This window comes from Triturus cristatus, chromosome 2_2, assembly GCF_964204655.1.
Source record: "Triturus cristatus chromosome 2_2, aTriCri1.1, whole genome shotgun sequence".
Lineage (NCBI taxonomy): Eukaryota > Metazoa > Chordata > Amphibia > Caudata > Salamandridae > Triturus > Triturus cristatus.
The window spans coordinates 1,264,091,915-1,264,164,003 of record NC_140582.1 but is presented as its reverse complement, the minus strand read 5'-3'; positions in this window follow the sequence as shown (position 1 = coordinate 1,264,164,003).

Genomic DNA, 72,089 nt, shown 5'->3' with positions numbered 1-72,089 from the left:
AATCATCCTGTCCGTGGAAGCCTAGGGAGATTGAGATTCCCGATCTGCATCAGTTTTTCTTGGTAGCAGTATGATGGATTTATTGTTTGGTTTAATGATTTTTGCCTGTATATATAGCTTATTGATTATTGATTGGTATTGATATGTGTACTAACCCTATATGTTGAAGTCTATGTAGTCTGTGCGGCTTCTGGGATGTAGGAAGTCGGTAAACAGTTCCGTAGTAGGGCAGAGGTAAGCGCTGCTCTCGGAAAGGCGGAATTGTTGTTGCCCTGTAGGTCCACAGGGAAAAACGTGTAACAATTGAAGTTGCGCGTCACATTGTTTGGGTTCGATGCGGTGACATGGTCGTGTGTTGCCATTAGAGACATTTTCTGTGTGAGAGGAGTGTGTATGATAGCGAAGGTTACCTGTCAAGTTCTGGTCTTAGGTACCAGGGATCCAACTGGCATTCCGATAACGCTTATCACTGGAAAGGTAATAGGTACTCTCTGAGCTTGTTAGAAGGACAGGGCAGAGGTAAGCGCTGCTTTGTTAACGTATGTCATAATTCTGTAGTAGGACAGACTGTTCGCTGTTCTCGGGAAAGACAGGATTCTGTGTGAATGTACTACATTTTCTTGTGTGAAAGTGCCTGAATGAAAAAGGCATTCCGGTTAATTGCGAAACTCTGGTTTTATTTCTCAGGAGCATTGCGTTTTCAACCATGTGTCTTAAATCTGGAGAAACAGTTAATTGATGCTTGATAGAAGGGTGAAGTAGAGGGATGTGCTACTTTATCAACGGAAGTAACGATTCTGTAGTAGGGCAGAAGTGAGCGCTGCTCTCGGGAAAGGCAGAATTCTCGTGGGAAAGGTCTATTACTATTCTTTGGTTAGCGAAGCGGACAATGGAGATGTTTATATGTTGTAACTAACAGGATTGTGGAAATTGAAACAAAGTCTACTGAGTAGTTTTGTAAAGGAGGGGTAGACGGGAGACAGAAGTCAGGAGCAGGAGCTGCTGCAGCGACTGCTGACGTCAGAAAGACTGCGCTGGGATTGGACAGTGGGTTAGAACAGCAGAAACGCCTTGATTGGTGCGTTAGCGTGTGCCGCGCACGGATTGGAAGAAGTACAGGGTGACGTAGACGCTCCAGGATTGGTGCGTTAGTGTGAGTCGCGCTGGGATTGAAGATTGTTATAGTGACGTAGACGCTCCAGGATTGGTGCGTTAGTGTGAGTCGTGCTGCTATTGGTCTAAAAGACTGTACAGTTGAAAAGGGAGACTAGAGACTTACGGAGAATAGAAAATGTATTATTCCGGCAAAAAGAAGAAAAGATCCTTATTCAGTAGGATCAAGGGGTGGTTTGTGAAAGACAAAGAGATTGTGACAAGGGAAGGACAGTTACTTCCTCCGGCGAAATCACCTGCATCCTTCATGGTTGCGAAATATGGATATCATACTTGTATCTGGTTAGACAACTGGGTAAAATATACAAAGGAAGACGGAGTTTTAGCTTTCCCAGAACATGGCTCATTTAATCTGGCCATATTGAGAAATTTGTTGTGCCTAGAGCCGCGTCCGAGACCTACACAGTTTGAGGCGTTGACTGAGTGGGAAGATGAGATGCATGAGCGAGAAAAACAGAGAAGTGGTAACAGGTACCGATATACATTTGGGCAACAGTATGATCGTGAAACTCATAGTGACCGAATGAGGAAATGGCGAGACGCGAGTATGACTCAAGGACTGTTTCCCGTAAGAGCTATAGGGGAGACGGAAGGGAGAAAATGCGAAGAGAAGAAAAACCATATAGAACCTAGGAGATATGGAGCAAATTAAGTTGAGGATGATGTCCTAGATGACATGTTTTACAAAAATCCGCCGCCATACAGACAGGAACCAGATTCATCTACCCAAAGTACACCCATGAGAGATACTATGCGAATCATTAAAACAGTGATCCCGACCCCAGAAGTGAAAAGAAGTATTTCCATTAGGGAGAGGGAAAAAGAAATGGAAGATAAAGCCGATAGTGAAAAATCAATGGAATTAGCAAAAACCACACTGGAATTAACTGAGAAAGTCAGGGAATTGACTAAAAACCTAGAAGCAGTTACAGTCCCTGTAACAATAGGTCCCGTAATGCCCATTTTTGAGAAGCAGAAAGAGAGCGAACATGGTTTAACAGTTCCGTATGTGAACAATAGACAGATGGTTCAGCCAGAACAAACCCCAATGAGAGCAAGAGAAAACCCGTGGAGACATACAATGTGTGAAGGTGAATTGAATGTGACAAATAATCAATTTTTAAATCTTGAATCCATAGAAAGGAGCAGAATGACAGGAGAGACAATGTTAGAACCGCAAAGAGTAACAGAACATGGAAATGTAGAAAAATCCACAGTAATCACTGTAGATGAATTAAGTGAATGGTTGAAGGGCTTACAGGGAAAAGAAAAAGAATCACAGACGATTGATGTGGCTAAATTACGCATGGTACTAGAAGTGTTAATAGTAGGAACGATCCCCATAGAGAAGCTGATAAATTACCAGGACGAGGAGTTGCTATTTTTGTACAAGAGTGTCACTTGGAGAGCAAAGAACCTACGTGATAGGTTAGAAGAAATAGCGAGTGAGATGGGAATTGACATGGACTGGGTAAAAGCTTTACAAAAGCCTTACCGAGTGGATTTCACGGATAAGGATATTGAAAACATGAATACTACCGGACGGATAGGACAGATCAGAGACATAATCACGTTGCTGAGAAAATGGGGAGATGTAGATAAATGGAAAAGTAGGTGGTACAGGAAACGGGATGATACCTCAGACAGAACTTTTCCAGCATTTCCTGTGAGAGAAAAAGAGAAGGTAGTGGCAGAATTCCCCATGAGAGAGATACCAGGAGGAGGATATGTGCATGTCCCATGGACGAGACAGGACATTTTGTCATTTACCAATGATTTCTCTCGTTTTTGAGAGAAACCGGTTGAGTGGTACAGACAAGTAGACAGATTTGTGAAATTGTCAAAGGTACTGTGGATTGATCTGAATAGCCTATTTGATATAATAGTGCCAGCAGATTTATGGGCAGAATGTAAAATTGTCATAGATTGGCCTACTAAAGAATACCCGAGAGATCCCAAAACGGGAGCACCAGACCCCGAGGTAATGAAGAAATATGAACAAGTTATGGTATTTTTGAAAAATAAAGTACCTCCCAAAGATACAGACTGGGTAAAGATAGACCGAACACACCAGGAAGCAAACAAATCAGTCCATGCTTATTATGAAAGGCTAATACTAGCTTTCAAGCAGTTTAGTGGAGATGAGAATCTTGGTGAGAAGGACCTGAGTCATTTTGTGCATAGATTTGTTTATGGTTTACGTCCTGAAATCAGTGAGATGATAAAGCAGCACACTGTAGACTGGCAGAGTAAAAAGATCGATGAGATTCTGAGACATGCTAAGTACTTTAGTGATGAGATTGAAGCAAAGCAATGGAAGTTGAAGGAAAAGGCAATGTGGGCACAGGTGAAAGTTGCAGAAAGACAAGAAGCTCAGTTAGTCGAACAAACAAATAAACCAGGAAACAAGCAGAGATTTGGCCCAGGAAAGGGGAAAGGTAATATAGAAGAAGCTAAAAAGAAATTTCCCTGCCACAATTGCGGTAGGTTAGGGCATTGGAAATCCAAGTGTAAGGACCCTCCAAGTACTGACAATGAAAATCCCTCATTGAATCCACAGGTGCAGTGTGAGGGAAGTGCCAACAGCAGCGACAGCAGAAGGCTGTTAAACCACAGAATCAGGTGCCAAAACCTCCTTTACAGCAAAGCAGAAGTAAGCAGAGGTATAGTGCGGAGACAGGATGCTACGATGAAGAGCAGGTAAACAAACCACATTGCGCAAGCGCTTTTTCACAATATTGGTTGCGAAATGACGAGAGTGATTCAGAGGAGAATTTCTGATGGTGCCGAAGGGAGGAAGAAGAGTGCGTGCTTGGCGCATCTCTAGAAATAGACCAGACAGGACCATTTGTGGATGGAAAGAATAATGATGAGAACATTACTTTTCTAGTCGCCACTGGGGCTACACGATCAACTGTCAGGTCAGCTGATTTAAAGAATCTTCCTCTCTCGGATGAAACAATCCAAGTAGTTGGTGTGTCAAATACACAGATTAGAACATACCTCACAGAACCAGTAAATGTTAAAATAGGGAAATTTTCAGAGATGCACCGCTTTGTGGTGTGTGATACCAGTCCCGTGAATTTGTTAGGAAGGGACCTGTTGTGCAAGATGAATTGCACGATATTCTGTACTCCAGATGGAATAGCTTTTGAGACACCGGATGAGGACATCCTGTATAAAATGACTATAGCTAACAGCGAGAATGATGTTTCTGAAACAAATGCTATATTCAATCCAGATGAATTACCCCCAGAATTAAAACAGACAGTGAAGGCAGGAGTTTGGGATTTTACTGGAGATGATGTAGGACTTATGAGAAATGTGGATCCAGTAAAGATTACTGTAAAAGAAGGAATAGTTTATCAAACATTCCCCAGTACAGATTGACACCTGATTCCTTGCTGAATCACAAATGATTCAGCAAGGAGTTCTAAGGGAAATCATGAGTAGTCCATGTAATTCACCTATAATGGGACTGAAGAAGCCTAATGGGAAGTTCAGAATAGTACAAGATTTGAGAAAAGTTAACAAAATTGTTGTGTCATGTTGTCCCATTGTACCAAATCCATCAGTGATTTTGTATCAGATACCCCGTGATGCAGAATGGTATACTGTGATTGATTTGTGTCATGCTTTCTTTTCAATCCCGTTACATCATGACAGCCAGCCAATTTTTGCATTTCGGTTCGGAAACCGTATTTTGGCATGGTGCAGAATCCCACAGGGGTACACAGAGAGCCCCTCAATATTTAACCAATTGTTGAAGAAATCTCTGGAAAGTTTAACAATGCCTGAAAATTCAGTCTTGGTTCAGTACAGTACATCGATGACCTACTTGTGGCATCGAAAACTCACGAGGCTTGCGAAGCAGACACGATAGCTTTACTGAATCATTTGGCAGATGGAGGACTGAAAGTGTCCCCAGCAAAATTGCAATTCTGCAAGAAGGAAGTACAATACCTAGGACACAATATTGAGAAAGGGCAGAGGAAAATAACCATAGACAGAATCAGAATAATTAAAGAAATGAGAGCTCCTATGACACAAAGAGAGGTGAGAATGTTCCAAGGAATGGTTGGTTATTGTCGTCAGTGGATAAGTAATTTCTCCCTGATTGCCAAACCATTGGTAAAATTGACAAAGAGTGAGGTGAAAGACCCTCTTGAATTAAACAAGGAAGAATTGGCTGCATTTAAACAATTGAAAGACAGTCTTTGTGAAGGACCTGCACTGGGTATGCCAGACTATGAGAAGGAGTTTGAGTTATACTGTAGTGAGAGGAACGGATGTGCACTCTCAGTGTTAATACAGAAACATGGAAGACTTCGGAAACCCGTTGCCTATTTTTCATCCATGCTGGATCCAGTGGCTGTAGGGTTGCCAGGATGTCTGAAAGCAGTAGCTGCTACATGTCGCAGTCTAGAGCAAAGTGAAGGAATTGTGATGGGATACCCTGTGAAAGTGTTTGTACCTCATGATGTGGCGATCCTTTTAACAAGGAGCCGAACACAGTTCATGTCACATAGTCGGCTGACTAAGTATGAAAAGTCATACTGGGTGCAACAAATGTGAGTCTTGAGAGATGTGTGAATGTGAATCCAGCCACACTATTGCCAGATGCTGAAAGAGTGGAGGTAAGAGATGATGTTGATCACCTTAGATGTCTCTCCCCTGAGGCGGAAGCCGGGGGTTTTGTTCTGCTGTATTTTAATCTGTGTTTTTTAGATACATTGTATTTACATCCTGGGCACTCTTGGTAGAAGGGAAACCTACCTGCACGCCTCTTCGCTCCCAAGCCCGATTCCCAGTGCGCGCTCACAGTTCCTGGCGCTTGGGGAGAAGGGGTTCGGCCATCTTGGGTCAGGGAGGGGTAGCGCTGCAGAGGCTGGCCGCCTCCCGCCCTTCCAGAGTACTTAAACATCTGCAAAACGCTTCGCGCTGACCTCCTTAGATGTCTCTCCCCTGAGGCGGAAGCCGGGGGTTTTGTTCTGCTGTATTTTAATCTGTGTTTTTTAGATACAATGTATTTACATCCTGGGCACTGTTGGTAGAAGGGAAACCTACCTGCACGCCCCTTCGCTCCCGAGCCCGATTCCCAGTGCGCGCTCACAGTTCCTGGCGCTTGGGGAGAAGGGGTTCGGCCATCTTGGGTGAGGGAGGGGTAGCGCTGCAGATGCTGGCCGCCTCCCGCCCTCCCAGAGTACTTAAACATCTGCAAAACGCTTCGCGCTGACCTCCTTAGATGTCTCTCCCCTGAGGCGGAAGCCGGGGGTTTTGTTCTGCTGTATTTTAATCTGTGTTTTTTAGATACATTGTATTTACATCCTGGGCACTGTTGGTAGAAGGGAAACCTACCTGCACGCCTCTTCGCTCCCGAGCCCGATTCCCAGTGCGCGCTCACAGTTCCTGGCGCTTGGGGAGAAGGGGTTCGGTCATCTTGGGTGAGGGAGGGGTAGCGCTGCAGATGCTGGCCGCCTCCCGCCCTCCCAGAGTACCTAAACACCTGCAAAACGCTTCGCGCTGACCTCCTTAGATGTCTCTCCCCTGAGGCGGAAGCTGGGGGTTTTGTTCTGCTGTATTTTAATCTGTGTTTTTTAGATACATTGTATTTACATCCTGGGCACTGTTGGTAGAAGGGAAACCTACCTGCACGCCTCTTCGCTCCCGAGCCCGATTCCCAGTGCGCGCTCACAGTTCCTGGCGCTTGGGGAGAAGGGGTTCGGCCATCTTGGGTGAGGGAGGGGTAGCGCTGCAGAGGCTGGCCGCCTCCCGCCCTCCCAGAGTACTTAAACACCTGCAAAACGCTTCGCGCTGACCTCCTTAGATTTCTCTCCCCTGAGGCGGAAGCCGGGGGTTTTGTTCTGCTGTATTTTAATCTGTGTTTTTTAGATACATTGTATTTACATCCTGGGCACTGTTGGTAGAAGGGAAACCTACCTGCACGCCTCTTCGCTCCTGAGCCCGATTCCCAGTGCGCGCTTACAGTTCCTGGCGCTTGGGGAGAAGGGGTTCGGCCATCTTGGGTGAGGGAGGGGTAGCGCTGCAGATGCTGGCCGCCTCCCACCCTCCTCACACCGGATATAAGGACATGAACATCCGTCCGCGCAGCGGGCGGGCGCAGCGGGCGCGCCGATGGTGCGCCGAAGGCGCGCCAAAGGCAAGCCCGTCTGCGCCCGTCCGCGCCTGGCCCGTGCCCAGGGCCAAGAACCCTGCTTCAGCCCCCTCATACTCTAAGCTAGTCTACACTCCCATGGCTTTGATGAAGCTCCAACCTACCTCCTCATCTCGATGCACTAAACATGACTTATCACAAACACCTATGGTCACCAAACTTAGCTGCTCCCATTGTAACAGCGTGATTGTCATTGACAATATGAACTTCAAGGCCAAAAGCCAAATTGATGCCACGGAGGTGGTTATTGTTATGGCCCTTATTAACGCTCGATCGCTGGGTAGACACAGACAAGAAATAGCGGACCTTATCATTGACAACAACCTAGACACTCTCTACATCACCAAAACGTGGACTGATGATGCTTCAGCCCCTGATCTAGTGGTAGCATTGCCTCCTGGCTATAAAGCCTATCGACAGGATAGGGTCGGTAAAAAGGGAGGAGGTCTAGCAATTATAACTAGAGACCAGTTCGAAGTCCGAACATCCCCTATTCCCGGTGCTTCATGTGAAGCTATGTACTTTGACATCAAGTTCTCAGCTCTTTTTACTTTTAAGGGAGTTCTCCTTTACCGCCCTCCTGGGTCGACAGCAGCCTTCCTGACTAACTTACACGTAATAACTGAATTGATAGCCACGGAAGACTCCACAACTATAATGGGCGACATGAATTTCCATTTGGATCTAGAAAATGATAAAGATACTGCCGCCCTTACATCTGACCTAGAAACCATGGGCCTCAGACAACTGGTCACCTCCCCTACCCATCAGGCAGGACATACATTGGACGGTATATTTTCCAACGTAGAGGACCTACCTATAATTAACATTCTTCCTATGTCATGGACTGATCATTTCGCTATTTTTAGCAGCCTGACTATAAAGGAACAATGGAGGAAGAAGCCCACAGCTATAGTGCGAGGCCCCTTTAAAGTATGGAAGAGTCTTAACCATACTGAATTAAAATCATTACTGGACAATACATGCCCAGAGATATCCGATGATCCCAATACCGCCACCTGTCAATTTCATGAATGGATAGGTGCCGCTACTAATCAGTTAGTACCCACTAAATTCCATTCTAGAAACAGAAGCTCACCAACCGCACCGTGGTACACAAAGGAACTGCGTACTCAAAAACAACTGTGTCGGAACAGGGAAAGGCACTGGCGCAGAAACTACAACAACGAAAGCAAGATTAAATATAAACAATCGTTATCTATTTACAAACTCATGATCACTGCAGCCAAAAAGACCTTCTTTTCAGAACAAATTGAAGAAGCCAAAAACTCGAGTAGACAACTCTATGATATCACCAAAACCCTGTCAGGCAACGTACCTGATTTACATCCGTCCCCGTCTCAATCACTCTGCGACGCATTGTCTGAATTCTTTTATTCTAAAGTTAACAACATTTATCAAGCGTTCATTTCAACCACCATCACCTCCAGAGCCCCTACCTTTCATACCACCTCAGGAAACATCCTGTCCAGTTTTCAGCCTCTTACCACTGAACAAACAAAAACCATTATCAGATCTATCAAAACCGGATCGGCCTTAGACCCCTGCCCTTCTTCAGTGCTCTCCAATGTGATAGATGTAACCGCTCCTGTTCTTACCCATGTTTGTAATATTATCCTTAGTTCCGGGATTTATCCAGACTCCTTAAAAAACACTCTGATTAAGCCCTTGCTTAAGAAATCCAACTTAAATAAGGAGGAACTAAAGAATTACAGACCAATAGCAAGCCTCCCTTTCTTAGCTAAGGTGACGGAGAAAGCCATGAACCAGCAGCTTTCAGAATACGTAGAGAAACATCAGCTGCTGGATGACACACAGTCTGGCTTTCGAAAGTATCACGGTACTGAAACCGCCCTTCTCAAGGCAGCGGACGACATTAGAATTGTCCGTGACCAGGGAGGGACAGCATTACTTGTATTGCTAGACCTCTCGGCAGCCTTCGACACGGTCGACCATAAGATCTTAGTGGACCGTGTCGGACGGATGGGAATTCTTCACACTGCGAGAGATCTGCTTTCCTCCTTCCTGGCCGACAGAACACAAGTGGTCACACTGGGGCCATATCAATCGGCCAAGCGTTCACTTCCTTGTGGGGTTCCTCAAGGCTCCTCCCTTAGTCCGACACTTTTCAACATCTATGTGTCGGACCTTGCGGGTGTGATCAAAGCATTCGGGATGAGCCTAACCTCATATGCTGATGATACGCAACTAGTGCTGGCATTAAAGGTGACGGGCAGGAGGTGGCAGAACGCTTTAAAAATGGTATGGTAGCAATCGGAGAGTGGATGACAGACAACTGTCTGAAACTTAACTCCGATAAAACGGAGGTGCTCATTTTTGGCTCTCTCGCCCCGAGCTGGCCTACATCCTGGTGGCCACCAGCCTTTGGTACTCCCCCCAGTCCGACCCTCAAGGTCAGGAATCTGGGAGTAATTTTTGACAACCATCTTAATTTCATGGCACATGCAAACAAGGTAGCGGCCACTGCCCATCATAAACTCCGAATGATAAGGAAAATCATTCCTTTTCTGCCAGACACTGCTGCTAAAACATTGGTCAGTTCTCTAGTACTTTCATCACTAGACTACTGTAACTCACTTTTTCTTAATGCCCAAGCTAGGGTAACAAAAAAATTGCAGACAATACAAAATGCATCAGCACGTCTCCTGTCCAGAACACCCAAGTTTGCACCTATCACTGACACCATAAGAACTTTCCACTGGTTAACCATCCAAAACAGGATTAAGTTCAAATCACTCTGTATAATCTACAAGGCGCTTCACGATCAGGGACCTCGCCTTCTTAAGGACAAGCTTATACCTTATAGACCATCCAGACAGCTTCGTTCTACTACCCTGAACCAACTAGTGGTTCCGCGCTCCAAAACAGTGTCATGGGGTGACCGTCGGTTTCTAGTCGCAGCCCCAAAGATATGGAACACTCTGCCTCAACATGTTAGAACCTGCCCCTCACTTTTGCAGTTTCGGAAGAAGCTGAAAACTTGGCTGTTTAATCAGCGATAGTATTCCTATCTCCCGATGATTCCCATACTTCGGTTAGAGACAGCTGCTAAGGTCTAGCGCCGAGACGCCTACGGGTATTCGGTCGCGCTTAACAAATGTCAAAAAATAAATAAATAAATAAAATAAATAAATAAATCACGATTGTTTGGATGTGCTTGATTTCTGTACAAAACCCAGACCTGACATAAAAGATTTGCCATTATCAGAAAGTGATCAAGTGTTGTTTGTGGATGGATCATGTCTAAGAACAGATGAAGGATTGCTGAGTGCAGCATATGCAATTTGTACAGTTTCGGAAGTTTTGGAAGCATCACACTTGAAAGGAGTTAAATCCGCTCAAGTAGCAGAATTAATGGCATTGACAAAGGCATGCAAAATTGGGAAGAATGTGAGAGTGACTGTGGTAACTGATAGCCAATATGGCTTCGGAGTTGTCCACGACTTTGGCCAACTTTGGCTGCGAAGAGGTTTCCTGACCTCTAGTGGAACTCCAATAAAGAATGCAGAAGTGGTTGGAAAATTGATTGAAGCCATACAGTTGCCAAAAGAACTAGCAGTTGTAAAATGCGCTGCTCATGGTCAAGGTAGTGATTATATCACTACAGGGAACCGACACGCCAATGACATGGCTCAGTATTGTGCACGCAACAGATATTCAACTAATCGGGGAAAGGAAAAAGAGGTGGTTTCTTGCTCCTTAATGTTTACTAACGTTGTAGGAACATGGGAAGAAGTGAGGCAGTTGCAGGACGAAGCAGGAGATGAAGAAATTAAACAGTGGGTAAAAGCAGGTTGTGCCCCAAGAGAGAAAGACCATGTATGGGTCTACAGGGATGGAAGACCAGTAATGCCAGATAGCATGATGTCAACAATGGCAAGGATGTATCCTGGCCAGGGACACCTGGGAAGGGATGCTATGATAAGAGCCTTTAAGCAGACCTGGTACAATGCAAAATTCAGGTTGATAGCAGAAAGTCTCTGTCAAAGATGCCTGATATGTCAGCAATACAATCCTGGAAGGAAAACAGTGGTGAGCCTAGGCACAATAGACCGAGAGGGAGGACCCTTCACCAGAATGCAGATTGATTTAATTGAAATGCCTCTCTGTAATAGATTGAGGTATGTCTTGGTGGTAGTATGTCTGTTCTCCAGATGGGTGGAAGCATTTCCAACAAGGAGAAATGATGGATTAACAGTGGCCAAGCTATTGTTAAGAGAATTCATCCCAAGGTTCGGGTTCCCAGTGACCATTGAATCAGACAGAGGAAAACATTTCCATAATGAACTAATGGGATTGATCTGTGAAGCATTGAGTGTACAGCAAAAACTACATTGTGCCTACCGACTAGAGGCTTCTGGTGTGGTTGAACAAATGAATGGTACAATCAAAAACAGAATAGGGAAAATGTGTTTAGCCACAGGAATGAAATGGCCTGATGTCTTGCCTCTAGTCCTAATGATGATTAGGTCTACTCCAGACAGAGCTACAGGGTTGAGTCCTCATGAAATTATCATGGGACGCGCCATGAGGCATGCGTTTGTTCCAGTCAACAAGTTGATGACTATAACTGATGACATGATTTTGGAGTACTGTAAAGGCCTGGCTGACGCAGTTCATTCTGTGTTTCACCAGGTTGGAGCGGATTCCACCACCCTTGAAAGAAAACCAGCCCATTATCTGAGCCCAGGGGACTGGGTGAGAATAAAAGTCCACAGAAGAAGAAATTGCTTGGTCCCATGGTGGGAAAGACCAAGGCAAGTTGTTCTAATTACAACAACTGCTGTGAAGTGCGCTGGTCTGAAGAACTGGATACATGCAAGTCACACTTTGAGAGTTCCAAGTCCAGGTGACAGCATTGGCAAAGAATATTTTGATTCAGAATCAAGTGCTGATTCAGATGATGAGAAAATAAGAGCAAAAGAAAATCCTGAAAGAGGGGAGAAAAGGCCAAAACCAGTTCAAACCCCACGAGAGGAGATTCTGAGAAAAAGACTGCAAATTTCAGATATAAGTTCAGATTCTGGAGACGAGCAGGTGGTACCAAGTACCAGTGGCGAACATAAAAAGAAGAAGAAGAAAGAAAAGAACACCTCAACAGAAGTGACTTCTACACCAGATGAGGGAGTAGGAGAAAATCCACCTGAAATAATTCTTGAAGAAGAAGAAGGGACAGGTACAGAGAGAGAGGGACAGATTGCGGAAACCCCTCGAGGAGGTGTAGGGACAACCAGCACTGAGTTAGGTGAAGGGACAAGTAGCCAGCAGGAAGATTGCGTGTCGGAGACCCGAGGAGGGACAGATGTAGGGAAAACACAAGAGGTGGAAAAAGAAACTGTTGAAGGTGAAAAGCAAGTTGAGACAGAATCTGAGGACAGTGAAAGTGGAATACCAGAAGGTCGAGTTCTGAGAAAGAGAACTTGGATCGAGGAGAAAAACAACAAAGAAAGTAAACCAAGAAGAAGTGCTAAAGGAGATCTTTCGCCCAACAAGATAAAAAGACTGAGATATCGATTGACACGAGTTAATCCCTCAAAAGCTGAACAAGTGAATGAAGTGACAAGCCAAAACCAAGCAAAAGAGGTAGAGACAGAAGTGTCTGAAGGAAACAAAAGAGCAAGAAAGCCAAACCAGAAATATAAGTCACCTGAATGGACGTATGTGGCACTACCTGAGCAAGGAGAAGAGGTAGATGGTCAAGGAAATCCAGAGGAGACTTTGCTGAAAGTGGTTGAAGAAGAAGAAGCTGAAGGAATCCTGAGAGTTATCTTGTCCGATATTGGAGCAGAAGCGGAGAATCAGGAATTTCTGTTTTTGCCTGACGAGAAGGAAGTGAAAAACGATGAGATGCCAAGCTGAGTAATCCTGTGAAAGCATTGTGAAGAGGAGAGCATAGAGACTAAAACTAGAAGTTGAAGAACTGGAATAACCTGTTAGGTGTTGAGTGTCTTAAAGTAGAAGAGCTCAGTAGTGGAGTAACGGAGGCTAAGTCAAAAGACACGGGTGCCGATCACGATCCTGCAAAAACCGGGTACGAACCGTCGGACGGAGCACAATCTCCGCCCGACGCGTACCCGGTCGTCAATTTTCACAAACAAGGAATTACGATTCGCACGGGTACACCATTACCGTACGAATCGTAAAAAAGCCCGACCGAACAAAAAAACACCTACCAATGCGATCCGGGAAAGCGCCGACCTGACGTCGGGACGCTCGCAGCCAGCCATTCACGACCCAGGAATCACGATTCGCACCGACGTCACCCCGCACGGTGAATATTTTGCGGCAGCCAAAAACTGCCGGGAAATCAGGACGACGCGAACAAGGACCACCAGTATGCGACGGACAGACGACGACGCGAACAAGGAGGACCAGTACGTGACGGACACACAGGACGACGCCACCAAGGAGGACCCGTACGCGACAGGACGACGCGATCAAGGAGGACCCGTACGCGACAGGACGACGCGAGCAAGGAGTACCAGTACGCGACGGACAGACATGGACCCGAACCTACGAGTCATCCCTGCCCTCATAGCAGTACACCTCCTCTAAACAGTGTAAGTACGACCCGTACCCCCACCCGCGGACGTACGGAGCGTACCCCCACCCTAACAGTGTAAGTTCGACCCGTACCCTCACCCGCGTATGCATGGAGCGTACCCCCACCACACCAGTGTAAGTAGACTCGTACCCTCACCTCGAATGCATTGAGCGTACCCCCACCGTGTATGTGCCAAGCGTACATATCCTGAAATCGGAGGTGTGTGTGCAGAGTCCACCCAGCAGTGCCCTGAGACAGGAGGGGTGGGTGTGGAGTCCTCCCAGCTGTGCCCTGAGACAGGAGGGGTGGGTGTGGAGTCCTCCCAGCAGTGCCCTGAGACAGGAGGGGTGTGTGCAGAGTCCTCCCAGCAGTGCCCTGAGACAGGAGGGGTGGGTGCCTATCACTCCCAGCAGTGCCCTGAGACAGGAGGGGTGTGTGCAGAGTCCTCCCAGCAGTGCCCTGAGACAGGAGGGGTGGGTGCCTATCACTCCCAGCAGTGCCCTGAGACAGGAGGGGTGGGTGTGGAGTCCTCCCACCAGTGCCCTGAGACAGGAGGGGTGTAACACATGTGTGTGAGGCCAGAATTATCCACATGCATACTGGCTACAAGGGAACATGTCCCCATGAACTCATGTCAACAGACTCCACACACAAGTACAGTGATCATCAAGGATGCCACGATTGTTGCAGGTGGAGACATGGCCCTGCATGCATGGCCAAAGTAGAAGGGCTCCGTCACACACACAGCTCATGTAGACACAGCTCTGCGCTAAACATTGGGAACACCCTGCAGGGAAGAAAGCTGGGTACACAGAGGAAGGAATACACCCTGGGACAAGTGTAGGCCTGGGCGGTAAATTCAGTTCCGCTCGCGGAATTTGCGGAATTCGCGTAATTTCGCGTTCCGCGGAGAGCGCGAAATTGCTCAAAAGTCTGCTTTCCGCGATTTCGCGAAATTTTTGCTTGTTCGCGTTCTCAACATGCGTGTTCGCGAGATATTTCTCCCCGAGCATGCAAACAGCAATTGTGAACAGGAAAAAAGCATCGCGAACAAGCAATTCCGCGTGTTCGCGGAATTTCTGCGTGTTCGCGGAGATTTTTTACCGTTTCGCGGAGATTTGCGGAACGCAATTACGCAAATTCCGCCCACCCCTAGACAAGTGCACCATGCAGTAACTGCTTACATGAACATAGAAAGTTAGCCAACACCTTGTGATGGCACACAGATCACAGGGTCCCACCAATGAGCAGTACACTACTACATATCCCACACACCGAAACCCTTACACACCACCAAAAACCATGTAGCAGCCCCATCAACACCAATACCAGCATAGCAGTAGTGTGATAATGAAAACAAAATTAAGCTTTATTCAGCATGAGCACAATGTCCGTGGATCGCAGGCAGTTCAATCTTCACAAAGCCCATAGGGCAGTCGATGATTCTCAGCTGGATGGGGGACACAGTGGGATGCGTGTCCCCTACCTTGCCTGCACAGTCAAATGGCATCGTCTTCCACACTGGTGAGGGCAACAGGGGGGGGGGGAAGCAACAGGCACCGCAGGGACATCAGGGCAAAGGGGCGGCGTTGTGGGTGCAGGGATGGAGGACTCCACCACAGGGGGTGGGTCAGTGCCAAAGGCGGAGGCACCCGAAGGGACCTCAGGCCCCAAGGAGGGGGGGGGTCAGAGGGATGGGTCGCAGCGCCACCGGGGGAGGGTGGAGACAGGGGGGGAGACTCAACCACCCTGACCGGGGACCTCCTTGACCGCTTGCGTGGTGGTGTAACTGTGGGGCTCAGGGACAGAGCGGCCATGAAGGAGTCCTTGGGGGAGATGTGGCCAGGAGAGCTGAGGGGAGGGGATTTGGAGGGAGTGGACTGGGTGGAATGCGGACTCCCATTATGGCTGCGTGTCACACGTTTGCCCCCCGACCCAGTGGGTGTGCCTACCTCACCCTGTGTGTGCGTGTCAGGAGGAGTGCGGTGGACCTTCCCTGCTGGTGTGGTGCCCGTGTCCGTTGATGTGGGTGCATGCCGACGTCTGGGTGTACGTGGGACAGGCATGGGAGTGGGAAGTGTGGATGGGGCAGGGGTAGGTGGGGGGAGGTCGCGCTGCAGGAGACCCACTGCTGCAGTCAGTGTGGAGTCGATGGACCTCAGCAAGTTGCGTTGGTCAGCCTGCGATGAATGAATGCCCTCCAAGAAAGCCTCGATGTTGGTGAGGGTTTTGCCGTGGGCATGGAGGACATTAAGGATCGCAGCCTGACCAACCTGCAGTTGCCGCTGGATGTCCACAGACTCTGCATTGGCGGCAGCAGTGGAGACAGGGGCAGGGGGTGCGGTGCCTGGCAGGAAGGAGACATGCTGTGACCGGGCACGCTGGGAAGGGACACGAGCAAGTGGGAGGCGGCTGGTGGGAACTGAGGGGGCGGTGCGAGGTGTTGTTCCGCTGTCAGCTGCTGGTGCAGCCACCGCCCACTCGGAGACATCCTCCTCGGACCTGTCAGCTTCGTATTCTGACGTGCCAGTCGACAGGTCCTCGGCCGCACTATCCTCCACCTCTGTCCCACTCGATGTGCCAGCCCCGATGTCACGGCTGGCACTGGTGCTCGGTCCCTCCGCCTTGCCTGTGTCCATGTCTCCCTCTGTGTCCCCCGACGATGCTGTGGGCAGGGTGGAGAGACAGAAATTAATCAGACAGCTGTACACATCAGTCACATGAGTCCAATCGACATAGGTAACACTGCATAGCCTGAAAAGGAAGATCCCTAACATCTACTAAACAAGGTACCGATGTAGGGCATGAAACACACAGTTGGTTGAGCCACCATGCCACTGAAATACCATGGAGAGCATGAGACAATAGCTAAACACAGGAAACGGAGTCTGACATAGCACCCAGGCCCTGGGGACAATCCAGCACTGCATCTGCACCACACAGCATTGGCGAAAATACCGATGACCAGGGACCATATCCATGAACTTGAGACACATGCTGCATAGGTAATGCTGAAAACATGCCCAACATGACTCGGTCACTGCACATTGCGTGTGTGTCCAGACACATCACACACTGCCCAGACCCAGCAAGTAGAAATCAGGATTTGACACATAGGCATTGCCCGCACCAACAAGACCCTACACGAGGCAAATTGTTGAGACACAGGTGGCACCAACATCTCATAGTCTGGCTGATACACACAGGGGCAGGCAAAAAGCAAGAGTGTACGCCAAACAGCCAAGGTGCGCCTGTACAAATAATGAGGTACCAGTGCCCATCCTCAGATGAGTATAACAAGACACACAGGCACTGGCAACTGTGAGTATGAAGAAGGACAATCAGGTCAGGCTGCACAGTGGACACCTGTACAAAATAGCACGTCTATATACATGGTGACAGGGGACAATGGCACAGAGCACAACCTACGCTGTAGACACTGAGATTGTCCACGTTTATGATGACACATACACCACTGAGGAAAAGGTGCCCCAGGGGACAGTAGTGGGCACGCAACCACATGCTACTGAATGGTAATGACTGCAACACACGTCACCATCCCTGCACTATGTGTATCGCACACTCATGCACATCATGTCACAGGCCACTACATAGGACATGCGCGCTGTAAGGCATGACACATGAGAGACCAACTCCCATGTCTGGAGTCAGCATCAGTGCCAACTGACATGGAACCCACATGCAGTGAACTTGACAGTGCACAGGCAAGGTCCCACAACCTGTTACACACCACCCCCACACATGATGCTACAGTCATTGTTCTCGTGGACAAAGCGCCAGCCTACATCACCTTGTGAAGGAGTGACTACACACAGACCAGGGAACACATTGCAAGGAGGGGAAGGGTGGCAGGGGCACAGCGCTATACTGGGGCAAACAGGATCTGCACAGCACCTTTAAACCCTGCCAGTGAATTCATGCTACTGTGCCCTTACAAATGCCGGTGACACACAACAAACACACATGTACCTACCCCCTTCCGGCTGCTGCATCGCCTGTAAGCGCCTCTCCAGGTCTGGAAAGACCACCGGCAGCACACGCCTGTGGAGGTGGCTCAGACGGCGGCGGCCGCGGTTCTTGTGGCTCTCAGGTGAGTCCCCCAGCAGGAGCCGTGCAATCCTCCGCGTCCAGCACCGGATATCCTGCCAGCGTTTTCTCTCCTGGGGCAGGCTCCGCCTCCGACCATCCACACCCCTCACGGCACTGACGGCGGTCAGCCAGATCTGCTCCTTGGCAGTGGCGCCTACCTGTGAGGAGGAACAAGTGACACCACATCAATACACCAGCCACATGTAACAGAGAGACATATGGGTACAAATTAGCTGGTTACAACAAGGCATGTCATGCAGCCAACGCATTGTACCTTTGTCATAGGGACATCATCCCCTGGTGAGGGAAAAAGCAGTACGTGCCACAGTGGGTACACAGGTGGAATGATGGCAATGTCACAATCAATGATCAAGGCTCACACTGTGCATCACACCCACCCCTCCTGTCTCAGGGCACTGCGGTGAGTGATAGGCCCCCACCCCTCCTGTCTCAGGGCACTGCTGTGAGTGATAGGCCCCCACCCCTCCTGTCTCAGGGCACTGCTGTGAGTGATAGTCCCCCACCCCTCCTGTCTCAGGGCACTGCTGGGAGGACTCTGCACACACCCCTCCTGTCTCAGGGCACTGCTGTGAGTGATAGGCCCCCACCCCTCCTGTCTCAGGGCACTGCTGTGAGTGATAGGCCCCCACCCCTCCTGTCTCAGGGCACTGCTGGGAGACATCTGGCACCCCCCCCCTGGGACCCCCCCGACAGTACATGGCATGTGTGTTACACCTGGACGCAATGGCAGAAGTCACAGTCACAACATAGGGACAGTCTGTGGCAGTGGCCTATGCACTCACCTGATACCCTGGTCGCCCATACAGCATGGAGTACTGTGGGAGGATCACATCCAGCAGAGCCATGTTCTCCTCCAGGGTGAATGGCTGTGTCCTCTCCACAGCCCTTGACATGGTTCCAGGGAATCTGTAGCAGCAGCTGGGTCGACGAATGCAAAGATGTGCAGGCAAGTGCTCCCTCATGGGACCTGGCTGCCTTATATGTGCCCTTCTGCCCAGTCTCATGCACAGGAGTACAGAGTGATTGGTCACTCACATTTGCATCCTATGTTTCCACCAATCCCTTCAAACCTAGCAGTCTGTGGGTTCTCTATCGGTTTCATTCTCCTGCATGATGTCAGCCCCACAAACACATTGCAACAAAGTAGAAGAATTCCAACTGACTTCTGCTGTGCACCTTCCAGAACAATTTCGAAATTTGAACTTGGTCTCCATGACAACCAGCATGCATGTAGGCCTTAATACTTGTCCTCTATGTAATTTGGAGCATCACACACAGGTACGGTGCGTTTCGGGGCCCTAGGGCACCCCAAATGCATGGCAACGGCCCGTACATGCATGCCTACGTTCACTATCACTATGGGTCTGCACGCGTATGCGTACCCGTAGTGTTACGGACCGTACACACGCATGTACGCTCTCTATCACTATGGGTCTGCACGCGTATGCGTACCCGTAGTGTTACGGACCGTACACACGCATGTACGCTCTCTATCACTATGGGTCTGCACGCGTATGCGTACCCGTAGTGTTACGGACCGTACACACGCATGTACGCTCTACATCACTATGGGTCTGCACGCGTATGCGTACTCGTAGTGATAGTGAGCGTACATGCGAGTGTACGGTCCATACCACTACGGGTACGCATACGCGTGCAGACCCATAGTGATAGTGAGCGTAGATGCGAGTGTACGGTCCGTACCACTACGGGTACGCATATGCGTGCAGACCCATAGTGATAGTGAGCGTAGATGCGAGTGTACGGTCCGTACCACTACGGGTACGCATACGCGTGCAGACCCATAGTGATAGGGCCGTACACACGCATCTACGCTCACTATCACTATGGGTCTGCACGCGTATGCGTACCCGTAGTGGTACGGAACGTACACACGCATCTACGCTCACTATCACTATGGGTCTGCACGCGTATGCGTACCCGTAGTGTTACGGACCGTACACACGCATCTACGCTCACTATCACTATGGGTCTGCACGCGTATGCGTACCCGTAGTGCTACGGACCGTACAAATGCCTGTACGCTCGCCATCACGATGGGTACACATACGGCAGCACTCCCACAGTGATGTGGGAACATGCACAGGCCCTCTCAGCAGCAGTACGGCGGTTTTTACACATCACTGTGGTGATAGGCGACACACATGTAGGAATAGGGCGGACATACTTGTCCATGGATGGACATACTTGTCCAGGAATGGACATCAAGGCATCGTCTGTGCATTACTACATGTGTGGGGCACAGGTGTCACAGGCTGTGATGTGGAACATGCCTCCTGAGTGGAGAAGGCACCAGATGTATGATGAGATGTGTACATGTGTACTGTGTGAGGGTGCAATGTGTGCCAGGCATGCCCTTGACTCCTTTGACATGTGTGCATGTGGGACTGCGCACTTGGGGTGAGCGTCACTGGCATTGCACGGACACCAACACACGGAAGTGTCCCATGATGCCCGGTACAGGGGTCATGACACATGACTTGTCACTACCCACAGTGCACAATGTGACTATGTCATATATGTGTCCGGGATTTACATCAGGTTGATGTTGTAGCACCCTCAAAAGCTGCAGCCGTTGCAGCAACCAACATGTGGCTGTGTGTAGATTGTCATTGCACACTGTTCCGCACACCATGCCACATGTGTTATCGGATGTGAGGTGCACATGTATGCATGGGACACGGAGTAGCGTGACAAGGCCATGTCAGCATCCTCACAAGGAATGTGTGGTGAGTCATGACATGTGCACCTTCATGGCAAGGTGTGTGGGCTGGACTAGTGTAATGTCATGTGACCTGTGGCTCCAGTGTTCCGCTACCAGTCTCTGCAATCGGCATCCCACTTCTGCTGATGTGTGGGTGTATGTCACTCCTGTCTTGCATTGGGCTGTGCACTTGCACTGGGACACAGCTATTTCCATGGCGTGGCATGGGGAGGTTCTCAATCACCGTGTGTAGCTGGGTCTTGGAAGGAGTGTCACCTTGCATCCATACGTGTCCTGGGCATGTAGCACATGCCTGACTCCCTATGTGGCATGTGTGTATTGCCAGATTTACATGTGCTCAGTAGACATGAGTTGTTCTCGTAGTGCACTCACTCTTCCTTGTCACTTCCAAATTACTGCAGAGCGCCTCCTGTTGCCCGAAGAATTCCAGACTTGGCTACCATGCAGGAGAATGACAGGATCCGGCTCTACCGCTTCACCCAACCGTTGATTCTGGAGCTGACGGCGAGACTGGCACCACACCTGCAACCGCAGCACAGGTATCCTACGGCACTGACACCCCAGCTGAAGGTAATGGCTGCCCTACATTTTCTTGCCACGTGTACCTTCCAAAATACCATAGCTCATGTTGGTGGCATGTCCCAGAGCATGTTCAGCGGTGTGCTGCATGATTTCTTGGAGGCCATGTTGATTCACCTGGATGACTTCATCAAGTTCCCAACCCCTGAACAGATGACTGAGGTCAAGCGTGGATTCTATGCCCTGGGAGGGATGCCCCATGTCATTGGGTCCATAGATGGGACACATGTAGGTTTGGTACCACCACACGCACGGGAGGTGGCGTACCGCAATCGGAAGCACTACCACTCCATCAATGCCCTTGTGGTGTGTCTGTCCAATATGGTGATTTCACATGTCTGTGCTCGTTTCCCAGGATCAGCACACGATGCCTACATCATGAGGCGTAGCGGGATGCCTGATATGATGATGCAGCTGCGCAACGAACGGGCATGTGTTGTTGGTGGGTACAGTCTGTCTGTCCTGTATTCTGTATAGCCGACCAGCACGACCGCTTCACCAGTTCTAACGATGTCCATGTGCTTCCCATGTAGGGGACGCTGGCTATCCCAACATGCCTTGGCTGCTGACACCTCTCCGCAACCCCATCACGCCGGCCCAGCTCCGTTATAACACCGCCCATGGCCGGACAAGGCGAGTGATAGAGAGGACGTTTGGCATGCTGAAGAGCCGATTCCGGTGCCTCCACAAGACCGGCGGTGCACTCCCTTATGCCCCGGCGAAGGTCTGCAAGATCTTCATGGTCTGCTGCATGCTGCACAACATGGCAGTTGAAAGAGCTGTGCCACTCATCCTGAATCAACATGACGAGGACCATCCACCCGTGGAGGACGAAGGGCTTGGCAATGGGGCTAGTGATGTGGAGGATGTGGAGCCGCACGAGGACATCAGGACTCGGCTCATACGCGACTTCTTTGCTTAGTGGTGAGTACCAGGGTCTGAGTGTGCACGCATTGGTCCCCGTGTGGCATGCGTTGTGATGTGTGTCTCCACCTGCATGTATGGCACGTGGGTCAGAGGTGTGTGTGGGTGTGTCACTGGAGTGATGGTGGCAGTGATGGTAGTATTTCCCCAGTCATAATTGTGACCTAGCATGTTGTCATCCATACATGTGTCGAGTAACTGCACATGCAAGTGGCTGTGCTTTTTGTGGCTGACTTCTTGTGTGTCTCTCTTCCCCAGGTACCTGCGCATGCCGTTTGCTGGTTGCATTGTTGTGGCACTGCTATTCCTCATGGACATGACATTGTGGGCTGACTCAGCGTTACAGGCACGGACACGTTTGGAAGTCTCCATGGGGTAAGGGATGCATCTGGGGTGTATTGGGTGTGGCAGTTGTTCACGATGTGTGCACACTGCCCCGGTCGAGGTTTGGTTCCTCTGCAGACATGTGGCATCCCCATGGGACACGACATGCAGCTGGGTACACCTGAATAGATGGGCTGCCTGGTTGTCAGTCATCAGTGATGGGATAGTGGATTGTGATGATGGCATCAATGTGTGTGACACTGCCCTCGGACACATACGGTTAACATTGTCTTGACATGGCGTGGGACTTCCACATCAGCGGATCTATGGTGTATGGCAGGCTCTCCGTGAGCAGCTGTGGGTGTTTAGCTGTTAGCCGACGCTTGTGTGCCAGTTCCATGGCTATCACGCATTTGTGCTGCAGAAGGGGGGTGCCAGTGTTGGAGCCACATGTTACTCCACATGATGTGTTCATGTGTACTTCAAGTTGCCTCTGCAATCCCAAAAACATGACTAATAAAGGTGTCCCTATGCCTCCAAGGTGCCTCTTCTCAGTCAATGCTGGTGTGTTGGCACGGTGCATCCTGCATGTCTGGCATGGTATTCCCTGATTGTGGCTATGTGTCAATGTGTCGAGTGGCAAGATGCAAGCTGTGTGTGTGTGCTGAGACTGTGTATTGGGCATGATGTCCATGACTGTGTGGGTATTGTGACATGTGCCATCCCCATGCATCCAACGTTGTCCATGACCCCATTCTCTGCATCCACCGGACTCAAGCTTGCAGGACATGGTTCTGCCACCTGTCTACACATACCTGGGTGCCCCCCAGGACACTGGCCAGGATCCCTGACCTCTGCGCATGACTGTTGCTGTACTCAATGTGTCTGTCAGCACGGTTGTTCGGCCACCCCCTCAGCTGGTTCTGACCATCACGGGTGTGTATGGTGCTCCATGTCTGTCTTGCCTAATAAACTGTGACCCATGTGTCCTGTGCCAGACTCAGGCCCCAGGGTGTGGATGGTTGAAGTGAACAGATGACTCAGGCATGTTTAGACTGTACAAGACACATGTTAGGTAATAATGCTACCAGCAGGCATCTACTCTTAATAGTGTGATTTATTATTGGGGGGGGGGGACAAAGTGAGGGGCTTTCCGGGATTAGGGAATCCAAAGATCAGTAGGGGAGTTGGTGTCCTTGCCATTGGAAATCCTCAGAGTCCATGCCACAGTCTTTGTCAACATTGGTCAGCCAGTGACCAGCAGGGCCATGTGGCAGAGAATGTCTCTTGATGCTGTGATGCTGTTGCTCCAGTGGGCCAGGAGCCAGGCCAGGTGTTCTGGGAGATGGTGATGTATCAGCCACCCTCACGGTCCTTTCCGTGGACGACCCGGCTTCCTGCGGGGAACCTCAGCAGCAGGCCGTGACGACGTCTGGGATGCTCCGTCGGATGTTTCCTCCTCCTCCTCCTGATCCCTCCCTGTGGGTGGTGATGTTCTCCGCCTTCTGGCACAGGGAGGGTCGGCCATGGTGTCGGCCATCCGACGGAGTGTAGCGTGAATCCCCTGGGACGCCGTCACTTGCTCAGCCTATCTGTCCTCCATCCTCCGTTGGTGTACCTGTAGACAGGCTATTAGCTCCGCATGTTGCTGGGCCTGCTGGACCTTGATCCCCTCGAGGACGGACACAACCTGGGCCATGCCCGTGGTGTCCTGCCGGTATGAGTCCAGGATGTTACGGACATGGGAAAATACCGGATCCCCAGCCAACTGGTCAGGCTCGCGCCTCCGCCGTCCTCCACTCCCACCACCCCTGCCCACTTGCGTCTGGCCTGCACTTGTGGGCACATCGGGTCTCCGGGACCCCTGAGGGGTGGCATTGGCGTTGTCGCCTGCCTCCTCCTGGGTGCCCGGGACACCGTGTCCCTCCTGGCGAGCCTGGCTGCATTGTGGTGTTGGGGCAGGGATCCTGGGTGTCTCCTGGGATGTGGCAGGAGTGGGGGTGGTGGTTGGCACGGTTGTACCTGACGCAGGTGCTGCAGGTGGTTGGACACCAGAGGGGCCAGGTCGGTCGGGGTCGTCCGCAGAGTGGTGAGAGTGGTCGCTGCCGGTGGGATCGGTCTCCTGCAGATCCAGGTCCTGTGAGTGTTCCCCCCCAGTGTTGGGGGGTGCAGCACGACGTTGACCTGTGTGTGAGAGAGAAAATGTTAATTTTGGTCCATGCAACATCCATGTTTCATCCGTTTCAAAGTTGGCACATTTCCTCTTGGAATTAGGATCTGTCTTGCATTCCACTCACAGTGCACTTGTGCATGGGTGTGTCCCTTGGGCACCAATTTGGCCCCTTTAACTATGTGTGGCACTGTCTTACTTGCTGCGTCAAGTGTGACTGCAGTCAGCAGTGGAGTGTGCAGGTGTGGCGAGCCATGCATTTGCGCCTTCCTTGTAGCACTGTACATGTGCACATGGAGTGGATCCACACACTTATATGATGCAGGTGGCTGTCCTTGTGCTCGTGTACAGGTTGTGACATGGCCCTGCGTTTTGCCATGATGAAGAGGGGGGGTTCTGGCACTGGCCACCCTTGTCTACATGCACGCAGTCCACCTGCTGACGAGCAGACATTCCCACACACCAAAGGACTGATTTGCTCTCCCTGTGTCTCCCTCCTTCTCTGTCCCCCTCTCCCTCCCTCTCTGTCCCCCTCTCCCTCCCTCTCTGTCCCCCTCTCCCTCCCTCTCTGTCCCCCTCTCCCTCCCTCTGTGTGTCAGCCTCCTCCCTCTGTCCGTCTTCATGTGTCTCCCTCCTTCTCTGTCCCCCTCTCCCTCCCTCTCTGTCCCCCTCTCCCTCCCTCTCTGTCCCCCTCTCCCTCCCTCTCTGTCCCCCTCTCCCTCCCTCCGTGTGTCACCCTCTGTCACCTTGGCCCAGCTTCCTGGGTACACACTGTTGGCAGATCTTTGAGTGGCCCTTGGCCTGTTGATGTGAGTTTGTTTCTAATCTCCAGGCACCCATTTTGTCTGCTGTGTGTCTTTGCGCTGCTGGTGTGGTGGTGTGTGCTGCCACTCTTTCACAATGTTGGCTGTTCATTAGCTGCTGTCATGTGCAAAACAGTGCCTTCACCCCCATGTGTTGATGCAAGGCGTCCGCCATTTGCTGGCAAGTCATTCCTGTGTTGGGACACAGTGTTTGTCTGGCTGTGACCTAGGCCATATGGGCAGAGGGCATTGTTGTCTGCTTTGGAGTCGCACTATGTGATTTTTGGTGCCCAGCCTCCCGCCATCCGGGTTACCGTGTCATGTGTTGTTGTCTTCTGTGGCCTGTGACTTGACATTGTCCAGCTGGGTGCATGGGGCATGGTGGCAGCAGTGGCATGTGCCTGCTCATGGAGTGTGGTTGAGTCATGCGATGGCTTGTGGTAGTTGCGTGCCTGTTAGTAATTTTGGTTGTGGTTGCAGTTCCCCCCATGTGAGGTGCGTTGTTTGTGTACTCACCCGGGTCTCGGAGTCCTTCTACTCCTTCAACTGCCTCCACCGGCAGTATGGCCATCACCCTCTCCTCCCAGGGATGGTACTGTACGGCTCTGCGGGAGGGCCCTCCTCCGGTGGCGTTGGCCTGGTCGTGTTCCTCCTGCCTCTTGGCTCTGACCCTCCTCCGCAGATCGTACCACCTGTTCTGGCAATCCTGCTTGGTCCTCCTGGTGTCCGCAACGGCATTCACAGCATCGATGATGGTCTGCCACATGGCTGTTTTGGCTGCCTGGCTGGTGCTTCTGACCAATGTTCCAAAGATCTGTGGCTCGACTCTGAGGATTTGATCAACAAGGACCTCCAACTCTCGGTGACTGAACTTTGGATTCTTGGTAGTGGGCATGGTGAGGGGTGTGGGTGGGGATGGTGTGGGTGTGGGGGGTGTGTGGATGTTGGGGGGGGTGTGGATGGTTGTGTGTGTGTGTGAATGTGATGAGAGGGTGTTTGTGAGGGTGGTCGTGTGAAGGTGTGCAAGTGTAAGGTGTGGTGTAGCTTGTAGTCTGGTTCTGTGGTGTCTGGCAGCAGTGAGTCTGTTGCAAAGGCTCATGGTTTGTGTGTGTGGGCCCTTTTTATTGGTCCATGGGTGGGTGTGGCAGTGTTTGAATTTTGGGTGGGTGTGTTATAAGGAGTGGTGGTGTATTGGGCCTCTATTTGTTTTTGACAGTTGCAGGTCAGTGATTGTGTTATTTTAGTGGTTGTTGGCCATGTTTAGTGGCTGTGTGCCTTTCGAATGGTGTATTCTTGTGTTGTTTTGTTTTGTCCTTGTTGTGTACGTGCGTTTTGAGCGTGTGTACGGTGTGTACATGGGCCATTTGGTTGTACGATTATGTCCTTGTGTGTGGCTTTGTACGACTCGTACATGCGGTTGTGATGTTGGGGCATGGGGTGCGCTCCGTACTTAGGAGGTTGTGTTGGGGGTGCGCCAGGAACTACTGGGGTGTACATGGACGGTGGTACGACACGTACAGGGGTGGGGGGGTGTACATTGACGTTGGTACGACACGTACAGGGGTGGGGGGGTGTACATTGACGGTGGTACGACACGTACAGGGGTGGGGGGGTGTACATTGACGGTGGTACGACACGTACTGGGGTGGGGCTCGAACGTACTGGGGTGTAGGTTCACGGTGGTACGACACGTACTGGGGTGGGGGTTCGACTGGAACGTACTGGGGTGTGGGTAGACGGGGCTATGACACGTACTGGGGTGGGGGTGTGGCTCGAACGTACTGGGGTGTAGGTACACGGGGGGTACGACACGTACTGGGGTGGGGGTACGACTGGAACGTACTGGGGTGTGGGTAGACGGGGCTATGACACGTACTGGGGTGGGGTGTGGCTCGAACGTACTGGGGTGTAGGTTCACGGTGGTACGACACGTACTGGGGTGGGGGTACGACTGGAACGTACTGGGGTGTACATGGACGGTGGTACGACACGTACAGGGGTGGGGGGGTGTACATTGACGGTGGTACGACACGTACAGGGGTGGGGGGGTGTACATTGACGGTGGTACGACACGTACTGGGGTGGGGGTACGACTGGAACGTACTGGGGTGTAGGTACACGGTGGTACGACACGTACTGGGGTGGGGGTACGACTGGAACGTACTGGGGTGTGGGTAGACGGGGCTATGACACGTACTGGGGTGGGGGTGTGGCTCGAACGTACTGGGGTGTAGGTTCACGGTGGTATGACACGTACTGGGGTGGGGGTACGACTGGAACGTACTGGGGTGTACATGGATGGTGGTACGACACGTACAGGGGTGGGGGGGTGTACATTGACGGTGGTACGACACGTACAGGGGTGGGGGGGTGTACATTGACGGTGGTACGACACGTACTGGGGTGGGGGTACGACTGGAACGTACTGGGGTGTAGGTACACGGGGGGTACGACACGTACTGGGGTGGGGGTACGACTGGAACGTACTGGGGTGTGGGTAGACGGGGCTATGACACGTACTGGGGTGGGGGTGTGGCTCGAACGTACTGGGGTGTAGGTACACGGGGGGTACGACACGTACTGGGGTGGGGGTAGAACTGGAACGTACTGGGGTGTAGGTAGACGGGGCTATGACACGTACTGGGGTGGGGGTACGACTGGAACGTACTGGGGTGTACCTAGACGGGTGGGGGTATACATATACGGGGGGTACGTGTCGGACGTACGGGGGCTGGGGGGAGTGTTGGGCGCGTATGCGGGCACATGTCTCCATGGTTGCTATAGGTGTTCGGTGCGGACGGTGTTTTTTCCATACGGTTGTACGCTCGGACGCACGGGATGGATCGTGATTCCTCGGTCGGACTTGGATTTTCACGTTTGTAAGGTAAATCGTCCGAGGACGTGTCGGACACATTTTCCGACCCGAGGACGTGTGGGGAATGATTCCCAGTGCGGTTCGTATGGACTTTTTACCATGCGAATCGTGATTGCCAGTTCGTACGGCACTTGTACGATTCGTACGGTAAAAAGACCCGATACGAGTCGCACGGGGGAATTTTTTACCGGATCGTGATCGGCACCACGGTCTATTTAACAAAATGGCTAACATAGAGGATAACAAGAGTAGATGCATCTTTTTGAAAAGATGGTGTAAAATGTGCTGTTGCTGTACCGGATTATTAATGCTTCTTTGGAGCGTACTGGCTCTACTGATCTCTTTCAAAGTAACTTTAGATACATTAGAAGGTCATACTGAGAATGTGACTAACATAGGGAAGAATTCTCAAAAGATAGTTCCGATAAGAACTACCACAGAACATATACATAAGGATAGGTCTATAACTGATTTTTCTAGTAATGTGTTTTCAAAATTATTGTATGAATATGTAAAAACAATGGATGTAAGGGATTGCTACGTATGTATGCAGTTACCTGCCCCTGTTTCAGATGGAGTGACTTATCATCACCTCCCAGCAACTTATGGAATAACATGTAGTGTATTAACAAGTATATTTTATCAATTAGGGAAATTAGAATATAATCTGTAAAACATAGATAACATTCTTGGACAATTGCCTATGAATAATGAGTTAAATCCAGCTAAAACTGCTAATGTGTTGGATGAAATTTTTATAGAAACTAAAGAGCTAACATTAGATTAAATTTTTAGAAACAATTTAACTTGCAGTTTGAAGAAGGAAGAGAGAACATTCTTGGATATGGTTGAGGAAAGAAGGTTAAAAATGCACGAGAAAGCAAAAGAAAGTAAAGGGAGTGAAACTATGTGGGACATAAATGAAGGAAAAGAACTGAAAAACGGTGCTAGTCCGACAGTGGCTATAGACACTCCACAGAAAGGCAAATTATGTATTATGAGGGAAAGGTCTCAATATGATTATTATTATATAGGGACTAGTAAGTGCCATGATACATACTTTATTGCAACCGGATGGGGATTCAGAGGTGGAGAGGATCCAGTCTTTCCTGGATTATATTACATTTGTGGGAACAAGGCTTATTACAGGTTGCCTGACCAATGGTATGGTACATGTTATGTTGGCCTGGTCTTTCCAAAAATCTTTCATATAGATAGAGTAGAAAATAGTAGACCAAATAATTACTAATGCGCAGTAGAAGAGAAACTTGGTTAGAAATAGTAGGTGATATTTTTGGAGCATTAATACCAGCAGTGGGAATATCTTTGAATGCAAATAATATTCGGAAATTGTCAACCATAGTGGATCGCTTGTCAACAAGCACTGCTGGAGGTTTCCTTTTGGTAAATACTGAAATGGTTGCTATGCGTGCTATGATTATGCAAAATCGACTTGCCCTTGATATCTTATTGGCAAAAGAGGATGGAGTCTGTGGAATGCTGAAAGTTCAACATTGTTGTACTTACATTCCAGACGAAAGCAAAGATCTAAAAGTTTATATAAAAAATATTACAGAATTGCATGATGAAATAGTACCACTGGAAGCTGAAACTATCTGGACTAAAATGAGTAATAAAATGGCTGCTATTAAGAGTTTCTTATCTAAACTAGGTAGTAATATACTAGGGAAAATATTATTTCCACTAACCTGTGTGATTTTTGTATTATTAATATTTAGACTAGGGTGTATGTGCTGTAGACATAGAATAAATAAAAAGAAAGTTAAAAGAGAAATAATTAAAAAGAAAGAAAAGAAACAAGAAGGAGAATTTGAAGAAATTGAGTTGGAGGAGTGGAAGGAGAGTATGTATGACAAAGCTAAAAGAGATGATGAAGGGGAAACCAGACTATAATTGAGCAAGAAAACACTTTGCATTTCCGTAAAAGGGGAAACACAAATTGAATTTGTGGGTTTTGTTTTGTGGTGATAAAATCACCAAAGGGGGGATTGATGGAGCGGGTAATTTGTTTTCTTTTTATATACCCAATCCATTCTCGTATGTCTTTATTAAAATTACTTATGATTAATTATAATGATTAATGGTTTGATGGTTTGATATTAACCAACCTTATTAACAGAAAGAATACACGTGGGAATGCAATTGCATGGCTGAAATAATTAGTGTACTAAATTGTACGCATATTAAAATGATAAACGTTGCTTAAAGTGATATTATTTGTGATTATTGCTTAAATAATCAAGTATTAGTGGCTTTGGATGTCGCATATGGCTAGATAAATGCATACACATATGGGTTTTAGCGAGGGAATAACACTGTTATAATCATTTCGATGTATTAATTACGTTTTTTGTGTTTTCTTTGCTTAAGTTGACCATTTGGGCCTGCCACAAGATGGCTGCCAACTGAAGCCTAACTAGATTTATGACGACACCAATGAAACAATGGAGAAGGGTGCCTGCAATGACTTCAGCGACCATGTCCCCTGTGTGACCAGAGAAGCTATGCGTGTGAAGGTCAGCTGGGAAACATGCCAAGGCCCCTGAATGAGGAAGAAAAGTATCGAACTTTAGTTGCACATGAACTTTCCTGATTAATAGATACTTTTCCCAGCTGGGAAAACTTCCCCATGTAACTTAATGAAATTAAATGTATCTTCGAAGAACCAATTAGAATCCGAGAAACCATTGAATGAAACTTTGAATATGTAAATTTTAGTATAAATATTGGTAGACTAGAGAGGGTCTAGGGTCGTCATTTCGAGAGCTTCCTGACGCGTCACTACTGAATGTCATGCTGACAGAGAGGACGGTGACTGACGGATAGAACGGGACTCTCTCGATTTACATTGAGGACGGTTCTGACTTAGAAAATGACAAATAGCCAGAATAGGTAAATATGACAAAGATGAATTTGACTTATTAGGATTTAACATGCTTTTGATTTAGATAAAATGAAATATTGATTTAAAATTCAAGTGTCGGGTTTTTATTTCAATGAAATGTATATTTGTATATATTAGAGTGTTAAGTGGTAATTAAACCATCTCAACTAAATGATCTATCGCCAGGATAGATGGAAATAATAAGAAGGTAAATTAGGGAAAGGTGTTATTTCCATCCTCAAGACAAGTGTAGATCGGGGAAGAACCCCAGAAGAATTTCCCTTAGGTACAATACGGATAGCTTGATGAGAATGAATGTTGGTGTTATGGGCCCCACCAGCGTGTGATGTATGCGTGTGCGTATGACTGTGAAATCATCCTGTCCGTGGAAGCCTAGGGAGATTGAGAAGCCCGATCTGCATCACTAGTTATATTATGGTGGGAATGGACCGGCAAGTATACAGTTGAGTACTTCATCAGCGATGCCTGAAAGCAGGAGGCTCCTGTCATATTTACTTGGTTAGATGCAAACTCGTCTCTGAGCCTTCTCGGTTTTCAGTCCTATTATCATTCGGTTCTGATATCTGGAAACAGGTTTCATTATTCAAATGCGAGGCTTCCGCAATCATTCCAACTTTTATTGAATTCACAATTTCTGTGGTGACATCATAAACCTCAAGCTCTCGATTTTTGTCAAATTCCCATCACTCGCTGATTACTGTTGAGATCTTGTCTGTCTTCCATCTTTTCTGACACCACAATCGGTCCCTGGCAGCGCTGCTAGCTCCTATTGAACACACATTTACATTCAAGTGCTTCACGGACTACAGGAGCACCATCACGTCCCCCCCCCCCAAGGTTAGACTTCGGCCCCTCCTTCTGTACGAATGTAACAACCTCACAATCAGCACCTGAGAGCACAAGAAGGATACAACGTATCAAGGAACCACGACATGGTACTCCCTCACACCTCCATTGAGGACGATGCCCCCTGCAGAAATAAACGTGTGTGTCAAAAGCAAACGACGTCAGTGAGCGTGTGTCCAACGCCATGTAATGCGATTCATGTATGTTCTCACTTCATGCATGAGCCAGGCACAAACTACTGCAGGATATGGAATGCATTGTCTGCCGTGAATTTTAATTTGAGAATGATTGTAGGGGGTGTAATCTTCATTAAAACTCAGATTACACATCTGAATGCACGCAGCGCTGTAAAGCCTCGCTGAGCTGATAAATCACTGCGCTCCCTCTTTATGCATGTGTGGCCTGCTCCACTGCAAACAAAAACACACAGGTAAAGCACACTGACATTTACAACGCCAATAGCTCTCACTCTCCCAAATGTGAGACCTATTGCATTGCAAATGCTTGTTTAATAGAGGAGAGAACTGACTGGTGTTTAAAGAGTCTGAAAAGAGCCATGGCTAGACGAAGTTTACCAGAATGGAACATTAAGGAAGAAGACATTTAGTGACACCTTTACTGATAAAAACAGATGCAGCATTAGAAGGATGGTTGAACCTTCCTAAGGCCTCCAGCAGCTCTGTCTTTGAGAACCAGTGACCTGTGACCCGGCCAACTGTACTTTGCATCTGAGCTTCACATCAACTAGATTGTCTGAGCTTGAAGGCAGGAAAAGGTCTCTGAACTTCACCTTCTTGTTGAGCTCTACAGTCTTCATGGGTCTGGCCGTGTTCTTAGGTGTAGAGTTGGATGTATGACGTAACAACGCGAGTCATTACAACGCGTGCAGTTACAACGCAATCGTTACAACGTTGCGATGCTACCACGCTATGCCATTACAACGCAAGTCTTTACATCGACTTGCGCTAGATGGCGTGCTAACATTAGAAAAGTGTAATTTACTATTCCAACTCCAGTCCACTTAACAGTAGGGAAGGTGTTGGGATAGTAAACTACACTACTTGTAATGTTAGCACGCCATCTAGCGCAAGTCGATGTAAAGACTTGCGTTGTAATGGCATAGCGTGGTTACATCGCGTTCGTTGTAAAAGTTTCGTTGTAAAAGTAGTGCGTTGTAAAAGTTGCGTTGTAAAGGTTGTTTACCGTAGAGTTAGTTGACTGCTCAATCCCTTGGAACGGGATTTAGATCTGTTCTTGGAAGCTTCTGGGATGTCTCTGCTGTGATGGGCTTGGGACTTTGTAATTTCTTCCCGCAGCACAGAGCCTTGTCAGACTGGAAAGGAAACGTGGTCGTCTCCTTCCATTCTCGTGTATTTCCTTTCATCATCTAGGCTTTTAGAGAACCATGGGAAGAGGGTTTAGGCCGACCCCACTTTTCAATCAGGGCTTCCATGTGTGCGCAGTATTCATCCATAGAGGTATTGATCTTTGGCTGAGGATCAATGAATGTCAGGTTTGAGAGGCCTTGTAAACATAGGTAGTGATATGTTTGGGTCCCTGAACCAGATTCTATCCTTATTTGGTAGACCTGAAATTTTGAGAGGGTTAAATGTCTTGTAAAGAGGGTTTAAAGGTAACCAGACAAATAAACCCTGATGGGTCATCAATGCTAAGACTAGGATCTTTGGATGTGGTCAGATCCAGAGTAGGGTTTTGACAGAGCAGGAGTTTTTAGCAATATTGCAAGATGTTCTTGCCGCTAAGAAAGGAGACGTTTCTCACAGGTTTGCTGTCCTCGTTGCCCAAATAAAGATTGAATTCTCCAAGGAAGATGATGTTCTCAAAGCTTATTATTGATATGTAAGGAATTCCATGCTTTTTAACGAATTTGTTGAAGACGTATCTCTTACCTGTGTACAGTGGGATCCAGAGAGACACATGGGGGCGTATTAAGATGGCGGGCGGATCGCCCCCACCGGGCCGGCGGTAGCCACCGGCGGTAGCCACCAACGGCCCGGCGGGGGCGATCCGCCCACCATCCACACATGAATGACCCCCTGCCATATTATGATGGCTGGGGGATCCGCGGAGGACGGGAAGACCGTCCGCCGATTTCCGCCTGTCGACAAGTCGACTGGGCGGTAAAGGGGTCTAAGATGGAGGCGGTGTCTGCAAGACACTGCCATCCATATTAGCATGCAGGCAGAGATGTGCCTATCCATGGTGGCATTGCCGCCTATGGTACCCCCCTGCACCAGCATTGTGGGGGGCGGTGCTGTGACCACTGCTCGCCACAATGACGGAAATAGGAGATGCCACCGCCACGGTGGAGGTGGCATCCTGATTCCAGGTGCGGGACCGCCACACCCCTTGCAGACGGTCCCGCATTCCATTACGGAAAGTCCGCCCGCCATCGTAATAGACCCCATGGTGTTATCTAAATTTTGAAGTTGAGGGTCCAGTCAAAAGCTAAATCATGGGAGCAATGAGAGGGAGGCTGGGTTAGTCTCTTCCTGTAGCTTGTAAAGTGCACACCTCACTTGGGAAAGAATCCTGGCGTCTAGAGAAGGAAGGTGCACCCCTGACTGGAAACTATTATAAGAGGCAGGTTTTCAGTTTCTTGAGAAATTCAAGGACTTTGCTGGTTGCTCTGCAGTGAAAAGGGAGGTCTTTGCAGGAATGTAATCCAGCTGTTGAGGTAAGTGGGGCTGAGATTGTAGGGCTTTGAATGTAGGCATGAGTTTTGCAAAGGATCAAATGTGGGAGGAAGAATTATAAATCAGGCATTCTAATTCACGATATAACTATACCTCTACATATTATGCCTTTCATAGTTTTTAAGGTTTTTTGGTATCATACACAAATTGGAGAAATTAGTATTTTAGTGAATTCAAAACTGACAAGATTCTATCTATCTCGTGATCATTGTTTTACACTTTGTCTTCCTGTATACTTTACTGAGAATGTCTTTTCCCGTTTTTCTGATTTTCTTTATTCTCTGATTCAATTTGATCAAACAATCCCCCAGTCTAGGACAATGTGTTTAATGGCACCTTTACTGTATGTGCTGAACAACAATATTTGAGATTGTGGTGAAGGGGCATGGATGTGAAACAAAACTTTGTTGTGCCACGAGTCATCGCCCAGGATTTAGGTTAACACGCATTAACATGTAGTTGATTCTACAGCGTATGTCCCATTGCATGACAGCTCTTCCTTTGAAAAGAAAAGTGTGTGCCCTGGGAATCTCTGTTAGTTCTTATCCCGAATTGTCTACCTCTTTGCAGTCTCTATCACCCGACACAGGCTTGTAGGGACATGCACAAGGCCAGATCATGTTGTTTCTACTGTATACTGCGGCCTTATACCTTTTCTTTCTTTTCATCAACATCTCATCAATAAAGCAGTTAGAAACAAATGGCCTTACCTGTATATCCATCTGTGATTCAGATACTCCTGAGAAACAGAAAAAAAACAATGCTGGTGAGCGAGGGACAAGAATGTTGGATGCAGACACTCAGGTCACCTGTTGGGACTTCTAAGCGCTTCGAAACTCAGCGTCTCCCTCCCACACCTGTCACTGACTTTTATTCTCAAACTCTTGCTTGCATCTTGGACAGTATTTATTCATAGGATTAATTAGTTTCCCCTCAGGAAATTCTTGGCTTATTTTAGTGACTTATCCTGAGTAGCAAAGCTAACCTTCACAGAGGTATGTGAGGTATGAGATGTAAGAAATCAAACACAATATACAATACAAGCTGCCGATGCTGCACATTTGGTGTGTTACATTTATTAATGATATCACTGCAATCACTGGAATGTGGTTATTAGATGAGAATCTTGATCACGCACCCCCAAAAATTAACCATTCTGTAGCAGAATTGAGTGGAAGACAGAGTGGGGAGTTGAGCTGATGATTTGTAAAACTGTCAAAAATGACTGTATCACAATTACTCTCACTACATCTTTTGTGAGACCACAAGATCACATTTCTTTATTTTGTAATGCATCTTACCATAGATTGTGAAGCAATGTTTTAAGCCATGTTAATCAAACTTCATGCCTGTACTGTGGTGTCAGTAGTTTTTTTTTGATATTGAGCGATATAAATATGAAAAAGAGTGAATACCCCACAATTTGACTTAGCAGCTTTAGATTATTAACATCTTACCAGCTGGTTTCTCTAAAATGTTAGAACATCAATTTAAAAATGTATTTGACTTCACATTTAGGTGCCGATTCCGATCCTGTAAAACCCAGGTACGAACCGTCGGACGGAGCGTTTTCTCCGTCCGACTCGTACCCGGGAAAAACACCTTCCAAACCCGCAAGTACGATTCGTACAGAAACACCATTTCCGTATGAATCGTAAAAAACACCGACCGGCTAAAATATACCCACAATTCGGATCCGGGACACCGCGTACGCAACATTCGCACGGAGTCGGGCAGCGTTTTACGGATCAGCAAGTACGATTCGTACCCACAGCACTTCATACGGCAATATTTTTACGGGACCCAAAAAGTGCCGGAAAAGCTAAGTACGCCGCGATGCACGACGAAAAGGGGGCCCGGTATGCACCGTACCCCCATCCCTACACGTCTGCACCGTATCCCCAGCCCCCCATGTACGCACCGTACCCCAGCACCCATACGTGTATGCGCCGTACCCACCTCTGTACCACAGCCCCGTACCTGTACGCACCGTACCCCCACCCCAACCCCCGCATGTACGGTGCTTACCCCCACCCCAAAATGTACGGTGCGTACCCCCTGCATGTACGGTGCGTACCCCCACCCCCGCATGTACGGTGCGTACCCCCAGCGTACATGCGGGGGTGGGGGTACGCACCGTACATACGGGGGTGGGGGTACACACCGTACATGCAGGGGTGGGGGTAAGCACCGTACATACTGGGGTGGGGGTATGCACCGTACATGCGGGGGGTATGCACCATACATGAGGGGGGTACACACTGTACATACGGGGGTGGGGTGGGGGTACGGTGCGTACAGGTACGGGGCTGTGGTATGGAGGTCGGGTACGGTGCGTACATGGGGGGGCTGGGGGTACGGTGTGGATGTAGGCAGGAGGGGTGGGGAGCTGGGTGGGGGCCGTGCGACTCGTACCCCTCGCCCAGGTGTGTCCGGGGTAGGGATGGTACACAGTTCGCTCCCTACGGGATGTTTTACATGCGGTTGTATATTCGGACGGACGGTACGGATCGTACTTGTGCGCTCGGACTTCAGTTTTACGAATCGTACGTAAAACTGTCCGGGGACGTGTCGTACACTTTTCCCGACGATATTCGGACGTAATAACTTTCCGACGCACTCTCGTAGACTTTTCCCGATGCTAATCGTAGATATTTTTCACGTACGAATCATACTTGCCAGTTTGTACGGTACTTGTACGACTCGTACGTAAAAAAATACGGATACGAGTTGTACGGTAATTTTTTTTAACGGATCGGAATCGGCACCTTAATGATGAATTGAAATTAGAAAAGACCGAAAAATGAACAACATTATGACCTGATGATGTGTGCCCACGTACGGCCTTTACAGCTTTAGTTGAACTTAATCCTAAATAAATGACACTATTTAATGCCAGTGTGGTGGTCTCTGTATAGACTATTTAGATAACTTTAAAGCTGTTTCACTTCATAGTATTGTCAAATTACAGTTCCGTCTGAAAACTCCCCTTTCTGTTGCAAATACTGGAAAGGGATGCTGCAAAAAATATTAGAGGCTGTCTAATACGTCGGGTGGCAAGGAAGGGGGTGGACAGGGCCACATTGATGAGCATAGCATCTACTTGTATGGTTACCCCGACTCTGTGCCTGGTGCTATGCTGTTTCAGACTAGTCTGACTGGGATCCTGCTAATCAGGCCCACAGTCTATGTGCTTTCTCCACTAAATTGTTTATGGTAAGTACTTGGGAACATCTCAGATTGGATATTGGTGTACACTTATAAGTCCCTAGTATTTGGTACTGAGGTACCCAGGGCAAAGGTACACCAGGGGCCCCATGGGCTGAAGCATTATTATGCCACCCATGGGAGATCGCTCAAAATGTAACTACAGGCCTACTGTTGCAGCCTGTGTAAGCTGGTGCTAGCACCACTTACGACAGCCATAGGTTTCCCTAAATCTAAGGTTGCTGCACTTTAAACCTACAAGTCACCCCTAAAGCCGGCCTTTCAATCCTGAAGGCAGGGTGCTTGGTTCCAAGTATGAGGGTGCCCCTGAATGAGCAGGACAACCATACAACCTTGGGAGCCCAATCTCCCAGGTTGTAAGTGCATCAGCCATTACGATACATACAGTGGCCATGTGTCATTACGCAATGTCCATCTCTAAACTGGCTGTAACAAACCCTGTCATGTTTGGTATCAAACTTGTTGCAATCTTAACCCCACACTGTAAACGGTGTGGGAGATATGCTTCCATGCACTGCACAGCTCCGGCGAGAGGCCCTCAGTGCTCTTGGTACCAGTCTTCTAGAAACAAACAGCACAACATGGCTGCTGCCGACCAGGGACACGATTTTGCCCTCCTGCTGCTGAGCCAAGCTCGAGCAGGGAAAGGCAGAACAATAGGTATCCTGTCACAGGGTTTAGTGTATTGGGGCCAGGTGTTGGAGCTTGCTAGCGGCACTCAGTCTGCTTGAGGGGCACATTTGGCGCCCTCCTTACATAGTGCAGCTCAAACCAGCTCAGGGAGCCGTTGGCTCCCGCTCTGGCGCGACACTGGACATGGGAGTATCCTACCCACTGTATAACCCTCCTCTGGGAGGGAACCCTGAATCGTCCCAACCCTTTCCTTAGGGTACTTAAGGGCTAATCTGTAGGTGGGTCCCTAGATTTGTCATGGGGCTCGATTCATTACAAGACTTCACTTCTTCTTTGACCATTGGGCACTCTGGACTTTGCTGGACCTTGCTCTCGGCTCTGAGACTGCAACCTGGTCTTGTCGTCATGCAAACCTGCTGCAACGTCTATGCCGTGCTCCATACAGGAACATTCCAAAGCCTGTGGAATTCCAAGACACCTGAAGGAATCTCCCTTGAAGTGAAGGAGTCACTTCCCCGCATCTGGAGGCACTGCAACGAAACTGACTGGTCTGCTGATCCTGGGCTCCTACGGACTTCGAAAGACTCAGCAACACAGGTCGTGGCTGTCCACATCTCTCGATGCCTGTCCTGTCCTCTCACCAAGTTTGAGGCCAGTATCCCTCGTCAGAGCTGCAGGAACCAAACCGCTGTGCACCGCGTTGACTTGCCATTGCAAAGGGTTGTTGGCTTCCTTCCTACAAGATCTTCAGGCTCCAAGTAGCCCCAACCTCAAGCATCTCGTGCAACTAAGATCTTAATCCTCACCGCATCACTTGCACAATGGGCCTGCATCTTTGGTGAGCTGCTCGAGGTCCTGTTGCGACTCCAGGGCCTCCGGCCCGTTGGTCCTCTTGAGGGTTTTCTTTGATTTCAGCAGGCTCCCCTAATTGCTTGGGTCCTGCTCTGATTCCTCTCCTTGTGGTGAGTCACCTGGACCTGGCTGGTCCCGACAGTGCACATTCTTTGCTTTCCACATTGTTTGCAGTTGCCAAGGCTTGTTGGTGCTACTGACGAACAATAACCCCTCAACTCCCGACATCCAATGTAGGATAGCTTGTGAACGGCTTCTGGCCTTCTACAGCGTCGCCTGATCTGCACAGCTGATACTCCAAGGTCACGCGAATTCTCAAGCAGCACCCGACATCGGTGGGCATTCATTGTCGTGCCTCCTGGTGACTCCTGAGTGGCAAAGACCCTTCACCTTGCAGGTACTTCTCATCTTGAATCCACCTTTGGGTTCCACTGGACAATATCCACTTATCCAGCGGCGGCATCTATCTGAAGTCCTCCATTGAATTAGATGGCGGTTTCCGATGCCACTATACACCTATGCACCTAGCTTCCCTGGTGTAGTTATCCTGGCCTAAGGTATCCACGGTGGGGTAACTCTCAAAACTTCTCTCTTCAACAGGGTTTCTTCAGGGTCCATTGGGGAGGATCCTTCTTTAAAATTGCAACATCGACTTACCTGTTGACTTGCATTGTTCCAGCGGTCGTGTTCCCACTCTGCACACGGCCTCTGAGGGGTTCCTGGTTACTTACCTAGGGTAGTTCCTTGAGTCCCTGTCACTTCTATTTCTTCTGGGTATAGTCGTGACTTGAGTCGTGGTTTGCATACCACTATATTAGGATATGGTTTGGTCTACCCCTCACGACCACTTTGTATTTGTGATACTTACCTGTTTTTAGTGCAAGGTATTGTGTGCATTGTGTAGATCTCTGGGTAGGAAACATCTGTATGTGTTAGTGAGTGTCTTATAATAAATACATATTTTTATAAATACACTGTGTGTTTTTTTTTTAACTTTACCTATAACAATAAGATTAGGCTCTAGTAAAACAAGCTGCTTAACACTCCTTCTGGACTAAGCCTGAAGGCTGCTCTCCACAGCCACCACTTAGAGTTTTCTAAGGTTGTCTAAGATAGACATGGGCTAAAATTCCGTTCCGCTCGCGGAAATTGCGATACTTTGACATTTTCGCGTTCCGCGGAGAGCGTGAAAATGTCAAAATTTCCGCAATCCGCATTTTACCAGAAATGTTTTGCTTGCTCGCGCTGTAAAATAATACATTCTCGCGTGCGCGCTATTGCCTTACCTGAATCCCAGCGTTCGCCGACAAGTTTTCCCGATCCGGTCACGTACTCCACGAGATGTTGGATTGTTGGTAGCATTTGCGCTGTCTTGCGACAGTTCGTGCCAGCAGTAACGTAATTCGTTGCGCGATCACGTCTTTCTTCTCGCGATCATGGACCGCGAGACAAGTGAAAACAAGATGGCCGCGCACGCGAGCAACCGCATGGGTAAGGTGGCGAGCCGCGACCATGCAGAAAATACCGCGAACGGGCGGGAAAAAAAATTCTGCTTTTTCACAATATTTCCACGTGTTTGCGGAGATTTTTAACATTTTCGCGATAATTTGCGAAAGTGAATTTCGCAAATAGCGCCCATCCCTGGTCTAAGACCACAAAAATCACCACAAGGGTTGTCTGAATTGGTGCAGGGTGCCCACTTACATAATTGTGCACCATATACTAAGCCAGCTTCTCCCAATAGTAGCATCTTAAATAAAGGCCATCATTTATTCTATTTTTCCTGGTTCTGTCTTTAAACTTTAACACAATCGCCCACATTGTTCCACTTAAAGGTTTGGGGGTGGTTGGAGCACCCGGTATGGTCAAAGAATGGTTTGTGATAGCTGTGAAAGGTGTATTGACCTCTGTGACTTTGAGCGGCCTTCTTTGTGTCCTCACTTGGTTCATTGTATATCTGTAGCTTTCACAAGTAAACTCCAAACATGTTAATCCTAGGATATGCTTAGCTTGTATTCTGCACGGTTGGATATCTTAGGAGTGGCTGTGTGTGAATGATATCCTTAATGAGCATCTATGTTCAACAGCTTGCAGTAAGCGTGCCCTCATGAGTAACTTATATTACTCAATAAATATATTAACGGCTCCTATAGCAGCCAAGTTAAACATTCTTGGGGTGTTTTTTGATGCTGATATAACAATGACAGCCCAGTTGGGTGCATCGCTGAGTTCCTACACACTACTTGAGATTGCTTCAAAGAATTCACTCTTCTCTGACTGAGGATTGTCTTTCAAAACTTTTGCAGAGCAACAGTAGCTGCGAAGAGAGACTGCTAGTAAGTTGTCTGTGCAGAGGTTCTAGCAAGCTCCTGCATGAACTTCAGTCTGACGCAAAATCATGGTGCAATAGTAGTTGTTAACAGTCACGTAAGACTACCTACTAAAGCCTGGGGCCTTCGGCCATCAGCTGTGTGTGGCTCTTCTCTGGTCTTTATAAGTATTAATTCATGTTTCATAGACTTTGAATATGCTGAGGAGGTGCTGCTGGTCATGCCAAACATTAGTGCTGCAACGTAACCATGCATGAATGAGTTTGAGAGATCACCACTGTGCACCTCCCTGGCATCCCACATTACACTAGTCCCGGTTAGAGACAGCTCTCGGGCATCCCACATTACACTAGTCCTGGTTACAGACAGCTCCCTGGCATCCCACATTACACTAGTCCTGGTTGCAGACAACTCCCTGGCATCCCACATTACACTAGTCCTGGTTACAGACAGCTCTCGGGCATCCCATATTACACTAGTCCTGGTTACAGACAGCTCCCTGGCATCCCACATTACACTAGTCCTTGTTACAGACAGCTCCCTGGCATCCCACATTACACAAGTCCTGATTACAGACAGCTCTCGGGCATCCCACATTACACTAGTCCTGGTTACAGACAGCTCTCTGGCATCCCACATTACACTAGTCCTGGTTGCATACAGCTCCCTGGCATCCCACATTACACTAGCCCTGGTTAAAGACAGTTCTCTGGCATCCCATATTACACTAGTCCTGGTTAGAGACAGCTCTCGGGCATCCCACATTACACTAGTCCTGGTTACAGACAGCTCTCCGGCATCCCACATTACACTAGTCCTGGTTACAGACAGCTCTTGGGCATCCCACATTACACTAGTCCTGGTTACAGACAGCTCCCTGGCATCCCACATTACACTAGTCCTGGTTACAGACAGCTCTCGGGCATCCCACATTACACTAGTCCTGGTTGCAGACAGCTCCCTGGCATCCCACATTACACTAGTCCTGGTTACACACAGCTCTCGGGCATCCCACATTACACTAGTCCTGGTTGCAGACAGCTCCCTGGCATTCCACATTACACTAGTCCTGGTTACAGACAGCTCCCTGGCATCCCACATTACACTAGTCCTGGTTACAGACAGCTCCCTGGCATCCCACATTACAGTAGTCCTGGTTACAGACAGCTCTCGGGCATCCCACATTACACTAGTCCTGGTTGCAGACAGCTCCCTGGCATCCCACATTACACTAGTCCTGGTTACAGACAGCTCCCTGGCATCCCACACTACACTAGTCCTGGTTGCAGACAGCTCCCTGGCATCCCACATTACACTAGTCCTGGTTACAGACAGCTCCCTGGCATCCCACATTACACTAGTCCTGGTTGCAGACAGCTCCCTGGCATCCCACATTACACTAGTCCTGGTTACAGACAGCTACCCGGCATCCCACATTACACTAGTCCTGGTTACAGATAGCTCCCTGGCATCCCACATTACACTTGTCCTGGTTGCAGACAGCTCCCTGGCATCCCACATTACACTAGTCCTGGTTACAGACAGCTCTCGGGCATCCCACATTACACTAGTCCTGGTTGCAGACAGCTCCCTGGCATCCCACATTACACTAGTCCTGGTTACAGACAGCTCCCTGGCATCCCACATTACACTAGTCCTTGTTACAGACAGCTCCCTGGCATCCCACATTACACAAGTCCTGATTACAGACAGCTCTCGGGCATCCCACATTACACTAGTCCTGGTTACAGACAGCTCTCTGGCATCCCACATTACACTAGTCCTGGTTGCATTCAGCTCCCTGGCATCCCAAATTACACTAGCCCTGGTTAAAGACAGTTCTCTGGCATCCCACATTACACTAGTCCTGGTTAGAGACAGCTCTCGGGCATCCCACATTACACTAGTCCTGGTTACAGACAGCTCCCCGGCATCCCACATTACACTAGTCCTGGTTACAGACAGCTCCCCGGCATCCCACATTACACTAGTCCTGGTTACAGACAGATCCCTGGCATCCCACATTACACTAGTCCTGGTGGCAGACAGCTCCCTGGCATCCCACATTACACTAGTCCTGGTAACAGACAGCTCCATGGCATCCCACATTACACTAGTCCTGGTTACAGACAGCTCCCTGGAATCCCACATTACACTGGTCCTGGTTACAGACAGCTCCCTGGCATCCCACATTACACTAGTCCTGGTTAAAGACATCTCCCTGGCACCCCACATTACACTAGTCCTGGTTACAGACAGCTCCCTGGCATCCCACATTACACTGGTCCTGGTTACAGACAGCTCCCGGGCATCCCACATTACACTGGTCCTGGTTACAGACAACTCCCTGGCATCCCACATTACACTAGTCCTTGTTACAGCCAGCTCCCTGGCATCCCACATAACACTAGTCCTGGTTACAGACAGCTCTTGGGCATCCCACATTACACTAGTCCTGGTTACAGACAGCTCCCTGGCATCCCACATTACACTAGTCCTGGTTACAGACAGCTCCCTGGCATCCCACATTACACTGGTCCTGGTTACAGACAGCTCCCTGGCATCCCACATTACACTGGTCCTGGTTACAGACAGCTCCCGGGTATCCCACATTACACTGGCCCTGGTTACAGACAGCTCTCGGGCATCCCACATTACACTGGTCCTGGTTACAGACAGCTCCCTGGCATCCCACATTACACTAGTCCTGGTTACGGACAGCTCCCTGGCATCCCACATTACACTAGTCCTGGTTACGGATAGCCCCCTGGCATCCCACATTACACTAGTCCTTGTTACAGCCAGCTCCCTGGCATCCCACATAACACTAGTCCTGGTTACAGACAGCTCTTGGGCATCCCACATTACACTAGTCCTGGTTACAGACAGCTCCCTGGCATCCCACATTACACTAGTCCTGGTTACAGACAGCTCCCTGGCATCCCACATTACACTGGTCCTGGTTACAGACAGCTCCCTGGCATCCCACATTACACTGGTCCTGGTTACAGACAGCTCCCTGGCATCCCACATTACACTGGCCCTGGTTACAGACAGCTCCCTGGCATCCCACATTACACTAGTCCTTGTTACAGACAGCTCCCTGGCATCCCACATTACACAAGTCCTGATTACAGACAGCTCTCGGGCATCCCACATTACACTAGTCCTGGTTACAGACAGCTCTCTGGCATCCCACATTACACTAGTCCTGGTTACAGACAGCTCTTGGGCATCCCACATTACACTAGTCCTGGTTACAGACAGCTCCCTGGCATCCCACATTACACTAGTCCTGGTTACAGACAGCTCTCGGGCATCCCACATTACACTAGTCCTGGTTGCAGACAGCTCCCTGGCATCCCACATTACACTAGTCCTGGTTACAGACAGCTCTCGGGCATCCCACATTACACTAGTCCTGGTTGCAGACAGCTCCCTGGCATCCCAAATTACACTAGTCCTGGTTACAGACAGCTCCCTGGCATCCCACATTACACTAGTCCTGGTTACAGACAGCTCCCTGGCATCCCACATTACACTAGTCCTGGTTACAGACAGCTCTCGGGCATCCCACATTACACTAGTCCTGGTTGCAGACAGCTCCCTGGCATCCCACATTACACTAGTCCTGGTTACAGACAGCTCCCTGGCATCCCACATTACACTAGTCCTGGTTGCAGAGAGCTCCCTGGCATCCCACATTACACTAGTCCTGGTTACAGACAGCTCCCTGGCATCCCACATTACACTAGTCCTGGTTGCAGACAGCTCCCTGGCATCCCACATTACACTAGTCCTGGTTACAGACAGCTCCCTGGCATCCCACATTACACTAGTCCTGGTTACAGACAGCTCCCTGGCATCCCACATTACACTAGTCCTGGTTACAGACAGCTCTCGGGCATCCCACATTACACTAGTCCTGGTTGCAGACAGCTCCCTGGCATCCCACATTACACTAGTCCTGGTTACAGACAGCTCCCTGGCATCCCACATTACACTAGTCCTGGTTGCAGACAGCTCCCTGGCATCCCACATTACACTAGTCCTGGTTACAGACAGCTCCCTGGCATCCCACATTACACTAGTCCTGGTTGCAGACAGCTCCCTGGCATCCCACATTACACTAGTCCTGGTTACAGACAGCTACCCGGCATCCCACATTACACTAGTCCTGGTTACAGACAGCTCCCTGGCATCCCACATTACACTAGTCCTGGTTGCAGACAGCTCCCTGGCATCCCACATTACACTAGTCCTGGTTACAGACAGCTCTCGGGCATCCCACATTACACTAGTCCTGGTTGCAGACAGCTCCCTGGCATCCCACATTACACTAGTCCTGGTTACAGACAGCTCCCTGGCATCCCACATTACACTAGTCCTTGTTACAGACAGCTCCCTGGCATCCCACATTACACAAGTCCTGATTACAGACAGCTCCCTGGCATTCCACATTACACTAGTCCTGGTTACAGACAGCTCCCTGGCATCCCACATTACACTAGTCCTGGTTACAGACAGCTCCCTGGCATCCCACATTACAGTAGTCCTGGTTACAGACAGCTCTCGGGCATCCCACATTACACTAGTCCTGGTTGCAGACAGCTCCCTGGCATCCCACATTACACTAGTCCTGGTTACAGACAGCTCCCTGGCATCCCACACTACACTAGTCCTGGTTGCAGACAGCTCCCTGGCATCCCACATTACACTAGTCCTGGTTACAGACAGCTCCCTGGCATCCCACATTACACTAGTCCTGGTTGCAGACAGCTCCCTGGCATCCCACATTACACTAGTCCTGGTTACAGACAGCTACCCGGCATCCCACATTACACTAGTCCTGGTTACAGATAGCTCCCTGGCATCCCACATTACACTTGTCCTGGTTGCAGACAGCTCCCTGGCATCCCACATTACACTAGTCCTGGTTACAGACAGCTCTCGGGCATCCCACATTACACTAGTCCTGGTTGCAGACAGCTCCCTGGCATCCCACATTACACTAGTCCTGGTTACAGACAGCTCCCTGGCATCCCACATTACACTAGTCCTTGTTACAGACAGCTCCCTGGCATCCCACATTACACAAGTCCTGATTACAGACAGCTCTCGGGCATCCCACATTACACTAGTCCTGGTTACAGACAGCTCTCTGGCATCCCACATTACACTAGTCCTGGTTGCATTCAGCTCCCTGGCATCCCAAATTACACTAGCCCTGGTTAAAGACAGTTCTCTGGCATCCCACATTACACTAGTCCTGGTTAGAGACAGCTCTCGGGCATCCCACATTACACTAGTCCTGGTTACAGACAGCTCCCCGGCATCCCACATTACACTAGTCCTGGTTACAGACAGCTCCCCGGCATCCCACATTACACTAGTCCTGGTTACAGACAGATCCCTGGCATCCCACATTACACTAGTCCTGGTGGCAGACAGCTCCCTGGCATCCCACATTACACTAGTCCTGGTAACAGACAGCTCCATGGCATCCCACATTACACTAGTCCTGGTTACAGACAGCTCCCTGGAATCCCACATTACACTGGTCCTGGTTACAGACAGCTCCCTGGCATCCCACATTACACTAGTCCTGGTTAAAGACATCTCCCTGGCACCCCACATTACACTAGTCCTGGTTACAGACAGCTCCCTGGCATCCCACATTACACTGGTCCTGGTTACAGACAGCTCCCGGGCATCCCACATTACACTGGTCCTGGTTACAGACAACTCCCTGGCATCCCACATTACACTAGTCCTTGTTACAGCCAGCTCCCTGGCATCCCACATAACACTAGTCCTGGTTACAGACAGCTCTTGGGCATCCCACATTACACTAGTCCTGGTTACAGACAGCTCCCTGGCATCCCACATTACACTAGTCCTGGTTACAGACAGCTCCCTGGCATCCCACATTACACTGGTCCTGGTTACAGACAGCTCCCTGGCATCCCACATTACACTGGTCCTGGTTACAGACAGCTCCCGGGTATCCCACATTACACTGGCCCTGGTTACAGACAGCTCTCGGGCATCCCACATTACACTGGTCCTGGTTACAGACAGCTCCCTGGCATCCCACATTACACTAGTCCTGGTTACGGACAGCTCCCTGGCATCCCACATTACACTAGTCCTGGTTACGGATAGCCCCCTGGCATCCCACATTACACTAGTCCTTGTTACAGCCAGCTCCCTGGCATCCCACATAACACTAGTCCTGGTTACAGACAGCTCTTGGGCATCCCACATTACACTAGTCCTGGTTACAGACAGCTCCCTGGCATCCCACATTACACTAGTCCTGGTTACAGACAGCTCCCTGGCATCCCACATTACACTGGTCCTGGTTACAGACAGCTCCCTGGCATCCCACATTACACTGGTCCTGGTTACAGACAGCTCCCTGGCATCCCACATTACACTGGCCCTGGTTACAGACAGCTCCCTGGCATCCCACATTACACTAGTCCTTGTTACAGACAGCTCCCTGGCATCCCACATTACACAAGTCCTGATTACAGACAGCTCTCGGGCATCCCACATTACACTAGTCCTGGTTACAGACAGCTCTCTGGCATCCCACATTACACTAGTCCTGGTTACAGACAGCTCTTGGGCATCCCACATTACACTAGTCCTGGTTACAGACAGCTCCCTGGCATCCCACATTACACTAGTCCTGGTTACAGACAGCTCTCGGGCATCCCACATTACACTAGTCCTGGTTGCAGACAGCTCCCTGGCATCCCACATTACACTAGTCCTGGTTACAGACAGCTCTCGGGCATCCCACATTACACTAGTCCTGGTTGCAGACAGCTCCCTGGCATCCCAAATTACACTAGTCCTGGTTACAGACAGCTCCCTGGCATCCCACATTACACTAGTCCTGGTTACAGACAGCTCCCTGGCATCCCACATTACACTAGTCCTGGTTACAGACAGCTCTCGGGCATCCCACATTACACTAGTCCTGGTTGCAGACAGCTCCCTGGCATCCCACATTACACTAGTCCTGGTTACAGACAGCTCCCTGGCATCCCACATTACACTAGTCCTGGTTGCAGAGAGCTCCCTGGCATCCCACATTACACTGGTCCTGGTTACAGACAGCTCCCTGGCATCCCACATTACACTAGTCCTGGTTGCAGACAGCTCCCTGGCATCCCACATTACACTAGTCCTGGTTACAGACAGCTCCCTGGCATCCCACATTACACTAGTCCTGGTTACAGACAGCTCCCTGGCATCCCACATTACACTAGTCCTGGTTACAGACAGCTCTCGGGCATCCCACATTACACTAGTCCTGGTTGCAGACAGCTCCCTGGCATCCCACATTACACTAGTCCTGGTTACAGACAGCTCCCTGGCATCCCACATTACACTAGTCCTGGTTGCAGACAGCTCCCTGGCATCCCACATTACACTAGTCCTGGTTACAGACAGCTCCCTGGCATCCCACATTACACTAGTCCTGGTTGCAGACAGCTCCCTGGCATCCCACATTACACTAGTCCTGGTTACAGACAGCTACCCGGCATCCCACATTACACTAGTCCTGGTTACAGACAGCTCCCTGGCATCCCACATTACACTAGTCCTGGTTGCAGACAGCTCCCTGGCATCCCACATTACACTAGTCCTGGTTACAGACAGCTCTCGGGCATCCCACATTACACTAGTCCTGGTTGCAGACAGCTCCCTGGCATCCCACATTACACTAGTCCTGGTTACAGACAGCTCCCTGGCATCCCACATTACACTAGTCCTTGTTACAGACAGCTCCCTGGCATCCCACATTACACAAGTCCTGATTACAGACAGCTCTCGGGCATCCCACATTACACTAGTCCTGGTTACAGACAGCTCTCTGGCATCCCACATTACACTAGTCCTGGTTGCATACAGCTCCCTGGCATCCCAAATTACACTAGCCCTGGTTAAAGACAGTTCTCTGGCATCCCACATTACACTAGTCCTGGTTAGAGACAGCTCTCGGGCATCCCACATTACACTAGTCCTGGTTACAGACAGCTCCCCGGCATCCCACATTACACTAGTCCTGGTTACAGACAGCTCCCCGGCATCCCACATTACACTAGTCCTGGTTACAGACAGATCCCTGGCATCCCACATTACACTAGTCCTGGTTGCAGACAGCTCCCTGGCATCCCACATTACACTAGTTCTGGTGGCAGACAGCTCCCTGGCATCCCACATTACACTAGTCCTGGTTACAGACAGCTCCATGGCATCCCACATTAAACTAGTCCTGGTTACAGACAGCTCCCTGGCATCCCACATTACACTGGTCCTGGTTACAGACAGCTCCCTGGCATCCCACATTACACTAGTCCTGGTTAAAGACATCTCCCTGGCATCCCACATTACACTAGTCCTGGTTACAGACAGCTCCCTGGCATCCCACATTACATTGGTCCTGGTTACAGACAGCTCCCGGGCATCCCACATTACACTGGTCCTTGTTACAGCCAGCTCCCTGGCATCCCACATAACACTAGTCCTGGTTACAGACAGCTCCCTGGCATCCCACATTACACTGGTCCTGGTTACAGACAGCTCCCTGGCATCCCACATTACACTGGTCCTGGTTACAGACAGCTCCCGGGCATCCCACATTACACTGGCCCTGGTAACAGACAGCTCTCGGGCATCCCACATTACACTGGTCCTGGTTACAGACAGCTCCCTGGCATCCCACATTACACTAGTCCTGGTTACGGACAGCTCCCTGGCATCCCACATTAAACTAGTCCTGGTTACGGATAGCTCCCTGGCATCCCACATTACACTAGTCCTTGTTACAGCAGCTCCCTGGCATCCCACATAACACTAGTCCTGGTTACAGACAGCTCTTGGGCATCCCACATTACACTAGTCCTGGTTACAGACAGCTCCCTGGCATCCCACATTACACTAGTCCTGGTTACAGACAGCTCCCTGGCATCCCACATTACACAGGTCCTGGTTACAGACAGCTCCCTGGCATCCCACATTACACTGGCCCTGGTTACAGACAGCTCCCGGGCATCCCACATTACACTGGCCCTGGTTACAGACAGCTCTCGGGCATCCCACATTACACTGGTCCTGGTTACAGACAGCTCCCTGGCATCCCACATTACACTAGTCCTGGTTACGGACAGCTCCCTGGCATCCCACATTACACTAGTCCTGGTTACGGATAGCTCCCTGGCATCCCACATTACACTAGTCCTGGTTAGACAGCTCCCTGGCATCCCACATTACACTGGTCCTGGTTACGGACAGCTCCCTGGCATCCCACATTACACTAGTCCTGGTTAGACAACTCCCTGGCATCCCACATTATACTAGTGCTGGTTACGGACAGCTCCCTGGCATCCCACATTACACTAGTCCTGGTTACAGACAGCTCCCTGGCATCCCACATTACACTGGTCCTGGTTACAGACAGCTCCCTGGCATCCCACATTACACTAGTCCTGGTTACAGACAGCTCCCTGGCATCCCACATTACACTAGTCCTGGTTGCAGACAGCTCCCTGGCATCCCACATTACACTAGTCCTGGTTACAGACCGCTCCCTGGCATCCCACATTACACTAGTCCTGGTTACAGACAGCTCCCTGGCATCCCACATTATACTAGTGCTGGTTACGGACAGCTCCCTGGCATCCCACATTACACTAGTCCTGGTTACAGACAGCTCTCAGGCATCCCACATGACACTAGTCCTGGTTACAGACAGCGCCCCGGCATCCCACATTACACTAGTCCTGGTTACAGGTAGCTCCCCGGCATCCCACATTACACTGGTCCTGGTTACAGACAGCTCCCTGGCATCCCACATTACACTAGTCCTGGTTACGGACAGCTCCCTGGCTTCCCACATTACACTAGTCCTAGTTACGGACAGCTCCCTGGCATCCCACATTAGACTAGTCCTGGTTAGACAGCTCGCTGGCATCCCACATTACACTAGTCCTGGTTACGGACAGCTCCCTGGCATCCCACATTACACTAGTCCTGGCTAGACAGCTCCCTGGCATCCCACATTATACTAGTGCTGGTTACGGACAGCTCCCTGGCATCCCACATTACACTAGTCCTGGTTACTGTGCAGCTCCCTGGCATCCCACATTACACTATTCCTGGTTACAGACAGCTCCCTGGCATCCCACATTACACTAGTCCTGTTTGCAGACAACTCCCTGGCATCCCACATTACACTAGTCCTGGTTACAGAGAGCTCCCCGGCATCCCACATTACACTAGTCCTGGTTGCAGACAGCTCCCTGGTATCCCACATTACACTAGTCCTGGTTACAGACAGCTCCCCGGCATCCCACATTACACTAGTCCTGGTTGCGGACAGCTCCCTGGCATCCCACATTACACTAGTCCTGGTTACGGACAGCTCCCTGGCATCCCACATTATACTAGTGCTGGTTACGGACAGCTCCCTGGCATCCCACATTACACTAGTCCTGGTTGCAGACAGCTCCCTGGCATCCCACATTACACTAGTCCTGGTTACAGACTGCTCCCTGGCATCCCACATGACACTAGTCCTGGTTACAGACAGCTCCCTGGCATCCCACATTATACTAGTGCTGGTTACGGACAGCTCCCTGGCATCCCACATTACACTAGTCCTTGTTATAGACAGCTCTCAGGCATCCCACATGACACTAGTCCTGGTTACAGACAGCTCCCCGGCATCCCACATTACACTAGTCCTGGTTACAGATAGCTCCCCGGCATCCCACATTACACTGGTCCTGATTACAGACAGCTTCCTGGCATCCCACATTACACTAGTCCTGGTTACGGACAGCTCCCTGGCTTCCCACATTACACTAGTCCTGGTTACAGACAGCTCCCTGGCATCCCACATTACACTAGTCCTGGTTAGACAGCTCCCTGGCATCCCACATTACACTAGTCCTGGTTACGGACAGCTCCCTGGCATCCCACATTACACTAGTCCTGGTTAGACAGCTCCCTGGCATCCCACATTATACTAGTGCTGGTTACGGACAGCTCCCTGGCATCCCACATTACACTAGTCCTGGTTACAGACAGCTCCCCGGCATCCCACATTACACTAGTCCTGGTTGCAGACAGCTCCCTGGCATCCCACATTACACTAGTCCTGGTTACAGACAGCTCCCCGGCATCCCACATTACACTAGTCCTGGTTGCAGACAGCTCCCTGGCATCCCACATTACACTAGTCCTGGTTGCAGACAGCTCCCTGGCATCCCACATTACACTAGTCCTGGTTGCAGACAGCTCCCTGACATCCCACATTACACTAGTCCTGGTTACAGACAGCTCCCCGGCATCCCACATTACACTAGTCCTGGTTGCAGACAGCTCCCTGGCATCCCACATTACACTAGTCCTGGTTACAGACAGCTCCCCGGCATCCCACATTACACTAGTCCTGGTTGCAGACAGCTCCCTGGCATCCCACATTACACTAGTCCTGGTTGCAGACAGCTCCCTGGCATCCCACATTACATTAGTCCTGGTTGCAGACAGCTCCCTGGCATCCCACATTATACTAGTGCTGGTTACGGACAGCTCCCTGGCATCCCACATTATACTAGTGCTGGTTACGGACAGCTCCCTGGCATCCCACATGACACTAGTCCTGGTTACAGACAGCTCTCGGGCATCCCACATTACACTAGTCCTGGTTACAGACAGCTCCCTGGCATCCCACATTACACTAGTCCTGGTTGCAGACAGCTCCCTGGCATCCCACATTACACTAGTCCTGGTTACAGACAGCTCTCGGGCTTCCCACATTACACTAGTCCTGGTTGCAGACAACTCCCTGGCATCCCACATTACACTAGTCCTGGTTAGACAACTCCCTGGCTTCCCACATTATACTAGTGCTGGTTACGGACAGCTCCCTGGCATCCCACATTACACTAGTCCTGGTTACAGACAGCTCCCTGGCATCCCACATTACACTAGTCCTGGTTACAGACAGCTCCCTGGCATCCCACATTACACTAGTCCTGGTTGCAGACAACTCCCTGGCATCCCACATTACACTAGTCCTGGTTACAGACAGCTCCCCAGCATCCCACATTACACTAGTCCTGGTTGCAGACAGCTCCGTGGCATCCCACATTACACTAGTCCTGGTTACAGACAGCTCCCTGGCATCCCACATGACACTAGTCCTGGTTGCAGACAGCTCCCTGGCATCCCATATTATACTAATGCTGGTTACGGACAGCTCCCTGGCATCCCACATTACACTAGTCCTGGTTACAGACAGCTCCCCGGCATCCCACATTACACTAGTCCTGGTTGCAGACAGCTCCCTGGCATCCCACATTACACTAGTCCTGGTTGCAGACAGCTACCTGGCATCCCACATTACACTAGTCCTGGTTGCAGACAGCTCCCTGGCATCCCACATGACACTAGTCCTGGTTGCAGACAGCTCCCTGGCATCCCACATTATACTAGTGCTGGTTACGGACAGCTCCCTGGCATCCCACATGACACTAGTCCTGGTTACAGACAGCTCTCGGGCATCCCACATTATACTAGTGCTGGTTACGGACAGCTCCCTGGCATCCCACATGACACTAGTCCTGGTTACAGACAGCTCCCTGGCATCCCACATTATACTAGTGCTGGTTACGGACAGCTCCCTGGCATCCCACATGACACTAGTCCTGGTTACAGACAGCAGTTGTTCAAATGTGTTTGCTTGAAGGTAGGGCTTGAAGAGAGGCCTCTCCATGAGAATGCAAACTCTGCTTATATGTAAATTGGCCCGATTCTGTTTGGAACGGATCTCCCATAAATACCGGGTGGTACATTTTGGATTCTGGTTCGACTGGTGTTTCTGGAAGGAAATATATAAAAAACCATTAGATTTTGACACACAAAAGAAGCCTTATAGCCTAAAGCACAAGCGCAGTTTGTGGTGGCTCTGTTAGGTTTTTCACTATCACAGCAGTCTTGAGAGCAGGCACTTGTTTTCTTTACTATAGCACATTCAGACCTACCCTAGTCAATAAACGTGTGCACATGTATTTCTTTTCCAAAAATATTTCTAGTTCATACTCATTTCAGTCTTTGCAGTGCATGTGTGTGTATGTGCACACTTGCTATCACGGCCTCAAAGGATCCTGCCCGCATCTGTGACTTTAAAGATCTCTTCGACTCGGCATCCATCGTTTCCAAGTGCATCTGGTTTGGGAAGGTCAGCGGTTGCGCCCGTTTTCCTCCTGGGCGGGGCCTCCCCTCCTCAGATCCTTGCTGAACTGGCTGAGTTGAAGTGGTACTGAGGTCAGGGCTGGTCAAAGGTCAGGACCTCCCCGCAGCAGGTTCTGCGGCCAATCACTCGCGCCCCAGCCATGCTCAGCCATCGCTCTGCTTGTAAGGAGCACACGCCTGGGCGTGAGTGATGGTGAGCGTTGGTTTTGATAACTGGCAAGGGTGAGGGGTCTACGACATCGCTCATGCTGAAGCATAGCCGCACATGCCAACACTTCGAAACAGGAAAAGAGGGAGACAGTCAAAAATCTCAGGAGAATGTATTTTCACGATTGACTAACTTTGTAAAAGAGGCAATTTTAAGTAGGAGACAGTTAAAATAAACCGATTTTAGGATTTAAAATTGGGGAGTTTAGTCCCTGAGTTGGGTCTTTTGGCATGCATGGTCAGCTAACCTTAAGGCTTTCTATCAGTGACTCTATAGAGCAGGGGTACTCACAAACTTTCTCTTGGGGGCCAAATTTACAGTGTGGTTTGTGGCCGAGGGCCGCACCTTGGGGGCGGGGTCATTGGGGGAGGGGGCGGGGCTAGAGCAACAAAAAAAAACTGTGACCATGTGGTGGAACACAGGTCCCTGCAGCAGACGCCTTCGTCCACTGAGCCACCGGACCCGGCATACACATATCTCTCTCTCTCTCTCCCTCTCTCTATCTCCCTCCCTCCCTCCTCCTTCTCCCTCCCTCCTCCATCTCCCTCCCTCCTCCGTCTCCCTCCCTCCTCCGTCTCCCTCCCTCTCTCTCTCTCCCTCCCTCTCTGTCTCTCTCCCTCCCTCTCTGTCTCTCTCCCTCCCTCCCTCCTCCGTCTCCCTCCCTCCTCTGTCTCCCTCCCTCCTCCATCTCCCTCCCTCCTCCGTCTCCCTCCCTCCTCCGTCTCCCTCCCTCTCTCTCTCTCCCTCCCTCTCTGTCTCTCTCCCTCCCTCTCTGTCTCTCTCCCTCCCTCTCTGTCTCTCTCCCTCCCTCTCCGTCTCCCTCTCTGTCTACCCCTCACTGTCTCCCCCCCTGTCTCCCTCCCCCTCTGTCTCCCTCCCTCCCTCCCTGTCTCCCTCCCTCTCTCTCCCTCTCTCCCTCTCCCTCTCTCTCCGTCTCCCTCTGTCTCCCCCTCTCTGTCTCCCCCTCTCTGTCTCCCCCTCTCTGTCTCCTCCTCTCTGTCTCCCCCTCTCTGTCTCCCTCCCTCTCTCTCTCCCTCCCTCTCTCTCTCCCTCCCTCTCTCTCTCCGTCTCCCTCTCTCTCTGTCGCCCTCCCTCTCCGTCTCCCTCTCCGTCTGTCTTTTACCACTGTCTGTCTCTGCCTCTATCTGTCTGTCCCTGTCTCTGCCTATCTGTCTCTGTCTGTCCCTGTCTCTGTTAGTCTCTATCTCTGTCTGTCTCTGTCTGTTTCTGTCTCTCCCTACTGCCCTCTGTCACCCTCTGTCCCCTTACCCGACTCTCACACCCTGCTGTTCTCTTGTCATTCTTTGTCACCTCTCTCCCCCCCACCCCCTCCCCCCTCTGCTTCTGTGATAGCTGCGGCAGCTTCCCTTCAAGGGCACACACACAGCCCCACCCGAGTACTTCACAGGTCTTTAAGAGACCATTTGCATGATAACGAGGCTTTGTTGTTTTTCACTTCTTAGCGCCCCAGCAGCTCCACTCGGACTAACGCTTGAATCCCCGGGCCCCCATAGAGCAGAGTCTGTGGTTGCTGACACTGTTAAAAAAAACAAAAAACACCGGTACGATGTCTGCAAGGTCTGCGGGCCGCCAAGAAAGGCTTGCAGGGCCGCTGGCGGCCCGCGGGTTGTACTATGAGTACCCCTGCTATAGAGCCATACATGCAGCTGAGCAGAGTGTAATGTGCTATTTATCAGCATTGCTTAGCCTGGGGGACTATGCATACATGCCGATACACCCAATTCAGGCAAAAGACTCACAATTTGTGTAGCCAAACATTGTTGTATCTTGGTTGTCTCCCACCTGAAATTGCTTCTACTGCAATAGAAGTCAATGAGGTATATACATTATCTTGATTTCTTTTAATATAACCTCCCACTTTGCTGTTCTAAAATGTTGGCATGTATGTAAAACAGACCCCCACCCCTTTCAACAGTGGTAATAAGCAGTATATTACACTCCTTATGCCGCTTACTGAAGAGGCCACTCACAGTGTAACTGTGTACGCTCCAGGAGCCTCGCAGTATCACGCATCAGGTGTGGCGCTCACGCTTTTCAGTGTGGTGTTCCGCATCTCTCACGCATTTATACCACTCTGAAACTCTGGCTACACAGGGTGCCAGCCCGCGCTGCGCCGGCTCTGCTGCTCCCCGCAGACGTACTGCCAGCTACGGATGGGGTCAGTAAGTTAATAGTCAAATGTCAGCTCTCCGCTCTGGAGTGGCTGAGAGTGCTGCAATGTAACAAATCTGCCCGGGAGCCAGACTGTCTTGTCTGGCTGCATATTTCATGTGCCGTCCCGCGGCGCCACGTGGCTTCCAGACACGCACAACTGAGACTGACTCACACTGCTCCAACTATCAAGACAGGGGGCCGCCTGCCCGCAGCAGTGGTACACCATGGGGCCCGGGATTAAATCCGGAAGTGACCGTTATTGCCTCGTTACGTTCTGAAGGAAGAGGAAGTGAGGTAGGTCAGAATCTGCGGGGGACTCAATCTGAGACTCAACTCCTCAGTGCGCTGCTAACTGTCTCAGTCTGAGGAATAGAATAAATGCCGGACCGGCAGGGAGGGCCGCCAGATCAAGAAGACCAGTGTCAGTGACTGATTAACTTTTGTCAGAATCAGACTGACACCAGCGTGCCGTGCACTCTGCTTCAGGCAGACTTGGGGGCGAGTCTGCAGCTATAAGTTGCTACAGTGTAACAGAAATTCACGCGCTGCAACATAATTAGTAACATCACGGCGCAATTAGTGAGCGGGCGGCTACTGTTCAAAAATTGTGACAGATACCAATCCTTGATCACTGCTCCTCTGGTAATCTTAATTGTGCCTGCATAGTGCGCTCGTTTGATTTGAAAAAGCGAGCACTCGAAGTGGAAAGTCAGTGCAGCGTATTGCTTTCAATATAGAAGGGTTGTCAGGGGCAAGCACGGTCGGCGGATTGAGGATTCACACACTTCCAGTACTTTCTCCTTGCGGGAGGGCCGATGCCTGGAAAATACTATATTGAGGAGACGCTGCCAGCTCGTCTCTAACTGCTATCTGCAGAGACACCTATCTTCCTAATGAAATACATCAAATACCCGGTCTGTTTTTTGTGGCATAGAAGGATTTCTTTATTATACCACGATGCTCTTTAAACTAGCGCCGCCAAACCTGCTTTCTGCTACTGTTCCCCGGGTCATGTCAGGTGTCCCACATGGACACATTGTTGCGGAGGAGCCGTGTCCGGTCGGCGCGCATTCTGTGGCAGGATGTTGAACTTCCTGCCTCCCAGCTGGGCCCCAAGGCACCCAGGAAATCTCCTGCTGCATGGCCCAGAGTTAAAGGAGGAAGCCGGTGCTCGAGGATTGACCACGTGCTCACTTCCTCCTGACCTTGACATGTTCTGGTGCTGTGCCCTGCCCAGGCAGAGCCCAACTTGTGCCCCAAACTCAGCACGCCAGCATGAGTCTCATAGTGAGAGCAGGTGGCACGGACTGCGGCAGGTCAGCATGGCTCCCTCGCTAACTCGCCGAAGAGGAGGCAGGCTAGATATCTCCGCGGTGCCACGCCAGCAGCTCCTCTCCGTGGATCATTCTGACAGCTGTCAAGAGATTCAGGTAAGTCGGTTATTAATTTATGAATCTGCTTCTGATGACATTGGGTGTGTTTGTTACGAGAATAGGGAGGGGGCTTCAGCACGGCATAGTGCCTTGGAAATGGGCACACTAATGTTGTCTGTCTGTGCTGTGAATGCAGGGCCATCTAAGGTGGAAGTTTTGTCTAAACTAGCAGCTTTTATGATTTATTAGAGCAAAGTGTTTAATATCCTTGCTTGACAGTGGCACAATGAAGCAGCAGCCTTTATTTTCCCAGCGCAGTGAGACTTGTTATGACAGAGATGAGGCCGGTAATTAATGTTCCCGCTGGAGAGAGGTCAGAGTTTTATCTAGTGGCAGTTTCAGTTTTCACTCTAACCATTAAGTAGCCCAGAAGGTTAATATGCTTACTGCAAAGAAAGTCTACCAGCATATTGTATTTTATTAAACTGTATTATATGTGGATAGCTCAGTGGGTTGCAGCTTTTGTCAGAGAGATCCCTTTGTTACACCAAACCAGAAACCAAAATCAGTCCTGCCAAAAATGTTCACCCCAGCGTCGCACCGAACAATACTGTGACTAGACAGGGGTACGGGATAGCGGCAGATCTCTGGAAGCAGCCCCTGAACCTGCAACCTTCTGGTGAAATTGGTGGATAAGGGTCACTATCGGATACATGGAAACACCTAGGCCTCTGCTCTGGATGCAACAGGAGATTTCTTAGGTTTTGCCTAACGGACAGCAGAAACCGTGAGGTTGAAAAATACTTTTTGTGCCCTTATCAAAAACTTGCAGTGGGCTTAAAGTCTGCCCATTGCTTACCACTCTCATTGCTTCTTAAAATGCAGGGGTGTGGAATTTAATAAATATCTACTTGCCAATGGGGCAGGTTGCTTCATAAATCGACTTGTCCTGTAGCAAAATCCACTTGTCTTATTGGTGCCAAGTGTGAACGCTCTAAGTGTGGAGTGTGGAGAAGTGTGGCTCAATGGTTAGAGCGGCAGACCCTGATGCAGAGTTCAGGCCCGGGACCAGGGTTCAATTCCTGCCTCGGCGGGTCATGGGCTCAATTTCCACTTGGAGCGTTCACTCTAATAATAAAGACTTTCAATTAAAGAACCATAAATACAAGTTTAAACAGCATTAACGTGAGCAAAAATATTACCTTAGCTGCAGACAGTGCCCTTCCCTGGTCCATAATGTTGTTCTGCAAACTGGCTGCCAGAGGGTTTGTGATGTGTATTTTGTCCCAAGGACAAAATACACATGAAAACTTGTTGCCCTTGACACCAAGCAATATGTCCCGGGTGTCGGGCTTAAGGAATTCCACATCTCTGAAATGACTTGCCTTCCTCCTACGTCTTGTGTTTATCCCTCCCTGGAGCATCGCCTCTTTATCCCCCTTAGGATTGGTTGACTATCCTTATACTGCTCACCTTCTCGGAACTACGTTTATCTTTTTCTTTAAGCACTCTAGATGTGTTTTCTAGGCCTCACTCGTGTTTCCTCCCCAAATACCTGCCTTGCGCTCTGTGTTGCTCTCTCCCTCCTGTGCTGCTTTTCCCCTCCTCCCTCGTCTGACTTAATATTTTTAATGTATCCCCCCCACTTTTTGTTGCTTACTTACCCCACCCACTCCTCTGTTGCTCTTTTACCACTTGTGGGCATTTTTTTAAAATGCAACATTAGAAAAGAAAATTCAAGTTGCATCTTTGTGTGCTCCTCGCTGGGGCAAGAGCTCTTTTGGCCATAAAAAGATTTTTTACTGATCTAAGAGGCGTTTGCCATCTAACATCAGTCAAAAGGAAATGGCACCCGCACCATTGTGTAGGTGTGTGCCGACGGAATGTGGCAGCAGCTGTGCCATCGTGTCTTTCTTCCATTGAACCTTTCACTGCAGTTGTGCGGCACTGCCGTAGAGTATTTCCAAATGCAGTGTGTCCCAAAAACGAGACCGAATGCTTTTGCCAATGCTAGTTTTGTTTGTTTTAAGTTGGGGACGATGTGACATTAATTAGCATAGCTTTATTCCAGATCCATTCATCCAGCAGGTTCTGCCTGAAACCCTGCGTGAAGCATGCACTCGTTGTCACGTTTCATACAATACCGTGGTCATGTGAAGCCTTCGACAGGTTGTGACAGCTCAAGACATGCCCTTAATGTTTACATGATTGGATAAGGGATCACATACCTCTGTGATTTTCTTCCTGTTTCAGTAATGGAGTAGGGGAAATAAGAGGAAAAAGAAAGAGGAAGTTACAAACACTAAAACTTTATGTGTTTCCGCTCAGACAAAGGCCCTTTCTCTGTTTATATAATTCTGCTGAATCATGCCCTGGCCTGCTTCCCACCCCACATTTAGTGCAGCGGAAAATTCACCGTATTTTTCGGTTCAAATCAAATCAAAACCACTTTATTCGAATATTTAAAATCATAAAAGTATACAGTACATTAAAAAACAGTTGAAAACATTTTCATTGTAAAAAAGCAGTTAATCACAGGCAATAAACTTATCAAAACTAATTAATTTCCTCCAGTAAAGCTGCATGTCTATTCCTCCTACTCCTAATAGATGCAACGAGAAAGCTGGCAACACCAAACATGGTTACAGGGGATTCCATTAATTGTAAAAACAGTAATGCAGGTTTAGTCTGTATAAAGGCTTTCTCTTTCAGTATTGGGAAAATAAACCTTTTTCTTGCTTCAAGATACAGGGGGCAAAAAAACGTAAAGTGCATGGTATCTTGGGGAGAAAAGTTATCACATTTACAAGGAGTCATGTCTTCCGGCCTGAACCAACCCTGTAAATCACTTAGTACTAGGTGAATCTGATTAAAACGAAATTTTGTCAGTAACCATCTATGAAAGGAATTCATAACTGTAGACAAATAAGGTTGTATGACCAAGGACAAAATAAGCAAGAAGTGAGCCCTGACTGAAGGTTTACTTAACTCCTGGGCTTCTCGCTCAGCTTCACTATGCTTAATATAATTTATTTTGACCCACTTTAAGTCAGCTTTACATAAGCCTTCAGGATTGGTAAATATCTCAGGGCGCCCTAATTGCTTAGTTGACGTTTTAATGTAGGACAGCCACTGGATTTCCTTAGTGTTGTCAAGTTTAATACAATCCTTCAAGATTTTATGATTTAGCGTGAGATTCGGATTTGACCAAATTCTGATCCATAACAGGATTGGGGCAATTTTTATTATGTCCAAAATGTAGCCTATCCCCAACTCTAGATGGACTGAATGGGTCGCAGCAGATTGTGGGAGGCCGAGTAAGGCACGTAAAATGTTTTTTTCTTCTCTTTGTATGTGATCAGCTTTAATGTACCCCCATATTGCAGCCCCATACCTAGCAATTGAAATAGTTTTAGCTTGATAAATAGCTAAGATAGCCTCACAGGGCTTTCCTCCCAGTCTTTTCGCAAAACCCAATATTGCAGCAGAGGAATTTCTCACAGCATTTACCTTTGTCGAGAGTTGTGGTACCCAGGATCCTATTTCATCGAAAACAACTCCCAGGTATGTAAACACTTTCACTCTGGAAATTACTTACCCGCCGCAGTAAAAGGTTTTAACATGGTTTTTTTCCCTTACCTAATGACATAATGTGCGATTTACCATTATTGACCACAAGATCCAATGATTTCATAAAATCCCCAAAGGAATATAGTAATCTTTGTAAACCGAGAGGAGTCCGTGCCAATAAAACTGCGTCATCCGCGTAGAGGAGTACAGGGATGGATGTTCCTCCCATACGCGGAATATCAGGAGTAGCTGTTAGCAGATTATCTTCCAAAGAGTTTATATACAGTGTGAATAACATCGGGGCAAGGATGCAGCCTTGGCGCACCCCTCTTCCAGATTTAAAGCTAGCGGTACATTTCCCCTCCTGAGTCATCCTTATTGAAGCTCTCAGGTCTTTGTGTAGATCGGCCAAAAAATACACAAGGGGCCGGTCAAGTCCCAGTTCCAAAAGTAGAGACCATAGCTTTGACCTGTTAACCAGGTCAAAAGCCGTGGACAGATCCATGAAACCTAGAAAGATCGAGCCCCTACAGCTTTCGTGTATTTGGATACGATTAAATGTAAGTTAAGGCATTGGTCCTCTGTACCCCTCAAAGATCTAAAGCCATACTGGGCGTTGGTTATTATACCTTTCTCTGTGGCCCAGTTCGTTATCCTAGCTAAAATAGCCTTTCCTAAGATTTTAATTGAGGAGTCCAGCAAGGATATAGGCCTATAGCATCTGGGATCTCCCCTTTGACCCTTCTTAAACACGGGGATTATAATTGAACGGGACCATGACTTCGGGAAAGCTGTAGCAGCCGTAGTGTTAAAAACGTTCATCAATATTTTGGCCCAGTACTTAGGGTTAGCCTTGAACATATCAGAGGGCACTCCATCAGGGCCTGGCGCCTTGCGCCCAGCCGTTCCCTCGATTGCTTTCTCCACCTCCTCTATGTTAAAGCTAACCGATGTCGTAGGAGGATTAGAAATTGGTGTCTCAAAGGCTTCCAGCTCTAAGTTACTTCCATAATTTTTTTCAAAGTGGCATAACCAGTCCTCCTCTGAGATGTTAAGTTCTAATACAGAGTTCTGGGTGCCAGATAACAAAGGAGTATTAATAATTGCCCAAAACTTAGAACTATCTTTCAAGGTAGCATTGTCCATTAGAGCTGCCCACGCATCTTGTTTAATTTCCTTTTTCCGAGCCTGTATTGCTTTTGCGTACTCTTTCCTAAGCTGAGTAACTAGCCATTTATTCCTAGGACTATCATTAAGAGCCTTTTTAAGTAAACTATGGGCTTTAGTACAATTATGGTTGAACCAGCCAAATGCAGGTTTATTTTTAACAACTCGGCTATTAATTGTAAGGTCCTTGGCCACTTGAGAGCAAATAGCTTCATAGGATGCTATTACATCCCCACCATAATGAAGCGGGTCTGAACATATATTTAAATCCGGACCAACCTTTGTTATAATAGAGTGTAGAAAATCTTCGGGGGTAACCTTGCTCCAATTTAACCTCCTCCCCTGATCTTTAGCTTTTACATCAACTGTAACAGGTGGCAAGACAGTATTGTCCATGAGGGAAAAACCGTTAACCAAAACAATTGCCACCGGGTTGTGGTCACTAAAAGAAGAGCGAATGGCATTATAAAAAATCACGTATCTTAAAAGTTCTGGGGATAAAAATATATAATCTATGATGGATTCACAATCCCTAGCATTATACGTAGGAACACGGTTACTCTTATCGAAGAACCCTGCCTCATACAACTCATTATTAGACAAGAGAATCTCCAATGCTTCCCCCTTAGAGCTATGTTCAAAATGCTGAGGGGATGTGAAATCTGGGCCGTCATTATCTCTATAATGGCAGTTTAGATCACATAAGTGCACATTAAAATCTCCCATCAGGATATAATGACAAAAAGTGGTATGATTTACCTTATAGGTTTCTAAAAAGTTTGACAGAAAATGGATATGCTCATTAGGGAACTCCCCTTGCTGTGAATTATAGCAATTGATAAGAATTAACTTAGTATTATTTGCCAAGCTTGCTTCCAGTATGAGACAATTATGGGAGGTACAAACAACCTTTTTGACACTTCCTGTAATGTTTACTGAAACCAGGAACATAAGACCTCCTCTGTCTCTCCCTGCTGTCGAGCTCAGAGCAGGAACAAAGTAGGATGTATAACCGTCAATCCAAAAGACACATTCCTTATCCTATGTCTCTTGGAAAGCAACAATATCATACTGTTTAATAAAAGTTAACCAGCCGTTATTATCCCTTTTTGACCGAAAACCCGCAATGTTCCAGCTTACCAACTTTACCTTTTCCCCCCTGTCATTGGCAATACTAGCAGAATTGGGTTGGGGGTCTTCACTACTCATTGCTGCTTGTGCAGGTTCCGTATATCCCAATTCACCCGAGCCATCCCTTCCCTGGCCCTCCAAGTCCTCGCGTCAGTCACAAGCCTCTAGGCCCGAGAGTACCTCAAATCTATTATGGGTGATGATGTTAGAATCAGTCCTACACAGGTTATCAACATCATAGATCTGGGAAACTACAGGGGCCCGTGGCTCACTGAACGTGAATGGTCTAAGTCTCACATGATTCAGGGGCGCTTTAATTAAATGCGTATAAAAATAACCCAGAGGGCGCGCGCAAACGCTGTTAGTGTCACAGACCAGTGAAGCTGCCCGAAGCAGAACTGTAGCAACATGTCGGGGGTATTTAAAGTTTACTATTATGCAATCCCCACTACAGTTCTTTCGTGACGGGCCAATCCAATTGGTCCTTCTGGTTGATAGAATTTGATCTGAGAAATTAATCGGGAAGCCACATCTTCTGTTAAGCCATGACACTGTTTTATTTTTTAGTGACTCGTGCGATTCCTCATGGGACTGTGCAAAGTGGCAATCTGGAGGGGGGACGTTTGTTAAAACAACCACGTATGGTGCACAGTCAGGGGGAAGATTTATAAAACCATTTTTTCTTCCCTGTCTAGAACTTGGGGGACCCTCTGGGCCTGAAAAGGAATGTTTTATAGGACCATTTAATGGCGTAGGGGCAGGGGGGACAATTACGGGTGCAGTAATTTGCTGGGTGGGTTTCTGCAGGATACCTTGAATAGTTCCCTGCGCGGCTCCAGCAGAACCCTTTACAGGTGCCATAAATTTTTCAGCCGTGGCCAGGTGAGTCACTACCAAATCTTCTAGTCTCTTAACTTCCGAGTTAACAGTATCTAGTTGGAGCACTAGGGATTGGGTGTACTCAGCTAACTTGGCCTCAAATTTGGCTTCTAGAGTACATACTAATAAAGCAAATTGCTCCGGGGATAAATTTATACAAGCTGCATTATTTGCTTCCTGGGGGGCATTTCCGGCAGCACAGCTATCTTGAGCTGGAAGGGAAGCTTCCGCTCTTTTTTTACTATGCTTGCACCCACGTTTAACTTGTTGTTTCCTACAGGCTCTCACTGGTCTGGGAATAGGCAGAGCTTCCTCTATATCAACAGTAGATATATCGAGATGTTCCTCTTGAGACTCAGAGTGGACCTGTGCTTCAGCCATTGTGACCACCCGATTGCCCAGGTCAAGTGTATCATCTCCTGGGTTGTCCACCAAACAATTAAGGGTAGTTTCGGAAGAGGCAGATGGACTCCCTCTGCCGAGTGAGGCTCTCCGATCATTGTTAATTTTATTAACAATTTTGACCAGGTAATTATCAATTGTGCCTGCCCCAGGAGTAAACTTATCATGGTTTGCTTTAGGCATAGTTAATACCAGGTGACAACCCCTTGCCAAGGATTTTAAAGCGATAAAACAGCAGCAAGGTAACAATAACTTAATACCAGGATACAGATACGAGGCTACAATATTCACACTAATACATCATCAAACAGAGTCCGCACTGTATAAGAGTCTCACTTGGACATAGGGAATGCAGGCAATGAGGGCGGCGAACCAAGATCCGCGGCCCAGCCCGGCCTCCTCCGGCCCCGGACGGTCACAGACGGCCCGCCCTTTGCCCGGGCTTAGCCCCGGGTGCTCCCGCGCAGTGGGGAGCTGTACTCATAAATTAAGGAGATGCTTGGGCGAGGGGGCGTGGCGGCCAGGGAGAGCAGCCCAGGTGTAACTAATTGGGCTCGCAGGGACTCCTGGGCAATGGAGTCCCCGCTGCTCGCAGCCCAGGTCCACAATCACTCACCCCAGTTGACAAGCAGCCCCTTTAAACAACTCCCGTGGTGATCAGGCGCGCTGCGGGACCCGCGTAGCGGGTCCGGCGAGTTGCTGGCACAGGAAGCAGTGAAAAGAAGCAAAGGGCAGTCCCACGTCGATCCAAGAGGCAAATAGAATCCCACTAGTTGAAAGATTGTGGAAATATGGATTTTTCTGATCAGTTATGTCCCCTAACTTGGACCCCAACGGTTCCATGTATGAATCACAAGTACATGTATGTTCCCTCCAGTTCCAGTTATGAAGACGCAAATACATGTGCGTCCACCGTCAATCTGTCCTCTGTCAGATCCGCCATGAATAGGCTGGATATTCCATTCCTAAGTATGAAAGGCCACCGGCTTTATATGGCTCAGTTACTCCATTTTGCAGTTCAGGCGAGTAGGCCCGATTCTGCCATCAAGCTTTTCTCTGCTCTCTGCCTCTGACAGCTTCAGTTTGAGCTCGCATCTGTATCCATGAACTTTGTCCTACTCCCTGTGCGGCTAACGGTGCCTGCCTCGGCCGGTTTGCCTGTCTGCCAAAAACTGTATTTCACCTTCGAGTTATCTGCTTCGCTCCTCAGCCGATGCATTCCTGTCTAGTAGTTTAGGTAAACATTTCCTTCAGCTACCAAGCAAAGGGCCCGGCCTCTCTGTCCTCATGCAAGTAATTCATAGCCCTGTTACCATGGGAGGTTTCTGCCCCTTGCATCTCATATAGACACTTAGACGCTTGTACACGCACGCACAGTCAGTATAGAATAGATTCTGTCCGAGAGTCCTTCTTTTGTGGATAACATAGTTCTTTAAACATAGGATGTTAGATATGATTTGGGATTAGGTTGACTTGACCCCCCAGACTTCTTGTCTCCACATGTAGAGCTAAATGTCAAGTCCCCTTCACCCCCTAGTTGCACGTCAATCACACGTCATGCTGCTGCGCGCGCATCTATGCCAAGTATAATCTGATAGATCCACCTATATATGACATCATAACCAATTATGTTCCTTTTTACTCCTTATTACGCCCATTTTCGGTTACGCATGCGAATCGTCATTTTCCTTATCAATTGTTACGCCTACCGCATTCGCTTCATTGTAATGTATGTTCTATAAAAGTCATTTCTTGTCAATAATGTGTGTGCTTCACTTCCTGAACCTCCGTGGTGATGGAACTTGGAGCAACCGATTATAATCGACCATTGGAATAAAGCCCATTCCGAACCTCTAATACCACGGATTCTGCCTCTTATTTACTGAGCTATTTTATTATGTTTCTGTATCAAATTAAGTCCCGGTAATTAAATTATTTACCACATGAATGGCGCCCGAACAGGGACACTTTCTCATCTCACGCGCCGGCGGTGAGTTGCAGGCCCGGTCTCCTGCCACAGCTGGACGGACAATAACGCGTACCAGCAGGATTTCCTGTATCTCCCTCCGGTCAAGCGGGGGCGACTGAGGCTGCGATCAACACCCAGACGAGGCGGTGAGAAGTGCGAAGTATCCCGACCAGAGCCTAGCTGAGAGAGCAAGATCCGAGGTATACAGAGGCCCACCAGTTCCCGAAGTCCGAAGTCGAGTCCAGTTTCCGACGAGTCGAGTCGAGTCCAGTCCGGTTCAAGTTCAGTTTAGTTTCCGAGGCCTTCCGTTTCCGAAGCTACCCGGTGAGTACCATTACTGGGGAGGCATTCTGACGTGCACATAGGTTGTGCCGGTCAAGACGGGTTTGGGTACACAAATCCGGTCTGCACTGTTTCAGCAGTGTATCTGTACTGTTTAGCAGTATATCTAGTATATCAAGTATATAAATTCAGAATAAATCAGTTAAAGTCGAGTATTATGTTTTAGTGATTAAGTTTTCCTTAGACCGTCATCATTATTGATTGTTCAGGTAAATGTTAAATGTTAAATGTTTTAAGTACGTTCTGCATATTGTGGTGTGAATGACTGTTCATTATCGTGTTTACTGTATTAAGTTTGTTCAAAATCAAGTATCAGATCAGTTCTCAATATGCCGCTCTTTTCGAAACTAAGACAGATCACTACAAGAAAAGGGGTACTCGAAGAAGCCGTTCCTATTCCTCCTAGGGACACTCCAGGGTACTTCATGTATCATAAACATGGCTTAGACGCTATATTATTTCTTGATTTATGGGTAGACTACACCAAGGAATTACCAGAAAGTCAGAGGTGGCCCACAGCGGGAACCTGGGATGCAGAGTGCATCATGAAAGTAGAGGAAGAGTTATGGAAAAGGAAAGTCAGACAGTCACAGAAAGACGCCGTTGAGTTATGGCGTAAAGAATCTCATAGACGTACAGAAAAAGCACTCCGACAGGAAGAAAAGAATAAAGAGAGTTCAAATAAAGTTCGAGAAAATTTATTAATTGAAGAAGGTATCCGAGTGAAATCAGAACAAGTAGACAGACAAAGAAATGCCCTTATGAATGGTATGTATCCCCTTCTGGCCGAAGGATTACCTAAGGCTACTCCAGAAATACCGAAAGACTTGCCACCCCCATTATTCCCAATAAAGGTACATCCTAAGGGGCATCCTAGAACCGCAGAAGATGTTTTTCTTTCCTCATATTTAGATGACGCAGCTCCGGAGTATGCTAATTCCGCCCCACATAGACCGCCTACCAGGGAGGTTCAACGACAAGATCCAGTACCCGTATCCCTACAGCAACAGATCGTGTCACAAGTTCCGGCAAGCACATCTGTTTCCGCATCTGTTCCTACAGCTACTTCTATAGCTGTGTCCACACCTATAGTTGCTGTGTCGCGTTCAACGAATCCTTTCACACCCGACATCCCAGATGGGGCTACGGGAGGTGCTACCAACATTTTTTCTACGCCACCCAGAATAAATAAACTTACCTTTCAAGAGTCAGCACATTCACGTACCCCCAAACTCATAAATGCCCGTACACTTAAGGAACTTCTTGTAGATTGTAGATATGACCCTGTGCCCGGCAAAGAGGACGAAATGATCATGGCATCATTGCGTATCAGGCGAGCCGCAGTGTATTTAGGGAAGTTACCAGGAATGACTGCGCATCTAGATAATATATATCATTTTGTTCAAACAGGGCGAGATTCTGAAAGTATTAACAGAGCTATGGAATACCAGAAAGTGGAGATACAGGGGGAACTGTTACGTTTCCTCATAAATTGTGTGATCAGAAATCAGGACCGACCGGGGGTAGACCCGGAAGCAATGCAAATTCTTACCAGATGAAGCCAGAATATATCAGAAGGTAGACATGATAAGCAAAATTGTATAATAGCCATGTGCCGAAAGATCCGTAAAGAAATAGAACGCCTACACGAAGAACGATTAGCGGTAGACCAGTTCGAACAAAGCGAGGAGGAAGGATCAGGACTGCCCGCAGGACAGTCAGACACCATAGCCTATGTAGGTAGAGGAAGATCTTGTAATAGTAATAGATGTCTTATTGACCCGATACCTCCGATATGTCCAGATAATAACAGGAATTTCCAAATACCTATAATTAATATAAGGTCTAACGAGCATTCGTTCCAAGCCGCCGACAAATTACTCTGAGAACGAAGGGGTTATCATTTTCTCGATTCTATGGATGAACAAGATTTAGCTAGGTCAGCTGTCCATTGGGTGGACAGTCCCGGAAAATATAGTGATGATACAGTAGCACGCACATTTTTGAATCTCACCCCAGATGAACAGCGTTTAGCTGGGATTTATATGATTCAACAACTCCTTATACTATATCAGAGTCAGCATTCGGACCCTGGTCCCTTACCTGACATATTGACTGAATTGCTCATGAATAGATGGAGAGGTTCAGGTACTAAATAATTAAAGAAATTCTAGAATCAAGAAAGCAGTATATTCTTTTTGTATGTTCAGAACGTGTCTCATTGCCCATCAAGGAAAGAACCACGTATTACATGGATAGACAGAATCCCTTACGAGAAGTGCACCCAATAAAAGGCGAGGACAATGAGTTTAAACGCGTATTTGTATATACGCCCATATCGAAAATAGAATTGTTAGAAATGAAGAAAGTGGTACCCAGTCATGACAAAGATCCAGCGGGTTTTCACCGAGAAATTAAAGACATGTTACTCATGGGAGAGTATACCTATCCCGACATTATGACAATATTAAAGGTATTGATGCCTGCTGGCATTTATGAGAAACTCAGGGAAAAAGAGTGGGAGGTAGGAGACCAAAAGATAGAATGGTCAGTATTAGAAGCGGAAGAAAAGGCCCGAACTGCAGGAGCAGGACTTGGGGATAAAACTAAAGCGCTACCAGGTTTATTAGTACAGGTACTGCCACGTTTATTAACTACGAAAAAGGAAGATTGGGGTACAATTTCAGCCTGTAAGCAGAAGCAAGATGAAGACACTAGTGATTACTATGCCCGATTTGAAAAATGTTTTGGTATAAATAGTGGCATAAAAGCAAGTAGCGAATCATACCCGCATCTGTTTGTAACAAAATTAGTAGAAAATGCCCTGCCCCAAGTAAAGAATAGAGTATTAAAATTCGAGAGTACCTGGCAAGGTAACACTCCATCACAAATGTTACAAATGTTACAGTACCATCACAATAGAATTAGAGAGGAACAAGAACATGAACACAGACGCATGAAAGACACGAAAATGAAAATGCTAGTTTCCCAGACAGTTCCAGCTGAAGGACATAAAAAGGGTACGACACATTCCAGTGATTCAACAGGACCTGTAAAAGGGACATGCAACTATTGTAAAAAGCCAGGTCATTACGTACACGATTGTCCAGTTTTGAAACATAATATCGCCATAGGTAATACAAAAGAAAGACCACGGCCACCTAGACAGGATCAGAATGAACAAGGAGCCCCGCAGCATGCACAGTCCATGCCAGCTCCACCACAGTCTATACAGTTTGTGCCAGCTGCACCAGCGCTGCCCGTTGCTGCCACACAAACCACGACACGACAACTGTACCAGACCGCACAGTACGACTATCCTGATTACCAACGATACGCATGAACCAGCCTAGAGAGGGAAGTTGACTTACCCCTTATCGAGATCCCTGTAGATCAAGAAGGACCTTATGTACATAGTGAATTATTAGGCCAAGACAGAAAATGTTTACTCGATACAGGGGCAAGTCGAACAACCATAAAACGTAGTGAAGTTCCAGGGGCACCCCTCTCAGGCTCACAGAATATTTCCCTTGGTTTTTCAGGAAAACCTATTGTTAATGAAGTGTCACAGCCTCTT